Below are 72,089 nucleotides of genomic sequence, written 5' to 3'. Positions count from 1 at the left end.
AAAATGGGAAGTATTGGACATACAGGCAGCATTTGTGGAAAAAGAAACAGGGTTAATCTTTCAGAGCAATGGCTCAGTATCCTTTTTATTACTGTAAGATTGATTGTGAGCAGCACTTGTTGGTTTTATACTGTCACCCCTTTAGAGATTGAGGCCCTGTTTCTTTTATCATCATTACTTTGTTGCATATCTTTCATTCATTGTTCTTTATCTCTCTAAATCATCATCTATATCTCTGTTTCTTTCTCAATGCTGCCTGTGTGTCCAATAATTCCCTTTTTTGTACTTCAGATTTCCAGAATCTACAGGTTTCCTTTGCTTTTCAATCCAGTAATGAAGATGGCTTAAATGTATCTCAATTCATTTGTAATCCATCTTATTGACCTAGAATTGGAAGAATTGTTAACATTCCTGACAGAAACTCGGCAGGGGGAATCAACTAAAAGGGATTGTGTCACGTATCTGGGCTACAACAGTCAGTGTTTATTAGTTTTTAGTTTAGCGATACAGCGTGGAAATGGATCCTGCGGCCCACCGAGTCCACACCGACCAACAATCACCCATACAACAGGTCTATTCGACACTCTTGGGACAATTTACAGAGGCCAACTAACATATGTCTTTGGAATGTGGGAGGAAACTGGACCACCCGGAGAAAACCCATGCGGTCACAGGGAGACCGAACAAACGCCATATAGACAGCACCCGTCATCAGGATGGAACTCGAGTCTCCGGCGCTGTAAGGCAGCAACTCTACCGCTGCTCCACCGTGAGGCCCACTTCTGAAACTTTCTGTATATGTCATTGACTGTCTCATAATAATGCAAGTGGAAGACAGTACAAAATGGCAGTCTAGTCACAGATTGATATAACCACTGAGACTTCCAATATAACCCAATGTTGGCATTCTTCCGTTTGTACATTGATTAGGTGAATTGATTTTTTGAGAAAATTAGTTTGTTGGACTTGTGGGTAAGGCTCGTGCTTCACAGAATAAAGAATTGGTGTTAGGAGGGAGATTGCAGGATTCTGCAGGACTACAATAACCTGGGAGTAAACCTGCCAGAATCAGATTCAGATTCAGATTCAGATTCAATTTTAATTGTCATTGTCAGTGTACAGTACAGAGACAACAAAATGCATTTAGCATCTCCCTGGAAGAGCGACATAGCAAACGATTTGAATAAATAATAATAAGTGTCCGGGGGGGGGGGTGGTGATTGGCAGTCACCGAGGTACGTTGTTGAGTAGAGTGACAGCCGCCGGAAAGAAGCTGTTCCTCGACCTGCTGGTTCGGCAATGGAGAGACCTGTAGCGCCTCCCGGATGGTAGGAGGATAAACAGTCCATGGTTGGGGTGAGAGTAGTCCTTGGCGATGCTGAGCGCCCTCCGCAGACAGCGCTTGCTTTGGACAGACTCAATGGAGGGGAGCGAGGAACCGGTGATGCGTTGGGCAATTTTCACCACCCTCTGCAACGCCTTCCGGTCAGAGACAGAGCAGTTGCCATACCATACTGTGATGCAGTTGGTAAGGATGCTCTCGATGGTGCAGCGGTAGAAGTTCACCAGGATCTGAGGAGACAGATGGACCTTCTTCAGTCTCCTCAGGAAGAAGAGACGCTGATGAGCCTTCTTGATCAGAGTAGAGGTATTGTGGGTCCAAGAGAGGTCATCGGAGATGTTGACTCCCAGGAACCTGAAGCTAAAAAAAAAGTTCCACCTCCGTCCCGTTAATGTGGATGGGGGTGTGCGTGCCGCCTCTGGACTTCCTGAAGTATACAATGAGCTCCTTGGTCTTCTTGGAGTTAAGGGCCAGGTTGTTGTCAGCGCACCATGCTGCTAAGTGCTGGACCTCCTCCCTGTAGGCCAGCTCATCGTTGTTGCTGATGAGGCCAATCGCCGTTGTATCATCTGCATACTTGATGATGGTGTTAGAACCATGTACAGGTGTGCAGTCATAGGTGAAGAGGGAGTAGAGGAGGGGGCTCAGCACACAGCCCTGTGGAACGCCGTTGTTCAGGGTGAGGGTTGAAGAGGTGTGCTTGTCTAACCTCACAGACTGGGGTCTGTTGGTTAGAAAGTCCAGTATCCAGTTGCAGAGGGAAGGGTCGATGCCCAGGTTACCGAGTTTAGTGATCAGTTTTGATGGTATAATGGTGTTGAATGCTGAGCTGTAATCGATGAACAGCATTCTTACGTAAGTGTCTCTGTTGTCGAGGTGGGAGAGAGCGGAGTGAAGTGCCATTGAGATGGCATCCTCCGTACTCCTGTTCTTGCGGTAGGCCAACTGATAGGGATCCAGTGTGGGGTGTAGGCAGCTTTTGAGGTGTGCCAGGACCAGCCTCTCGAAGCACTTGGTGATGATGGGGGTAAGTGCAACTGGGCGGAAGTCGTTGAGGCTCGCCGCAGTGGAGTGTTTTGGCACTGGCACGATGGAGGTGGTTTTAAGGCAAGTGGGGACAACTGCTTGGGCAAGTGACAGGTTGAAGATGTCAGTCCAGACGTCTGTCAGCTGCGCAGCACAGGCCCTGAGCACGCGCCCGGGGATGCCGTCAGGGCCAGCAGCTTTACGTGCATTAGTCCTACTCAGTGTCACGTATACGTCGTAGGGGGTGAGTGTGAGGGGTTGGTGATCGGCAGGTAGCACAGCCTTGATGGCTGTCTCTAGATTGTCCCTGTCGAAGCGGCCATAGAAGTGATTAAGCTCCTCAAGGAAGGAGGCGTCGCTGGATGTGGGGGTGATGTTGGAGGGTCTGTAGTCCGTGATGGCCTGGATGCCTTGCCACATGCGTCGGGGGTCGGAGTTGTTGTTGAAGTGCTCCTCAATCCTGAGCTTATGGCAGTGCTTGGCCTTCCTGATGCCCCTCTTCAGGTTAGCCCTGGATGAACTGTAGGCTCGAGCATCGCCTGACCTGAAAGCGGTGTCCCGCGCTTTCAGCAGTAACCTGACCTCGCTGTTCATCCATGGCTTCTGATTCGGGTATATGGTCACCTGTTTGAGGGAGGTGACACTATTGATGGTGGAGTTTATAAAGTCCAGAACAGAGGATGTGTAGGAATCAATGTCCGTGTGGGAGTCAAGGGTGGCCTGGGCTGCAAACGCCTTCCAGTCAGTGTTTCCAAAACACTGCTGAAGTTTGAAGTCCGAATAAGGGTTGGAAACATAATATAGATACAAAATGCTGGAATAACTCAGCAGGTCAGGCAGCATTTCTGGAGAAAATAAATAGGTGACATTTCTGAAGATTAGCTTTCTTCAGATATGAAACATAATTTATCCATTCCCTCCACAGATGCTGCCTGGCCCATTGGGTTGATCCAGCATTTTGTTTCTATATTATGTTCCCACTACTCATTCTGGCAGGTTTCCTCATGATTCTAGTATTTGAAGTTCCTTGTGTGTTGTTGTTGAGAAATGAAAATAGCTTCAATAATGTTTGGCATACATGTTGAAATGTGTTTTTTATTGCTCTGTAAAATCCTTTACATACAGCTCGTAGTTAAGGTACCAAGGACTGTAGAAAAATGTATTTTTAATTTACTGAGAATTAAAATAATTCAACAAAGAATGAGTAAGCCATACTATCCCTTGACCATCATTAACCAATTGACAAGTGGCTGCTCATCTAAGTCAACTACACTCTGCCCAATCACCATGATTACAAATATCTGTTGAACATACTCAATGACTCAGTATCCATGGCCTGCAGGGATGGAAAATTCCAAAGATTCTTACCCTCGCAGTGAAGAAATTCAAGAGTCAAGAGTCAAGAGTCAAGAGAGTCAAGAGTCAATTTAATTGTCATTTGGACCCCTGGAGGTCCAAACGAAATGCCGTTTCTGCAGCCATACATTACACACAAATAGACCCCAGACACAACATAATTACATTTTACATAAACATCCATCACATAGCTGTGATGGAAGGCCAAAAAAACTTATCTCTCCACTGCACACTCCCCCCCCCCCGATGTCAGAGTCAAAGTCAAAGCCCCCGGCTGGCGATGGCGATTGTCCCGCGGCCATTGAAGCCACGCCGGGTGGTGCGAGGTCGCACACCGGGTCTTGGTGTTGGAGTCCCCGGTGTGCGCTCGCAAAGTCCCGCGGCCATTCCAGCCGCGCGGGGCAGTGGTGTCAGGCCCCGCTCCAGGAGCTCTTCAACCCCGCAACTCGGGCGGGAAAATTCCTCCTGTCCTCGGTCCTGGATGTTCAATTTAGACTCCTGGATCAAAACTCTCCAGCAACGAGAAACAATCTCTCAACAACCATATTGCCAACCCCTTCAGACATCTTACATATTTCAGTGAAGTCACCTTTGATTTTTACAAAGTCCAGAGATCATAGGCCCATTTTGCTTAACCTTTCGTCAAAGATATACACCACCTCGACCAACACCCCATCCTAGTAAACTACTGAATGCTCTTTTGTTCCACTGACTATAAGTCAGGCACTTCTTTCGTGAGATAAAGAGACAAAGCTGTACACAGTATTCTAAGGGTGGTCCAACGGAAGCCTTATAAAGTTTCTTTCACGTTTACTCCAACTCATCGACAATAACAGCCAATATGCAATTTGTCTTTCTAATTGCTTGCTGTTCATTCCGTACTAATCCACTGTAACTGATATAAGGGGACACCCAGAGCTTTCTGAATATCAACATTTGCTAATTGTTCTCCAATTTAAAAAAAAAATCTGATTTTCTATTCTGCCATCAAAATAAATAACTCACGTCAAGTTACATTATGGTCTGGCTTATTTTCCAAACAGTTAACTTACCTATCTCCCTCTGTGACCTTACTGCATTTTCCTAATAGCTGATTGTTGGGCAAGCTTCAAATCAGCAACAAACATGGAAACACAACAATCAGCCCAGTCATCGTGGTCATTGATGTAGACTTGAAGTAGCTGAGGCTCAAGAACTGACCCTTGCAGCACCCCTTTAATTATAGCTTGTCAAAGAGAAAACTCAGTGTATTGTCCACTAACTGTCAAAGTTTATATAAGAACTGACCCCAGATGATGTTCATGTGCTGCCTTATTAAATGTTGTTTGAAAATCTAAATATACTGGTTATTACCCTTGTCTATTCCATTATTTTTTTCAAAATTTGTCAGACATAATTTCCCTTTCATTAAACATGCTGACTCTATCCAACAATGTAATGCTTATCCATAGATAGATGCAAAATGCTTGAGTAACTCAGCGGGACAGGCAGCATGAGGAAAAACCTTTTCACACAGAGGGTTGTGAATTTGTGGAATTCTCTGCCTCAAAAGGCAGTGGAGGCTGATTCACTGGATGCATTCAAAAGAGAGCTAGATAGAGCTCTTTGGGCTAGTGGAATCAAGAGATATGTGGAGAACGGGGTACTGATTGTGGATGATCAGCCATGATCACATTGAATGGCCTACTCCTGCACCTATTGTCTATGTATCTATGCGTGTATCTCTGGATAGAAGAAATGGGCGACATTTCAGGTCGAGATCCTTCTTCAGACTCAAATCTGAAATATGAAGAATGGTCTCGACCCGAAACGTCACTCATTCCTTCTATCCAGAGATGCTACCTGTCCCACTGAGTTATTCCAGCATTTTGTGTGTATCTTTGGTTTAAACCAGCATCTGCAGTTCCTTCCTGTACATTTCATCATGCTTTTCCATGTTCTCTGCAACCATTCCTTAATATTGTATTGTATTGTATTGTATTCAAATTTATTGTCATTGTCTCAATTAGAGACAACAAAATGAATTTCCCTTTACAGTCAGTATCATAAAAATAAATAAATAATAAATATTAAAACATATTAAAAACATAGAATAGAATTTAAAAAAAAGCACAAACGCAGAAAGTCCACGACACAACACAACACAGTGGCACCAAGGTGAGGAAGGCACCATTGTCCAGCCAGCCTCCCCTCCGATCTTCCCAGATGTTCATCCGTGGTCTGGGATTAATATTTCATCCTGGTATTATCCCAACAGCTGATGTCAGGCTAACTGGCCTGCTTTTGGTCACTTTTCCTTTTTGAATAGCAGAGTTATATTTGCTGTTTTCCAATCAGCTGGCACTATTTTAGAAACCTAGGACATTTTATTAATCCGAAGCAAAGAAAATAATACCTTGAGCAAAGGGCTTTCCATGTTGAGATCCAACGGGAATCAGTTAATCCAAATAAACAAGAAATGCCAGGAAAGTATAAAGGGCAAAGGATCAGGTGGGTCTTTCCAGAAGTTACTTCCACATGTTGTGCATCAGCAGAGGCCCACACTATTTCAGCTGTCCAGCACCTGAAACAATGTTGTAATGTCCAGCACCCAACGTATCCTAACTGAATGCTGTAATGATGGAATTGCAGAAACTAGTTGAGTACCTCACGTATGTCAACACTAAAACCCAGGATGAATTTGGATTCAACATTGATTGAAACCAAGAAATTGAAGACAGTGGGAGAGTCTAGAACTAGAGGTCATAGCCTCAGAATTAAGGGACGTTCTTTTATGGAGATGAGGGAAAAAAAATTTAGTCAGAGGGTTGTGAATCTGTGGAATTCTTTGCCACAGAAGGCTATAGAGGCCAAGTAAGTGGATATTTTTAAGGCAGAAATGGATAGATTCTTGATTAGTACGGGTGTCAGAGGTTATGGGGAGAAGGCAGGAGAATGGGGTTAGGAGGGAGAGATAGAACAGCCATGGTTGAATGGCAGAGTAGACTTGATGGGCCGAATGGCCTAATTCTACTATTCCTTATGAACATACGACAGTAGGAATCTGAAACAAACACTGAAAATTAGACACACAAAATGATGCAGTAATTCAGCGGGATAGGCAGCATCTCTGGAAAGAAGGAATGGGTGGCGTTTCGGATCGAGGCCCTTCTTCAGACTGAGATTCAGGGGCGAGGGAGACTAGAGATATGTAAACAGGTAAGGAAAACAACAGATCAAAGCAGATGATGATCAAAGAAATGTAGAATGGATCATTGTTAGAAAATGATAGAGACTCAGCTCGTCAGCCAGCATTAATGGAGAGAGAAATTACACCAAGCATAATCCAGGTTTCTCTTGTGGAAGTCAGCAAATATCTTGACTGTAAGAAGCAACAGGACAATTTTGAAGGAAAAGGATATTTGTTGGATGCATTGGATCCAAAATGATGCATTGGAAAATGTAAATTATGGTAATATGGCTCTAGTTTTCTAGTTTTCGGAATGATAAACTTAACGTTCTATTGCAGGGATAGAACTTTGTTATAATCAACTTTGAAAATACATTTGAGCCACATTGATTTATGTGTGATAACATCCATGGCATTAATCTACCACAACCATGAGTAATGTGCAAACCAGCAGCCCAATGTCTGTTCCAAACTCAGTCTTGAAAATCGATGCCTGAGGGAGTTAAGCACTTTCTCTGGAATTCTTTACTCAGGCGGTAGTGGAGGTTGGATCATGAGAAATATTTCAGATGGAGAAAGATAAAAACGTGAAAGGTTAGGTGATTTGAGGACTATGGGGAACTGGCATGAATAAAGGTTGTGGCCTGCATAGCTTAGCCATGATCATATTGGATGGCGGGGTAACGAGGGAATTAGTGGCTTACTTCCGCTCCTATTTTATAATGTTCTTTTGTGTTCATGAAATATTGTGAAAGGGTGTTACATTGATATTAAATTACACAACAATTTTGAGTATCAGTTGACTACATAACTATAACCAACCAATCTTAACTTATCAGACCAATATTCGGAGAATCATAGAGTCATGCAGTCATACACCAAGGAAACAAGCTTTTTGGTCCAGCCCTTCAATGCCCCATCTAAGTTGTTCTATTTGCTTGCACCTGACCCATATTTTTCACAACCCTTCCTATCCATATACCTGTCCAAATATCTTTTAAATGTTGTTATTGTGCCTTCCATAACTACTTCATCTGGCATCTGTTCCATATACCTACCATTGTCTGTGTGAAAAAGTTGCCAATTAGGTTCCCATTAAATATTTCCTCTCGTACATCAAATATATGATATATGCCCCTTAGTTTTTGATTCCGCTATCCTGGCTCCAAAATTCTCTATGCTGATCGAACAATACACTTGATCCCAGCTGTTTGTATGTGACCCATGCCTCCATTTTTTCCTGACCAAAGCCTTAATTTCCCTCTTGAGATCACACCTTCCCTAGCCAACAATTGGCCTACAAGGCAACCACCCTGCCTGATGTCATCTGTTGCTGGCCTTGATTTGTCCTTGTCTTTTGCCGCCTCCAATTCTTCCCACCCCGCCTTACTTTCAGTCTGAAGAAGGGTGGCAACCCGAAATGTCACCTATCCTTTATCTCCAGAGATGCTACCTGACCCGCTGAGATACTCCAGCACTTTGTGTCTATCTTAATTACTCTCATCAGTCAACCTTCCTTACTCCTACCTTCTTTGCTCTTCACTGTAACGGAAGATGCATGAGCTGAACTGTTACTAACACACTTTTAAAAGCATCCTAATTTCCAGATGTCTCTATGTATGCATCCTACTACAATCAACTTTATCAAAACTACTTGTGTAATACCATCAAAGTTGGCCTTGCCCCAATTCAGAACTTAAACACGTGGGTCCACCTGTCCATACCCATAACTATTATAAATGAATGGAACTGTGAGCGCTGGTCACAAATTCATCCCCACTTACCGTTCAGTCACTTGCTCCTACATTCCTTAAGAGTAGATCAAGCTTCACCCTTGTAGGAGCCTCTCACATCGGGGGAAACTTTCCTGAATATAGTTGACAAATTCCACCCCATCTAAGCCCACCTAAACTCTTGGCACCATGTTAGTCCCAGTCTACATAGGGAAAGTTAAAACGCCTTATGATAGGCTAGAAGATAAACAAAATGTTGGAGTTACTCAGCGGGTCAGGCAGCATCTGTGGAGAGAAAGAATAGGTGACATTTTGGGTTGAGACCCTTCTTCGGACCTATTAGTCTTGCATTTGCCCGCAACCTCCCAGAATATTTGTTCCTCTAATGCCGTTTGATTATTGGAATCCTTTAGGACAATCCCAACATGGTGATCACCTTCCTTTTATTTCTCTGCTCCACCCATATCACCTCACTGGACAACAGCATTGATATTCTACTTAATCAACCTTCTCTTCTACCTCCACCTCTATCTCGCATGTTACATCTGTATGCTGGAGCATGAAGATTCCTGCCAAGGCCCAAAAGAGTAATAGTATCCTAGAGTGATACACTGTGGAAACAGGCCCTTCAGCCCAACTCATCCATACCAGCCAACAATGTCTCAGCTACCCTAGTTCCACTTGCCTGCGCTTGGTCTATATCACTCCAAATCCCTCCAAATCTAACTGTTTCTTAAACAATGGGATAGTCCCAGCATCAATTACCTCCATTGGCTACTTGTTCCATGCACCTTCCACCCTTTGTGTGAAAAAATTAAGGGCCTGTCCCACCAGCATGCGATAGCATGCGTCTAGCGCGACGAAACGTGGTCACTTGAAGCGTATGGCTGGGCAGGGCCGGTTCCACTTCGAAGCGCGGAAGTGTATGGAGTTGTGCGGGGCTGGTTCTGACATCATACTCACCAATCAGCTCGACTGAATTTCGACATAGCACTGCGTCGGGCGGTGACATCATCACGCAACGGCATGCCTGACGGTGACGTCATCGCGCAACGCCACGCGCTAGATGTACGCCATCAAGACGCGGCATACGACGTCAAGACGCTGCATACAACATCAAGCTGCTGCATACGCCCGTCGAGACGCTGCATACGGCCTCAATGCGGCTGCGGGCCAACAGGCCGTTGTCGCGTGGAATATTCGAACAGTGCACGATTTTTGGAGCCCCGCACGATGTCGGGACCAGCCCCGCGCGATGTCGGGACCAGCCCAACTCCATACGCTTCCGCCGATCGAAGTGGGTCCGGCCCCGTGAGGCCGTACGCCTCAAGCAACCACGTTTGGTCGCGCTAGACGCATGCTATCGCATGCTGGTGGGACAGGCCATTTACCCTTCGCATTCCTATTAAATCATTTCCCCTTCACCTTGAACCTATGTCCCCTGGTCCTCAATTCCCGTACCTTGGGCAAAATACTCTGTGCATCTACCCGATCTATTCTTCTCATGATTTTGTATACCTCTATAAAGATCTCCCCTCATCCTCCTGCGCTCCATGGAATAGAAACCAGGCCTACTCAACTTCTCCTTATAGCTCACACCCTCTAGTCCTGGCAACATCCTCAAGCTTGAAATTGTTCCTATAACATGGTGCCCAGAACTGAAAACAATATTCTAAATGCGGTCTCACCAACGTCTTATACAATTGCAACATGACCTCCCAACTTTTATACTCAATACTCTGACTGATGAAGGCCAAAAAGGCAAAAGCCTTTTTGATCACCTTATCTACCTGCGACTCGACCTTCAAGGAACCATACACTTGTACTCCTAGATCCCTCTGGTCTACAACACTACCCAGAACCCTACCATTTACTGTGTAGGTCTTGCCCTTGTTCGACGTCCCAAAATGCAACACCTCACATTTCTCTGTATTAAATTCCATCAACCGTTCCTCTGCCCAACTGGCCAATCGATCCAGATTCTGCTGCAATCGTTCACAACTGTCTTCACTTTCTGCAAAACCACTCACTTTTGTATCATCAGCAAACTTGCTAATCTTGCCCTGTATGTGTTCATCCAAATCATTGATGTAGATGACAAACAGTAACAGGCCCAGCACCGAACCCTGGGGCACACCAGTAGTCACAGGCCTCCAGTCTGAGAAGCAACCTTCCACCATCACCCTCTGCTTCCTTACATGGTGCCAATTTGCTATCCATTCAGCTATCTCTCCTTGGATCCCATGCGATCTAACCTTCCAGAGCAGCCTACCATGCGGAACCTTGTTATGACCAGGTTTCCATAATGGTCATAATATCCAGTCGCATGTACCTATACATGCCTTGAATTCATCCACTTACCTGTCAGGCCTCTTGCATTGCAATAAATGCAATTTAATCCAATCATCCCATCTCGCTCCCTGCTGTGCCCCAGCCTTTTTTTGTCTACTGAACTTGCTGCAATTGACTATTGTATTGACTTCCAGCCCCCCACTTGCCTCACCACTGTAGTAGATCCTGCCATCTGCCAGTCTAGTTTAATCCCTTGTTGTAAGAAGGAACTTCAGATGCTGGTTTAAATCGAAGATAGACATAAAATGCTGCAGTAACTCAGCGGGGCAGGCAGTATCTCTGGATAGAACGAATGGATGACGTTTCAGGTTGAGATCCCTCTTCAATCTGAGGATCTCGATGCAAAACGTCACCCATTCTTTCTATCCAGAGATGCTGTTTGTTCGACTGAGTTATTCCAACATTTTGTGTTTAGTTTAATCCCTTCCCAGATGCACTTTCTTACTGCTGTACCTACCGGTTCAGATTGTAATGAAACTTAAGCAGGTTATGAGGATTTTGATCAATGATGGAGGATGGACACTCAAACAATATAAAATTAAGATACAAGATACAAGATACATTTAATTGTCATTTGGACCCCTTGAGGTCCAAACGAAATGCCGTTTCTGCAGCCATACATTACAAACAAATAGACCCAAGACACAACACAATTTACATAAACATCCATCACATTGCTGTGATGGAAGGCCAAACAAAACTTATCTCTCCACTGCACACTCCCCCCCCCCCCGATGTCAGAGTCAAAGTCAAAGCCCCCGGCTGGCGATGGCGATTGTCCCGCGGCCATTAAAGCCACGCCGGGTGGTGCGAGGTCGCACACTGGGTCTTGGTGTTAGAGCCCCCGGCGTGCGCTCGCAGAGTCCCGCAGCCATTCCAAGCCGTGTGGGGCGGTGATGTCAGACCCCGCTCCAGGAGCTCCTCGACCCCGCAACTCGGGCGGGGGAAGTCGCCGATTGAAAAGCGGTCTCCCCTCCAGGGACCCGCGGGATCCTGGTGCCGCCGTCCACCAGACCTGCAGTGAAGCCTCCGACTCTCCGGTCGGGCCGCAGCAGCAGCAGCAGCAGCGCTCCTCCACCGCTCCACCCGCTCCGGACTCGGCCAGCTCCGCGACGGTGAGGTGAGTCGGCACCAGAGTCCCCGGTCTCTTCCTGTTGGAGGCCGCTCCTCATTGCAGCCCCAACGATAACGGAGACCCGACGAGAAAAGGTCGGGTCTCCCGTGCAGGGAGAGATTTAAAAGTTGCACCCTCCCTCCCACCCCACCCCCACCCCCACCCCCCTACACACACACCCCAACAAAAAATAACAAAAACTACATAAAAACATAGACAGAAAATAATAAAACGTGGACGGGCTGCAGAGGCCGCTGCTGACGAGAGTCGCGCCGCCCGCCGGGCAAAACATGTATTGAAACAACAATAAAACTACTATAAAACAACAGCAAAGCAGGAAATAAACAACACTTGTAGGTTTCTCTGGGAACTTGGGTTTCCTCCCACCATGGGCGGAAATCCTGGTTGGGGGGAGGGTGGGACATGCCCTTCCCACGCTTTGAGATGTGGGCGATAATCCCCCTAATTTTTTATCAGACGCTTTCTAAGGGCTGAATCAGCCCGTTCGCTGAGCCTTTCAGCGCCCGGCATGGCTTAAATGCAAACTGCTGCATCAAGGCCATTGAGGCTCCCAATGTTGAAGACCCCGCCGGCCCATGAAAGTCCCCGCGAATGGGCCGATTCAAGCCCTACGATTCGGGGCGGACGAAGCTGCTGTTGCTGGAGTTTCAGAGTCGGTCACCAACCAGGTCAGCTTCCGATGTTACTGACCACAGGGCCCACGGCCGAAGTCTCGCGTGTGTGCGCATGCGCGCGCGGCCGCCAAGAAAGTTTGTCCCCCCCCATGTTCTGATAGCGGTTTCCATGCCTGCCTCCCACATTCCAAAGATGTACAAGTTTGTAGGTTAGTTGGCTTCGGTAAGAATTGTAATTTGTTCCCAGTGTGTATATTAGTGTAAGTGCATGGGGATCGCTGGTTGGTACGGACTCGGTGGGCCGAAATGCCTGTACCTCTAAACAAAATGAAACTAGCATATCCTTAAAATACTAAACCTCATCAGGAACTCCTTATGATAGTTTGGGCAGAAGATCTTTTAAAGTTTCTTGAAGTCTGTGGCTCCTGGCATCGTTCTGGCATCACAGTCCCAGGTTTAGCATGTACTTACATAATCAATAAGCCTGCGCTTTAACCCTGAACAACAGTTGACTATATTAAAAAAACTAGGATGTTCTTCTTAGTGCTGAAAAGAAGGATTACTGTATACAGTACATCAGACATCAAATCTCTTTTTCTGAGAAAGAAAAGTTTATCTTATCTTTGTACTAGTTGTCCTTGCAGCTGTGTGATCAGAGGCCCCATGAGTAACTGGTTCTGCTACGTGAGCAAATATTTTTCAAAGCATCTAAATATTTTTCTAAGTGAGTGCTTGCTTGACATATGGTGCTGTTAGCAATTGACCTCATTTTAACTGAAAAGCCTGTTTAACCCTGTTTAACATTACACAGATATTGTACATTGCAGGTACTATCGCAACATTTAAGAAACATTCAGACAGGTACATGGATAAGAGGTTAAGAGGGATATGGGCCAAATGCAGGCAGGTGGGACTAGTGTAGATGGGACATGTTGGTCGGTGCGGGCTAGTTGGGCCAATGAGCCTGTTTCCACACTGTAAGCCTCTATGACTCTGTAACATGGGACAGTTATACACGGTACTCCAAAGCAAAATGCAGTGAATGCAACCCTGGGTCATAGGGAAGACTGCACTCCGTGCAAATGCTCTGCTCATCCACCCACTTCCCTCTAGCAGGGAAGAATGAAATAAAGCCATCTCTCTTTGATCAGAAACCCTCAGTGAACTCCCTTACACAAAGTAAACTATGTTGTTACTGACAGCATTTGCTGTTGGAGGCATAAAACATATAAGGCTCGGAGACTTCTTGAAAGCGTAAATGCTGTGAGGATTTCCCATAGTGGGGGAAAACTGGAGTCATAGGTTTGACACTCAGGAGAAAGGATTGGCTATTTAATATTGAGATGAGGAAGAACTTCTTCCCTCAAAGGGCTGTGAATCTTTGGAGACCAGTATTTAGTAAATCCATAAATATGTTCATAGGTCATAGGAGAATTAAGGCTGAGACAAGAACGTTTTAATGGCCCCAACCAGACAGTGTAGTAGAGCTATACAGCATGTAAACCTTCTACAGGCTGACCAAGTTGACATTCTGGTTGATGTTTCTACATTCATAATGAAGGACATCAATACAATCCTCTTGCAGCCAATGGTGCCATTATGATACTAGTTTTTATACTGGTATTATTCAACATTTCAACAATGAGTGAAACCAATATTCATAATTCAGCAGTCAAATATCTTGCTCTGTGCCAAGAGCCATTTTTATTTGTCCACTAGAGGGCGTTGCCAGCAATAAGATCATGCCTCACCCGCTGAGTTTCTCCGGCATTTTTATCTGCCTTCGATTTTCCAGCATCTGCAGTTCCTTCTTAAACATAAGATCATAAGAGGTCATTTTCACACTGTCTTAGTCTCTTGAGGCTCATCACAACCAGCGCCACTCCATAGGCCATGCACCACTCCAAGGATGGAATTGTGCCTGTGTCAGAGGCAGGTGGGTGTACCTGGCCAGCCACTTTCTTAGCGCTCTTCATCTGCTCCTCCTGCACCTCGTTGTGTTCGATGTGCCTTCTGCTCCAGTTCTAAGTCATGTTGTGTTTCAAATTGTTAAAGTACACCCATGTTTATATAGAAGCCTTGGTCAGGAAAAAAATACAGCTTTAATTGCACACCCTGCAGACTTTCCCACTGGAAACAACCAAAAGCAAGTACTAAAGGTATGCAGAATTGCGACATGAGGAAATAAATTAACAACCCATCTGTAAGTATCTGATCTCCTTTGTATGTGCTGATGGAGATTTCTTCCTATTGCTGAGTGTATGATGTGGTGCCCGATGCAGCAGTGCCCCAAGCAAGTACCCTTGAGGTGCACAATACTCCCTCCCACAGCATCATGCGAGATTATTAGACTCAGTGGTTGGATGTTATTGAAGTACCAGTTTGGTATGTATTAGAGGTAAGATTGGAAGCTCACCAAATAACTGCAGTGAGATACAGATACAGGCCCACCACCAATTTTCCAAGGTACCTCCTTCAAAGTTATGGGAGCACTTTTGTGTCCCGGAAGTTCCCCCGAAAATAGGCTGGGTGAAGAAGCTGATCTCAACCTCATTGGGACTTCCACGGCGGGACTTCAGATCGGCGGGTCGAATTTACCTCTTGTGGCCAGGGTTCTGGAACTCTGGCCTGCATGGAAGCCGACATCCGAGGCAGACTTTGCGGGTTGGTATCTTGGTACCCCGGTGGCCTAGGCAGACCATTCTTCTGCTGTACTGTCCTTTAAGTTTAAGTTTCTAGCATGCCAATGGTGCTTTAGAGATACGGGAAGGGTATAATTAGTGGGTCAGAAGTGTATTATAGGTTTCATTATTATGTGACCTCTGTTGGTCCAGCAAAACAGATAATCCGGCAAATATGTAGAACCAAGGGTGTCGGAAAGTCGGTGGACCTATATATCAAAGATGTGCTGACAAATCTATTTGAAAAGTGGACGTGAATTCAACCACTGAAGAGGACATATAAACACATGAGATGGATCCAGATATCACATGTTCCTCAGACCCAGAATCAATCATAACACAAGGGTCCCATATACAGTCCAGCAGATCAGACCACCTACCAGACTGAAGATTTCAATTCCTTGCCTTCAAAGATAGAAAGCAGTATTTTATATTTGTAGAAACAAAGAACTGCAGATGCTGGTTTACAAAAGACTACAAAAAATGTTGAAATAACTCTGGAGAACATGGGTAGGTTATTTCAGACTGAAGAAAGTTTCCCGACATTAAATATTACCTATCCATGTTCTCCAGGTTTGCTGCCTGACCCGCTGAGCTATTCCAGTATTTTGCATCTTTCTATGGTATATTTGTATATGTATATGTACATAATTCACAAGATATGAAATGTAATGACATCATCATGAATATCAAATAGATATGCTTGCCAGTCATTGTTGCTCTTAGAAACAGCGCTCCCTTCTCATGAAGCTCTTGGTGCTGTACGGTGGTGCAGTGGTAGAGCTGCTGCGTTACAGTGCCAGAGACCGGCTCTTGATCCTGGCTACAGGTGCTTGTCAGCACGGAGTTTGTACTTTCTCCCCGTGACCTGCTTGGGTTTTCTCTGAGAACTTCGGTTTCCTCCCACACATCCAAGACGTACAGGTTTGTAGGTTAATTGGCTTGGTGTAAACGTAAAATTATCTCCAGTGTGTGTCCGTCCCTAGGGTAGTGTTAATGTGCAGGGATTGCTGGGTGGTGCAGACTCGGTGGGTCGAAGGGCCTTTTTCCGTGCTGTATCACTAAACTAAACTGAACTGAGATAGGGCTGCAGGAACTTGTTCTTGCTGAACTAAACTAAACTAAATTATTATAGTTACCATTTACTAATGCTGCAAAACGAGTTCACCGATGCAAGGCGATACACTACCACCACAGCCTCCTCTCTTGTGATCAATGTGCACTTCGTTACTCGAGAACAGTGACAATACCATCGCCCAGAGTCCACTGGCCAAGGTGACAGCTACTGAAGAGGCACAGGATGCATAGCATAGCTGTAGGCATAGCCTTGCTATTTCAACAGGGTGTGCCATTATTCCAGCCAGAGATTTGGTCTGCCATACAGGAGCAATTTGAAGCTCTCCACAGACAGCAGTGTAGGCCATAGGGAGCAGCTTGATATCCTCCTCTAGCAGAGATGTCAGTTGCAAGCAAACTGCGACTCTTAATAAACAAGCAGATGCTACCCATGAGTAAGTCACTGTCATTCAGGAACAAAGGATGCTGCACTTCAGTGGATTGTTTTCCTTGCGAGCAGAGAGATGCCATACATGACTGGATCATTCTCCTGCAGAGAAAGTAGCACAGCGGTAGAGTTGCTGCCTTACATCACCAGATACCTGGGTTCGATCCCGACGATGTCTGCTGTCTGTGGGGACTTCGTACTTCTCCCTGTGACCATGTGGGTTTTCTCCAGGTGCTCTGGTTCCTCCCACATTCCAAAACCGTGCAGGTTTGTAGGTTAATCTGTAAATTGTCCCTAGTGAGTAGGATGGAACTGGTGTACGGGGTGATCATTGGTCGGCGCGGACTCGGTGGGCCGAAGTTTTGTTTTCACGCCATATCACTAAACTAAACTAAACTGAGTAGAGATAGGGCCGCAGGAACTTGTTCTTTCTGCAGGAATAGAGGCGTGCTCTTTCTTCCCCACTTCACTCCCTTGCCCCTTCTTCATGAGCAGAGCCCTGCTCTTCTTGTACAGACAAGTGATGCTCAGGAGGCGGGTGAAGGTAACAGAGGCCTGTACTTTGAGGCAAGCCAGTGAGTCATCACCACTAGCTGGGAAAGTCGAAAGAATGACAATCAGCAGGCGTCCACCAGAGCTCAGGTTTGTTAATGTCCTTCCCTCACAAGGGCAACAAGTCACCTCCCACCACAGTCTCTTGGGCTGGACATTCGACCATGACACACAGCTAGCCATCCTTCTGTTATTTCTGGGCTGGAGGCTGCACCAGGGCCAAATTGTGCAAGAGATTATGAGTCATTTTAAGTTTATGTTTAGGCAGCCACAAACAAAAGCGAGCAGCCTCCTGAGAACTAGACAGCAACTACATCAGGGTCACTGAGAGACAGCGCTTGGATAGTGGGACTCACTTACACTGGATAGGAAAAGGATTGATTTTTGTACCATTTCATTTTTGCTGGAAATCATTCATTGAAATGCAGCCTCGTTTGTAAAAGTTACATTAAATATTTTCAGCAGTGTTACCACTGAAACATCCACTGACTGATGGAGAATAACAAATGTGGGGAAAGCACATTCTGTAGACTTTGGACAATTTTAAGGCAGCCTGTGATGAGTGTGAAGCTGCTAAGTCAGGATCCTGCATATCAACAGGGCAACCTTCAAAACAGTAAAACTAGTGACAAAGGAGCACAATGCACTTCTGCTTCTACAAAGACTGGAAGGGGGGATCTCATTGAAACCTACCGAACAATGAAAGGCCTAGCTAGATTGGATGTGGATAGAATGTTTCCTGTATTGGGAGAGTCTAGGACTAGAGGGCACAACCTCAAAATTAAAGGACATACCTTTAGATGAATTGAAATTTCTTTAACCAGGGGTTGATGAATCTGGGGAATTCATTGCCACAAATGGATGTGGAAACTGTCATTTTTTTTTTGTTTTTTTTTTTTATTAGAAGTTAATACAGTACAAAACAGTACAGTGGAACCTAATTTTAGGTGCCAACTATGTAATACCGTAATCCATTCTATGTACAACCTCTAATTTTATGTTATGAGAAGGAAGTAAGCAAGACAAGAAAAAGAAAACAATAGAAAGAGGAAAAAGTGGAAAAATAGATGGTAGAGAGTAGAAAAACGTGAAGTGTGTATATAAAAAATAAAAAAGAAAGAGAGAAAGTGGAAAGTAAAAATAGAAGAGAAGGCCCCTTAAAAGAGAATTTTTCAAATCTTTATTCGGAGATGTAGATCTATCCGCGTCATGAACTGAAATCAGCAATCTTTACGGTACCGCTGCATCACATGATTCCAAAAAGTCGATGAAAGGAGACCAACTCCTTAAGAATTGGTCATATTTATCTATTAGTCGGAGTCTCATTTCTTCAAGGCGTGCTATGTCCATCATATTCCTAATCCACATTTTAACAGTTGGTGTGGTTGTATTTTTCCAAAATTTAAGTATCAATTTCTTTCCAATTATTAACCCATAATTAAAAAAAACATTTTGATCTTTATTTAAATTGGTATCTTCTCCTATTATTCCAAATATAATCCATTCCGTTTTGGGTTCTATTCTTGACTTGAAAAGCTTTATAAATATATCAAATATATCACTCCAAAATTTATTCAACTTTGTACATCCTACAAATGAATGTGTTATATTAGCGTTTTGAAACAAACATTTATCGCATCTGGGAGAGACGTTTGGATAAAATTTATTCAACCTCGTTTTGAATAATATAGTCTATGTAATAATTTGAATTGAATTAAATTATGTCTTGCATTAATAGAACAGTTATGTGTATTCATCAAATAGTTTTCCCATCTATCCTTCGAGTTCTTTATCATTAGCTCATGTTCCCAATCTTCCCTTAGTGCTTCTGTTGAGGGTGATTCTCTATTTAATATATTATTATAAAAGAATGATATTAATTTTTGTGAATCAGCCTTAATATTCATTGCTTCTTCTAAAGGGTCTAAAAATATCGTTTGAAATCTATGTGTATATTTCTTCATAAAGTCACATACCTGTATATATTTAAAATATTGATTATCCTTCAATTTAAATTTTAATTTTAATTGTTGAAATGATAACAGTTTGCCCACTTCATACATATCCCCTACTATCCTAATCCCCAGTCTATCCCATTGTTGATATGTGTTGTCGATGAGAGAAGGTTTGAATGCTGGGTTGTTCAATAGTGGGGTTAGTAGTGATAAATTATTTAATTTCAAGGATACTTTTATTTGTTTCCAAATTCTTATTATATTGTGAATAATTGGGTTCTTCTTATATATTATACTATTCAATTTTATCGGTGAGAGCAGGATTGTTCCTATATCGTGCGGATAGCACTCCTCTTTCTCCATTCTTATCCACTCCAAACTGTAATTTTTAAAATGGAGATTTATAGGTCCTTGATTATCAAAGGCTATCAAAGGTTACAGGGGGAAGGCAGTAGAATGGGGTTGAGAGGGAAAAATAAATCAGCCATAATCAACTGGTGGAGCAGACTCGATGGGCCGAACGGCCTAATTCTGCTGCTATGTCTTATCATAGACTGATCCATGAGGATTGCAGGCTACACCTATGCGCTCATTAAGGGAGGAAATGAATGCTCTGCAAATAGTGACAACATTAGGAAACAGGGCCCTGAAAACCCAATAGGATCCATTTAACCCAGAATTCATTATGAGAGCCACCTCTCCAGGTCAGATTGATTTTAACATGATTTGTGCTTGAAAATTATGACTGGTCCAATTTTCTAGGCTATGTCCTAAATAACAAAACTTTGGAGGGATAAATTTATCGTAATGGATTCTATTATTTAGGTTGATATCCACAATCAGAATTGTTTGTTGCAAAGAGATTTACTGATGTGTATCCACATGAACTTAAGACTAACGTTGTTCAAAAAGATGAAGTGTTCTGATCTGACAAACATTATAAATGACCCGCACTTCCTGATTAATATACCTGGTAGTGATTTGATTTTTATACCTGGTGATTTGATTTATCATGCCGCAAATAAACATTCCGCTCAGCTGAAAAGCCACTATCTACTGCAGCAGGCAAAGAGTAACTCTATAAATATGCCATAGGGTCAATACGGCTGATTTCATTCTCCCCTCACTGGACATCTGATGATGTCTGACAGGGCACTGCCACTTCATTAATGCTTCACAATGGAAGAGATGGCCTGAAGGGCAGACAACCGTCCTGCAGTAAGCTTGAGGCCTGGCTGCAGCTGTCAGCACGATGCTAGGAGAACAAGGGGAGGGGATGATGGAAGGATAGACAACATTGGAAGCTCTTTACTCACTTAACCATTGCTGGCAACATTATCGTCTGTATGCAGCTGTCAGAAACACACTAAAAACAATTTAGTAATTTTCCTTCGCTGGTCCAAGTTCACTATCAGCAATGGTCTCATACCTTTGGCAAGCTGGAATTCTGCAGTTATTTATTTTCATGCTATCTTACAAATTTTGTGCTGCTGTTACGATGTGTTTTGCTAGATTGCAAGTGTGTGGGACACTGTTTAATGATGGTCATACAAAGTAAAATTGAAATATGCCCTGAGAAAATCTGCATATATATGTGATGAGATTTTAAATAAAAGCTTCAATGTTTCCCAAATATATAAAAGTTTTGACATTCTCATGCATATTTAGACATGAAATAAAAAACTCTCAAAGGCTGCTATGTCGGGGAAAAAATGCCAGTTTGTACTTCAACATTGTTAGACAGGACACCCTTCATTCCCAGACAGAGTTGCAGACTGGGAATGGCTGGTGCCTGGAAATTGCCAAGCTTGGAAATTGCAAATTAAATATGTTAAGCCTGGAAATGGCATTCCTTTTATCTGGTGTGCAAAAACAATGTTGCATTTAATGCAAATAATAGAAAAGTTGCAAATGTTTGCATGCCACATTCAATTAAGTGCAGTTGACAACAATTTACTGATGCAAGCCAATAAAGCCAAACTACCCAGGGCAGCCTGATCGCAGCAACACAGCTGTGAAGGACAAGGAGGCTGTTGGGAAGAATAGAGCTCCTGATGGAACATAGAAGTCCTACTCAGTGAAATACATGCCAAGTGGAAGGGCCTAGTGTGCCAGAAAGCCAAGAGATTCACCAAGCCCACCAGAAGATGTGTAACAGGCCTGTCCCACTTAGGCGACTTTTTAGGCAACTGCAGGAGACTATGCGGTCGCTACATGGTCGCCACATGTTCGCGGGTGGTTGCCGGGTAATTGCCTTTATGGTCATGAGGAGTTCCCGCATTCTGGGAACTAGTCGTGGCCTCATTATGGTCGCCGCAAATTTTTCAGCATGTTGAAAAATTAGCGGGGACCAGGATGAAGCCGCCATGGAGAGTAGCGAGAATTCTCGTGCCGTAGGTGCAGTGGTAGTGGATTACCAGGAGGTCGAAGGTTGTCGTAGGTTCTCGTATGTTGTAGCCGGTGCTGACCGGTGGATTTCATTGGCTCATTGGGGAAAAAAAAACATAAGCAGTAGTTTTCAGAACCAAGGCTAACCAATCGGTAATGTTAATGTCCACCGAGCTTCACAGCCGTGTATCTCTGGCTTCTTAAAAGTTGTCTCCACTCCTTCTCCCCCCCTCTTTTAAAGGACTTGCATGACCCTTCCCGTACACCGTGCTTTCACCGTCTTAATTACAGCGCCAACCTTCCTGTTCATCGCGGTGTGTGTCTGTATTACATTGGCTTTGCATCATGTAAATTTGACTCAGACAGCGCTCTCCCCAATTGCCCCGCCTCCCCGCCTGCATAATTGGCTGGTGAAGGAATCGATGTGTGTGTTCCACTTCCATCGCCGTTCCAGACGCCGGCAGTCACCCGAAAAATCGCCTAAATGGGACAGGCCCATACAGTAGGAAGCAGTTACAGTAGTCTCCTCCAGCAGTAACAATCCTTGCAAACTGGAGCAATTAATAGTCTAAGATAGGTCAAGGTGACCTGTACACCACTATTTACATTAGTAGAGTGGAGGGAGAATCTCAAATGAAAGGTTATTTTATGTCAAAGTAATTCTTGAAACAAGATACCATCACTGGGAAATATGGTAGTTTAAGTAACTGAAGCAGGATCAAACCTGGGTCGCTGGTGCTGTGAGGCAGCAGCTCTACCAGCTGTGCCACAATGCCACCCTGTTATCTGCAAACTTACTACTCATTTGGAATGATTACATTTGGAATATTGTGTGCAGTTCAGGTCATCTCAAAAAGAGGAAGATGCATAGGAAGGAACTGCAGATGTTGGTTTACACTGAATATAGACCCCAAATGCTGGAGTAACTCAGGTGGGCAGGCAACATGTCTAGATAGAATAAATGGGTGATGTTTCAGACAAGACCCTTCTTCAATTCAACAGAGATGAACAAACATATTTAGTTTAAGTTTAGTTTAGTTTAGATTAGAGATACAACGTGGAAACAAGTCCTTCGGCCCACCGAGCCCTTGTCGACCAGCGATCCCCGCCCACCAACACTATCCTACACACGCTAGGAACAATGTATAATTTTACCAAGTCAATTAACCTACAAATCTGTACAGTACATCTTTGGAGTGTGGGAGAAAACTGGAGCTCCCGGAAAAGCGTCATGTGGGTCATGGGAAGATCATACAAACTCCATGTGGACAGCACCCGTAGTCAGGATCGAACCCGGGTCTCTGGCGATGTAAGGCAGCAACTCTACCACTGAAGAAGTCTGAAGAAGGGTCTCGACTCGAAACGTCACCCATTCCTTCTATCCAGACATGCTGCCTGTCCTGCTGAGTGACTGCAGCATTTTGTGTCTATCTGAGATCTTCGGTTTCCTCCTACACTCCAAAGACTTACAGGTTTGTAGGTTAATTGGTTTGGTGTAAGTGTGAAAAAAAATGTCCCTAGTGTGTGTAGGAAAGTGTTAGTGTGGACGGTGGGCCGAAGGGTCTGTTTCCATGCTGTATCTATAAACTAAACTAAACAATGCATCATGTTTGGCACATTGTGGACCAAAGATCTGTGCCTGTCTGTACTGTTCTATGTTCTAGTAGAGAAAGAGAAGTAACCCAAAATATTCCGATTCGGATTTTGGCTGCACGTGAAATGATGCAAGCATGGATTCAGTAAATACAATGATTTTACACATGATTGATATATAACACCTGCATCATCAAGTAATTATGTCAGATAATAATTACAAAGTATCATTATTCTGATTATTCCTCTGTGGGGGGGGGGTGGGGGGGGGGGGTGTGTGTGTGGGGGGGTTGTGTAGAGGGGGGTATGGGGTGGGGGGGGGGGGGGGAGGGGTGTGTGGGGGGGTTGTGTGGGGTGGGTATGGGGTGGGGGTGTGTGGAGAGGTTGTGTATGGGTGTGTGTGTGTGGGGGGGGGTGGTGTGGGCAGGGGGGTTTGTGGGGGGGAGAGGGGTGTGTGGGCGGGGGGAGTTGTGCGGGGGAGTCGTGGGGAGAGGGTGTATGGGTGGGGAGGAGTGAGTTTGGAGAAAATACGGGGAAGAGCCATGGGGGAGAGGGGGGCATCACAGGGGAGGGGGAGGAGCCAGTGAGGGGGACCAGAGGGGTAGTGGCTGCAATTGGCGGTGCGATGGGGACTCACTGCAGGAGCTGGTCGCTGGTCATTCTCCTCCACCGGGATCAGAGTCTCTAGTTTCCATTTGGCAACATAGGCGGCATCTCCGACTCTGGGCTGGGCTGGGTCGGGTCTCCGATGCTGGGCTGCGGCTTGGGGCGAGGCTGCTTGGGGCAGGGCGGGGCTGCTTCGGGTCACTCTGAAAGTCCGGTTGGAAATCTCCGCCGGCCACCGTCAGCTCCTGTAAAGATGTGATGGCGCAGGAAGGGGTGGACCCTCCCGGGGAGTGACGGGAGAAGAGACTAAACCGCGCGCCGCTGACTGGCAGAAGAGATCAACCTGCGCACGCGCAGTTTTTAAGAATTTTAAACATCGCTAACTTTTACAACATTCAACCGATCTGAACAAAACTTGGTGGACTCGCAGCACAGTAGAGCGGTGAATGAACTGTCAAAAAGTTGTAGCGCTATCATGAACCGTTTTTGCGCAAATAGAAAGGCCGCCAAACTGGAAGATAACAAGATCAAGTTTTAGTTATATATAGAAAATATAGAATAGAATAGAATATATAATATAGAATAGAAAAGATAGATAGATATAGATGTTTTTGAATTACCCTCAGACAGGATACAGAGCAGTTTGACATCCTTTAACTTGACACCAGGAGAGTGACTGAGACTGCAGCTTGAACTTTAAAGCATGAATGTAAAAAAAACAAATTCAGTAGTCTGAACAATCAACAGGTACTCTTTAAAATGCTAGTCTATTAGCACCCTTCGAAAAGAAAAAAAAACTGCATCTTTTGGAGTTATAATCCTTTGTGAGATGGGAAAGCTTCTGCCCAACAAAGATACCTCTTGGGGTAAAAACAGAACTCAAACACATTTCCAAAGTAGTTGCCAAGGTTTGGTAAGTTGCAGCAAATTCATCATATATCACAAAAGTAAGAGACATACTTGGGGTTCAGAATGCCCTGTTGCAAATTTACTGTGAATTTCATGTTGCTCACACCTTTAAGCCTCCAATTTCAACATGTGGGCTTTGAGAGGCTTATTATTACATTTTACAGTTTTCATTGATCTTTTACAGAATAAAATTAAAAGATTGTTAGCTTCACAGAAAATGATTACAAATGCTTTCATTTTTTCAATGCAATTTGCAGCAGTTTACCAGCTAATATAAATTTAAATTGTGCACCACTTATAACCACATCAGCACAAAGTGATACACCATTTTATATCTTGTATTGTCCTTTTGTTCGAGAAATTGCTTGCCTGGAGAAATAACTTAATTTTTAGTATTGAGGGAATTCTTCACATTGATAATGCATGTATTAAGATCATTTCTAATTAAAATTTGATGAATCCTGGAACATATTCGTAGCATTGCCTGGAATCACAAGTTTCCTGAATACTGAAACATTTCCTATTGATGACTGATCTGAATGCCCCTCAGTGCTGTTCTCATGTCCCCAGAAGCTACTGAAGCACCAGATTGTTACTATAAATGGGGTAAAATGTGATGCAGTTTCCTCCGACTTCCTCCACTCAACCTAATGGAGATTAAGAGCCATTAAGGGCTCTTTGCTGCATGTGCAGTTTATATTGATCAGATTGACTCACTCGTTTTAGCCAATGATCCGATTACAAGTGTGGTCACCTATCCGTGATTACTGGCAGTGACATGCCTATGTAGGCACATTAGAAGCAAGTAGAAGATACTTAGAGGATTAAAAATACAGAAGCTGTTATGTGCAAGGAATGTTTCGCTGAGGCTTGTTGCAAACCCCACTTTGTTGTAGCATTGCAGTATTTTTGGGATGCCAAACTACACTGGTAAAATCAGAACAGTTTCATTTTCTGTTTACAATGTTTAAATACTGTAAGAGAAATTAAAATGAAATATGTTGCTGAATTAATGTTTCTGTTCAATTTAATGGACTTCTGATTAGAGGGGGAAAGTTCTGTGTTTACGCTAGATAATTATCTGTGCCCGTTGCAGAGAAATATCACCACAATATTAAAACATATCCTTCAGCTAATTCTCTAGTGATCATGTTTTTGCAGTCATTTTGAAATCATGCCAATCCATTCACATGGGAATTCAAGAGAGATTTAGAAAATCATGTAAGTGCTTAATTAATGAAAAATAGCTGTGTATCTTTCACAATCGTATTCCTGATTCTTTTCCAGTTCCCCAGTTTGTAATTGCAATCTCCAACGCAATTGTGGGGAAAGGGAAAAAGGGGGGGGGTGATGGGTGGGGTGAGACATACAATTCGATCTGTGCTGAGCTAGCTGATTTGAGCCAGAGGGCATTGGAATGCCACAATCGGCTCATCTGTGGCAGAGCCAACTAACGTCCTTGCTGCCAGTCACTGTCCTCTGATCCTCACTGGTAATTTGCGTCATTCCTTTCCGCATCATATAACAGGTGTAATGTACAACCGGCACCATTTGTTCACCTTCAGGAACAGCCTCACCGGTTTGTCTTTTGCAGGTCTCTGTCTGTATATAACTAGCACACCACAGCACAGCTTTTATAATTCTCGCAACCATTAGCCCTTAGATTCAATTCTACAATGATTTCAGCGTTGTAAAACTGATGAACTGACATCAAGTCAAGCATGTGGATCTGCTTTCTCAATTTCAAATCAACAATAGACAATAGACAATAGGTGCAGGAGTAGGCCATTCAATGTGATTATGGCTGATCATCCCCAATCCCCAATACCTGCCTTCTCCCCATATCCCCTGACTCTGCTATCTTTAAGAACCCTGTCTAGCTCTCTCTTGAAAGTATCCAGAGAACCGGCCTCTGTCGCACTCTGAGGCAGAGAATTCCACAGACTCATAACTCTCTGTGAGAAAACGTGTTTCCTCGTTTCCGTTCTAAATGGCTTACCCCTTATTCTTAAACTGTGGCCCTTGGTTCTGGACTTCCCCAACATCGGGAACATGTTTCCTGCCTCCAGCGTGTCCAAACCCTTGTCAATCTTATATCTTTCAATAAGATTCCCTCTCATCCTTCTAAACGCCAGAGTGTACATTCTCTCAGCATATGACAGTCCCGCCATCCTGGAAATTAACCTTGTAAACCTATGCTGCACTCCCTCAATAGCAAGAATGTCCTTCCTCAAATTAGGGGACCAAAACTGCACACAATACTCCAGGTGTGGTCTCATTAGGGCTCTGTACAACTGCAGAGGGACCTCTTTGCTCCTATATTTGACTCCTCTTGTTATAAAGGCCAACATGCTATTCGCTTTCTTCACTGCCTGCTGTACCTGCATGCTTACTTTCATAGACTGATGAACAAGGACCCCCAGATCTTGTTGTACTTTCCCTTTTCCCAACGATGCCATTTAGATAGTAATCTGCCTTCCTGTTTTTTATACCAAAGTGGATAACCTCGCATTTATCCACATTAAACTTCATCTGCCATGCATCTGCCCACTCCCCCAACCTGTCCAAGTCGCCCTGCATTCTCATGGCATCCTCCTCACAGTTCACACTGCCACCCAGCTTTGTGTCATCTGAAAATTTGCTAATGTTACTTTGAATCCCTTCATCCAAATTATTGATGCATATTGTAAATAGCTGCGGTCTCAGCACCGAGCCTTGCGGTACCCCACTAGCCACTGCCTGCCATTCTGAAAGGGACCCGTTAATTGCTACTCTTTGTTTCCGATCTGCCAACCAATATTCTATCCATGTCAGCACTCTACCCCCAATACCATGTGCCCTAATCTTTCCCACTAATCTCCCATGTGGGAACCTATCAAATGCTTTCTGTCCAGGTACACCACATCCACTGACTCTCCCTTGTCCATTTTCCTAGTTACATCCTCAATAAATTCCAGAAGCTTAGTCAAGCATGATTTCCCCTTCGTAAATTCATGCTGACTCAGACCGATCCTGTTACTACCATCCAAATGTGCGGCTATTTCATCTTTTATAATTGACTCCAGCATCTTCCCCACCAACGATGTCAGGCTAACTGGTCTACAATTCCCTGTTTTCTCTCTCCTGCCTTTCTTAAAAAGTGGGATAACATTAGCTACCCTCCAATCGACAAGAACTGATCCTGAGTCTATAGAACATTGGAAAATTATCACCAATGCATCCATGATTTCTAGAGCCATTTCCTTAAGTACCCTGGGATGCAGACCATCAGGCCCTGGGGATTTATCAGCCATCAGTCCCATCAGTCTATCCAAAGGCAAAGCCATCATGTTTTGTCTGAAGAAGGATTCCAACCTGAAATGTTACCTGGTCCTTTTCTCCAGAGATGCTGTCAGACCTGCTGAGTTGCTCCAGCATTTTGTGTCTATCTTTGGTATAAACCAGTTTCTGCAGCTCCTTTCTGCAAGTTTTGTTTGCTTGAAATCCTTGCTCTGCCTCCCTGCTGTCCAATCTCGCTGAAACAGATAGAGCAAATCTTCAGAAGCCAAATCTGAGTTGAGCTTCAAACAATGTATCTTCAGCATTTACAAAATATCATACTTCTTATCCTTGTCCTATCAAACGATATATGATGTATTACTAAAGTAATTTTCCATGCTTTCTTTATCTTCCCAGACTTCTGATATACTGTAAACAGTAGAAACTCAAACTTGCCTAAGACTTTTCTATTTGCCCACGTAAAAATGGATTGCAAGACCTTCTATAGATATACAAAATACTCATATCTCTTCCCATTTCAGATTGTGCTCGGAATGTATAATGTGGAATAAAGAAATATATGAGGAACTAATCAAATACTTCTGTGTCTGCCTTCATGGAAGAAAACTCCATAAAACAGAGTATTGAAATATTAGAGAATCAAGGGATTAGTGAGAATAAGGCATTGAAGGAAATTTGAAATATAATACTATAGTACATATGACTGTAGAGATACAGCACGGAAACAGACCCTGCCAACAATCCACGCCAACCAACAATCATCCTGTACACTAACACTATCCTACATGCTAGGGACAATTTACAAATTTACCGAAGCCAAATAACATACAAACCTGTACGTTGCGCAAAGCATCGCAACTCCAATACACACACTGACACTCATATACATGCACGCACGCACACATACACTCAAATACACACACAACACACAGACAAATTGGATGCTTGCAACCTTTATTGACACATTCAAGAGTGCAATGGAAAATTATTAAAGATGGAGATTTGTAATCACCAAATATATTGGCAAAAGGCTTATGATCACAGTAGACACAGAGCATTCTATCATTATATGAGAAAGAACTGCAGATGCTGGTTTAAACTGAAGATAGACACAAAAAGCTGGAGTAACTCTGCGGGTCAGACAGCATCTCTGGAGAAAAGTAATAGGTACAATTTTGGGTCGAGACCCTTCTTCTAGCTGAAGACCCTTCCTCAGACCATCACTTGTTCCTTTTCTCCAGAGATGCTGTCTGACCTGCTGAGTTACTCCACCTTTTTGTGTCTATCTTCGCATTCTATCATTGTGCTGTGTAGATATCATTGCGTTGCTCTTTTAATGATAAAGTTCCAACAAACTCATTTAAAGTTATGCCTCGATTATGTTCATAATGGTTATTTGAACATGGAATATTCATGTGGGTTTACCGTGTGATATTTATGGTTTAAAGGCAGCTGGTGAGTGTGGAGTGGGTATGTTAATTAGACTTTTTTTTTTACAATCATTGATAGTAACAAATGGCCATACTTTTTAAAATTGGTACAAAGATATGAAAAAGCAAAAATAAAAAGGCAACTAAAATGTAATATAACTATTAATTTGATATGCTGTACCATTACTTTTATTCATCTAACATGATACAATGTAACTCATACACTATTAAGTTTTAATGAAAAATCCCATTAAAGAACCAACTCAAATGATTTTCCTATTTATAACAGCAAATGAAAAGACAATGTGTACAAATCTCCATTGGCATAGTAATAATCCTTGCAAACGTTGGTTGCAGTTCCCTTGGAGAGAGCAATGCTTCACGTGACTCTGAATGATCTACAAATAATGTTGGCATTTGATTGAGTTCATCCATACCAAGCGAATCAACTAAAAAATAGGCAGAGATTTTTCATTAGGATCTAGTATTTGAAATGCTGTGGTGTAAGTTTATTCGTTGCTGGACAATGTCCTGGATTCTGATGTCAACCGTTTGCACTATGTTGCAATTCTTGTACCAACAACCTTACAGCGAACAAAACATTTTAAGGATGTGTAGACCTGTAAAGTTTTCTTTCACGATGCATATATTTAGAGAGTCAAGAGTCAATTTATTTGTCATTTGGACCCCTAGAGGTCCAAACGAAATGCCGTTTCTGCAGCCATACATTACACACAAATAGACCCAGACACAACATAATTACAATTTTACATAAACATCCATCACATAGCTGTGATGGAAGGCAAAAAAAAACTTATCTCTCCACTGCACTCTCCCCCCCCCCCCGATGTCAGAGTCAAAGTCATAGCCCCCGGCTGGCGATGGCGATTGTCCCGCGGCCATTGAAGCCACGCCGGGTGATGCGAGGTCGCACACCGGGTCTTGGTGTTGGAGCCCCCGGTGTGCGCTCGCAAAGTCCCGCAGCCGTTCCAGCCGCGCGGGGCAATGGTGTTAGGCCCCGCTCCAGGAGCTCTTCGACCCCGCAACTCGGGCGGGAGAATTCGCCGTTGCAGGAGCCCCGAAAAGCGGTCTCTCTCCAGAGGAGCCGCGGGCTCCCGGCGCCGCTCTCCGCGCCGCTTTACAGGTTACAGGTTTAATTATGAAGTATTAAAATAGCATGGAATATAAAATGGATTTCTACATGAGGGGAGATTTTTGAACGCCTAGGGGCTATGTGTTTAAGGGCTATGTGTCTATAATTTCAGCCTGTCTTCAGCGCTGACATCTGTTTGCCTATTCTCTCAGATAAACCCCTTTATATTTGTACATCCCAACATGTCACAATAAATATTGCATTGCTTTTCAAATAGCCTTGCTAAAAGCAATTCTGCAATCTCTGCAGGACACATATATACAAGGAAAAATGAGGAAGCACTACTATTAAACTAAAATTTAAAACAGCTACCCTTGCACCAAAAAAATAACATTTTCACTGCTTCAAGCAGTTTTGCATTGACTATCTTGTAAGGTTAATGACAACCACTTATTATCTTGGGTGTATATGTATTAATTTGGCCTTGTAGTGACAATTTGTTAGAGGCATCTACTTGTCAAGCCCCTGTATTTTACTTAATAGTTGGTCAAGGGTCTTCATATGTTAGTTATCCAGAACCCCTGCAAAAGGATAAATGTTTTTCCCTGTGGAAGTGGATTACAAATAGAATGTCAGAAATTGATGTCGGTGTTAATCCCAGCCATTTTGTGTTGTTACCTCCTCAATAGGGAAAATGACTGAAGGCAAGACTTAACCTTCAAGAAGAAACACCATTGAGCATTGCTTTATTTATTAAAAAGGATTCCAAACGTTGCAAAGGTGACATTGAACCTTTAGTTGCTTAGGTCTGTTACAACACTACAAATACACACACCGTGGAGATGAATTTCATGAATTCAACTAGTTTTTTATATACACTAAATATCAGTTACTTCAAAAGCAATTTGAAGTTAATATGACTAAAACAGGTCATGTTTTTATGATGAGCTCATAATCTGCACTGCCCCTGTCCCACTGTTGGCCAGAGAAGACAGTTGTTACATGTAGCTGTGGACCTGAGCATACCTGAATTTGTGCACATTTATAATTCTGACCTAAATTATTTATACCTTAATGGCTCAATGGTACTTTATTTTCACATGTACCGAGGTACAGCAAAATTCATTTTTGTATACAGTTCAGTACAAGTATTACTATACATAGGGAGACAAAATTGCTGGAGAAACTCAGCGGGTGTGGCAGCATCTATGAAGATCACTATATCACTCTACATAAGCACCTTTGTATCTCCCATGATGCCAAGGGAAGGATCTGTAATGGCAACCAGTTCAATTGTCTCTCATCTTTCCAAAACCATAAAATTAGCAACATCTGGAACCATCGGAGCAGTTGGGGACTAATTTGTGTTGTCCTGTGCCTCTGTTGGGACAACATAGAACTTAGGAAACTCACACTTGTAGTCATAGAGTCATGCAGCATGGAAACGGGCCCTTCAGCGCAACTTGCCCATTTCCTGAAACAATTACTGTACAACCAACAAACCAATTTAAAACCATTCCAGTTTTATGATGTCAGAATTGGGAATTTCTTTAGCTTCAGCATGGCCGATGAAAGTGATGCAGCTAGATCTTTCATGGGGTTATCAAGATATTATTAACTGGCAGCTGAAACATAGGATCTAACTAATTAAATCTATGCAGTCAGATGGGTGGAAGAGCAAAGCAGTACAACAGATTCTCCAGTGGAATGTCCCAAGGACTAGCTATTTTTAAATGAATAATGAATTAACTCCTAGAGGGAAGAGATAAAATACTTCACTTCATAAATGATATTCTGGTAACCATTGGTCCTTAGTGGCAGAGCTGCAACACTGGGAAAGTACAACAACATCAAAGCAATACATAGTTCTGGAGTCATGACAGGATGAGAAGGCCATTTGACACATCAAGCTTCTGTTCTTCTAAGAATCAATTCACCTCCCTGCATTCCCCCAACCTTATTCATGTTGTTCTGGAATCTCTTTTAACCCTGTATATTAATTTAATTATTTTAAAGCCTTAATTGCTTCCACAAGGTAGTAGAGCTGCTGCCTCACAGCGGCAGAGACTCAGATTCGATCCTGACCTTGGGTGCTGTCTGTGTGGAGTTTGCACGTTCTCTCTGTGAGCATGTGGGTTTTATCCAGATGCTCCGGTTTCCCCCACATCCCAAAGACATGCGGGTTTGTAAGTTAATTGGCCTTTGTAAATTTACTTTTGTGTGAAGGGAGTGAATGCAGGATAACATAGAGCAGGTGTAAACGGGTAATTGATGGTCGATGTAGACTCGGTAGGCTGAATGGACTGTTTCCATGCTGTATCCTTCAAGCAATCAATCAAAACATTTTAGGAAGTCCATTGCTGATCATCAATACTGACTGTATGAAAAGGATTTCCCGTCTATCATCTTTGATTCTTTTACCGGTCACCTTAAATCTGGGCTCATGCTTGTAAATTACCCAGTATCCACTCAAAGACCAATATAATTACGACAATGCAGCAACCAGAATTAGATATAATAATTCCTCTGTGGCCAAACCAAATTTTGTAAAGAGTTGCAATGACCTTGTACTTTCCGAAGAGTCCACCAGGGACTATACTGGAAGTTGGGCAATTTTATACTGGAATTGTTTTTACATTTATCAAGCCAATTATTCAAGCTAATTAACCTACAAACCTGTATGACTTTGGAATGTGGGTGGAAACCAAAGATCTCAGAGAAAACACACGCAGGTCACGGGGGGAATGTAAAATTCCGTACAGACAGCACCCGTAGTCGGGATCGAACCTGGGTCTCTTGTGCTGCATGCTTTGGTGCACCATCGCATCATATAAAAATACACCATCACTCTAGAGATAATCCCAGAAGCACATGGGCCTTTTAAACCACTATCACAGTTGGATGAAACTCAGTGGCAGGAAGAAATCCACAGTCCGCAGAGCATCAGCATCCTACGGGATGTGGCAGAAGTTTCAGGCAACAGTCCAAGAAACAACCAGGCACATCGTAAGCCGTTGGTGAAATGGCCAAAGTCTAACAGCAAGGAGTGGGAAACCATCAATGTAGATGTGAGCTTAATCTTAAGTGGAATCAAGGGAAGTTGGAGAAGATGGGTGATCTAGTCTACAGCTACAGAAAGGACAAAATTGGTGAGAAGGAACAGCAACATCGTGGAGCTCTGGTGCGGAGAGCTTCCAACGCGGGCGGTGCTGCACAACAACGAGGAGTCCTGGGGCGCCTTGCAGAGGGTCTCCAGCAGCAGTCTCCACCCGGCGCGGCCTACGGACTTTGGAAGCCGCCGACTCCGGTAGGAGGGGGCCGACTCTGGTGTCCACGCCGCTGAAGGACGTCCCGCAGCCCCGACGTCGGACTGGTATCACCCCGGCGAGCGGTCCTGGACATCGGGCCGCCCGTAGCTGCAACTGTGGAGGGCTTGGGGAGACCCTGACCACGGGGAGACCCTGACCACGGGGAATAGTGGAGGAAGAGACTAACTTTGGTGCCTTCCCACACAGTGGGAAACTTTGGTTCTGCTGTGTGGGGATGTTTTGTGTTGAATTCTATATTGTGTTGAGTCCTGTTTATTTTTATTGTATGGCTGTATGGGAATTCATTTCACTGTGCCATCTGGCACACGTGACAATTAAATCTATCTTGTATCTTGTATCTTGTATCTTGTATCTCAGCAGGAAAGATAGGGCTCCTCCCCCCAAGTCCCGTCATCTCCAGGAAATCCAACGACTTATTAAAGAAAGAAGAGGCCTGAAGAAGGTGGAAAAAACAACAGCAGAAGAAAGGGATGGCATCAAACTCCTTCAAGAGGACCTAAAACAGAGCCTCTCAAAGCTGTGTAGAGCGGAGAATTAAAGGAAACGACCCAAAAAGAAGGGAAAGGCAGGAACAGACTTCTACAAAGATCCCTTTAAGTTTGTGAAAGGCATTTTCACAAAAGAGAAAAGCAGATCCCTGAAAGCGACAAAAAAGGAGGTTGAAGGACACATCAGAACCATCCACACTGATGAACCGATTAAAAGATGAATCGATTTTTGTCCCCGCTGACATCCCACCAATCGCACCTCTTCAACATCAATTTGACATCAGCCCTCCCAAGCTGAGTGAGGTAAAAGAAGTAGTGAGGAAGGCAAGATCGGCCTCTGCACCAGGCCCTAATGGTGTTCCGTATTGTGTCTACAAGAATGCCCCAGATATTCTGAAATTCCTCTGGAGGAACATGAGGGTTGAGTGGGAAAAGTAACTTATCCCCAAAGCCTGGTGAAGAATGGGTGGTGTGCTGATCCCAAAAAAAAAATGTTGTCCACCATCGAATAGTTTCGGCAAATAAACCTTCTTAACATAGAGGGCAAGATCTTTTAGTGTGGCGGCGAAAAGACTTACAAAGAATCTGAAACAAAACCATTTCCTTGATACGTCAATCCAAAAGGCTGGCATAGCAGGCTTCTCGAGATGCCTTGAACATACCAGCATCATATGGCAGCAAATCTAGACTGCTAAGAAAGAACAAAACAATCTGCATGTCTTGTTCCTCGACCTGGCCAACGCCTATGGATCAGTTCCTCATTCGCTACTCTGGACTGCTTTTGAATTCTTTCAGGTGCCTGCAATAATAACAAATCTGGTATAAAACGTCTTCCAGGATCTGCAATTTTGTCTCGCAACATCAGACTTTACCACAGCTTGGCTACCACTGTAAGTAAGCATCATGGCAGGGTGCACCATCTCCCCATTGACCTTCACTATGACAAGGAGCTCATTATCAGAGCATCAAAATGGTTTGTGGGAGGAAAACGGCTACAGTGTGGTCAGTGATTGCCACCTATGCGAGCCTATATGGACGATATAACAACACTAACAACAACTTTCCCCTGCACCAAGAGACGTCTGGAAAAACTTCATCAAAACATCACATGAGCAAGGCTGAAGATAAAACCCAGCAAGTGCAGAAGCATCTCCATTGTCAAAGATCAAGTCAAGGATCAAAGATTTCATATTGACGGAATACCTGTTCCAACTGTTTCAGAAATGCCAGTGAAGAGTTTGGGCCGATGGTATGATGTAAGCTCAAGGACACAGAGCAGTTTGAACAAGTCAAAAAGGATACCATCACGCACATAGCTTGCATCAACAAGACCTTGCTACCAAGAAAACAAGCTGTGGTGCTTCCAATTTGGCATACTACCAAGAATCATGTGGCCTTTAATTATGTATGAAATCCCCATCAACAAAGTGGAAAAGCTGGTAAGAATAATTAGCACACGGCGGTTTGGACTTCCACGATGCTAAAGTGCTGTCGGACTGTAATGGAGTGGCAAATTGGAATTACCCATTGCAGGACTTGTGGAAGCATTCAATGCACTAAAGCAAGGTTGGTCATGACCCTCAATGAATCTGAAGATACTGTTATTCGAACAGCGCCCCCCCCCCCCCCCCCCCCCCCGTGTGTGGCAACGGGGAGGAAGTGGACCCCATCTGAAGCCGTTCAGAATGCTAAGTCTGCTCTTCATTTCTGGAATGAGGTTGGCCAAGTCCAACACGCGAGAGCCGGGCTCAGGCCCATCCCAAAAGCTCCGCTATGGCACAAGGCAGAAGAGACGGCTCGTGGTGGAGGTGAGAAGACCGGAGGAGGCACAGCAACATGCTAAGGCTGTCTCAATGGCCAAGCAGGGCCAATGGACTAACTCGGAGAGCCTGGAAAAGAGGAAACTCAGCTGGTGTGACATCTGGCAAATGGAAGGATCTTGGCTAAGCTTTGTCATCAGAGCCACTTATGATAGAAACATAGAAAATAGGTGCAGGAGTAGGCCATTCGGCCCTTTGAGCCTGCACCGCCATTCAATATGATCATGGCTGATCATCCAACTCAGTATCCTGTACCTGCCTTCTCTCCATACCCCCTGATCCCTTTAGCCACAAGGGCCACATCTAACTCCCTCTTAAATATAGCCAATGAACTGGCCTCAACTACCTTCTGTGGCAGAGAATTCCAGAGATTCATCACTCTCTGTGTGAACATTTTTTCAACATCGGGAACAATCTTCCTGCATCTAGCCTGTCCAACCCCTTAAGAATGTTGTACGTTTCTATAAGATCCCCCTCAATCTTCTAAATTTTAGTGAGTACAAGCCGAGTCTATCCAGTCTTTCTTCATATGAAAGTCCTGACATCCCAGGAATCAGTCTGGTGAACCTTCTCTGTACTCTCTCAATGGCAAGAATGTCTTTCCTCAGATTAGGAGACCAAAACTGTACGCAATACTCCAGGTGTGGTCTCACCAAGACCCTGTACAACTGCAGTAGAACCTCCCTGCTCCTATACTCAAATCCTTTTGCTATGAATGCTAACATACCATTCGCTTTCTTCACTGCCTGCTGTACCTGCATGCCTACTTTCAATGGCTGGTGTACCATGACACCCAGGTCCCGTTGCATCTCCCCTTTTCCTAATCGGCCACCATTCAGATAATATGCTGATGTCAGATAACATTCGATGATGTTCTACCATTACCCCAGAACCTGAAGCAGTCGTTCGGAGAAGACCCCGCTTGCTCCCTTTTCCAAGCACCTGCATCACTAAGGCACATTTTAACAGGATGCACTACGAGCCTTCCCAAGGGCGTTACACTTGACGGCAATACCAAGTTCTCAGACAGCTGGCTTCAATCCTGGAACAGAGGCGAACGATCACAAATGCTTCCCCACTTCACATTTGTATCAGCAGGCCAACCTCCAGAGCATCAGATAACATCAAAGGATGTAAGCAACTTGCAAGAGATTACCAGCTACAAGAGGAAAGCCCCCCGCTCTTTGGACAATCGTCAGCTGACCAACGACCTGAAAATGAGTTTTACTGCAGGTTTGAAAATCAGAAACATAACCCTGGTACCCCCTTCCCCTCTCCCCAACCAACACAGCCAGGCCCCAGTCTACAAAAAATGGACCCTGCACCCTTTCCTTCCCATTTACCACTTCACACCTACTTAAGGCAAGACTCCAGTGTGAAAAGACTGGACCATTTCCCACCCATTCATAGCCTGACCTCAGTCTGCAAAGACTGGGCCTTTCTACCTCCAATCACCACTTCACACCCAATCACCATTTCACACCCTCTGTGCTACACAACATAACTTATCCAATATCAACAATAAAAATAGAGGAGGTGGAGAGGCTTTTCAGAGGACAAAGCCGGATATCTCCAGGACCTGACAACCTTTCCCCCTCTACTCCTAAACTCTGTGCCAAACAGATTGCACCGGTCTATACAGACATTTTTAACCAGTCCCTGCAAACATGTACTGTCCCTGCATGCTTCAAAGTCTCCACTATTGTCCCTGTACCCAAAAAGACAAGGATTACTTGTCTTAATTACTACAGGCCTGTCTCACTGACCTCTGTAGTCATGAAGACACTCAAAAGGCTTATGCTGGCCAAGCTGAAAAATATCACAAACTCCCTGCTGGACCCTCTGCAGTTTGCATATTGGCCGAATAGATCTGTGGATGATGCAGTCAACCTGGGCCTGCACTTCATCCTACAGCACCTAGACCGCCAGGGGACCTATGCGAGGATCCTGTTTGTTGATTTTAGCTCTGCATTCAACACCATTGTGCCAGAGCTACTACATTCCAAACTTTCCGAGTTGACTGGGCCTGAACCCCTCTGTCAGTGGATCACCAACTTCCTGACAGACAGGAAGCAGCATGTGAGGCTGGGAAAACACATCTTGGACCCGCAGACCCCCAGCATAGGAGCACCGCAAGGCTGCGTATTCTCTCCTCTCCTCTACTCTCTCTACACCAACGACTGCACCTCCACATACCTCTGTCAAGCTCCTCAAGTTTGCAGACGACATAACCCTGATTGGACTGATCCAGGATGGGGAGGAATCTGCCTACAGACTGGAAGTGTCACAGCTGGCGTCCTGATGCCATAGCAACAACCTAGAGCTCAATGCTCTTAAGACAGTGGAATTGATTGTAGACTTTAGAAGAGCTCCCCCTCCCCTCACCTCACTCACCATCAACAACACCACAGTCACATCTGAGAAGTCTTTTAAGTTCCTGGGAACCATCATCTCCAGGGACCTTAAGTGGGGGGCTACCATCGACTCCACAATCAAAAAGGCACAACAGAGGATGTACTTCCTACGGCAGCTGCGGAAGCACAATCTGCCACAGGCAATGATGGTCCAATTCTACACGGCCATCGTAGAGTCTGTTCTCACCTTCTCCATTATAATGGTCTGGTTTGGCTCAGCCACCAAGCACGACACCTGGAAGCTGCAGCGAATCGTCCGATCATCAGAGAAGGTTATTGGCTGCAACCTTCCCTTCATTGATGAACTGTACACTGCATGGGCCAGGATGCGAGTGGGCAAGATCATCTCTGACCCCTCTCACCCTGGCCACAAACCCTTTGAATCACTTCCCTCTGGAAGGTGACTCCGGATTGTCAAAGCTGCCACAGCCAGACATAAAAACTGTTTTTATCCACGAGTAGTTGCTCTAATCAACAGCCAAAAATCTGTAGCCTCCCTTTGATCTGGTATTTTGTTGATTCACATGCTTGATCAATGGTGTTTTAACATTAATATTTTATTATTATTATTATTATTATTATTATTATTATTATTATTATTATTATGAATGTTTAGTGTTTTCTGAGTCATTCGTAAGTGTCACTGTATGTCATGTTGTTACTTGTGGGCAGAGCACCATGGCAAATTCCTTGTATGTGAATACTTGGCCAATACACTTATTTACTTATTCTGCAGCCTGCTCGGGATTGGAAAATAGAAGTGGACTTGGAAAAAAAGTTTGTGTTTCCCCCTGACATTGTGGCTACAACACTCCGGCCAGACATGGTCCTGTGGTCCACAACAGCCAAGTTGGAATACGTTGTGGAATTGGCACTTCCATGGGAAGATGGTTTTGAAGAAGCTTATGAGGGTCACAGTTTAAGGATAAGGGGGAGATCCTTTAAAACCGAGATGAGAAGAACATTTTTCACACAGAGAGTGGTGAATCTCTGGAACTCTCTGCCACAGAGGGTAGTTGAGGCCAGTTCATTGGCTATATTTAAGAGGGAGTTAGATGTGGCCCTTGTGGCTAAGGGGATCAGGGGGTATGGAGAGAAGGCAGGTACGGGATACTGAGTTGGATGATCAGCCATAATCATATTGAATGGCGGTGCAGGCTCGAAGGGCCGAATGGCCTACTCCTGCACCTATTTTCTATGTTTCTATGCGAGGAAAAAGACCAAATACTCTGAACTGGCAACTGAAGCTGCCCAGAATGGCTGGAAGACCAAGATTTTCCCTGTCGAAGTGGGATGCAGGGGATTTGTTGTTACATCTACGACCAGTCTATTAAAGAAAATGGGGGTGATGGGTTGCTCCCTCCAACAAGCAATCAAGGCATTATCAAATTTTGCAGAAAAAAGCAGCAATTGGCTTTGGATCAAAAGGAGAGATAACAATTTCTGTAAAAGTTTGTTGGTATTCAAAAAAATGCTGAATCTCTTAAAATGTTTAAGAAAACAGAGGTACTAGCAAGCCTTCTTCATGATAGTGTCTTTGTGCTGGATTATCTGGATAATCTGAGCTGTTAACACCCAGGAGTTTGAATCTGCTACCTGGCTCCACTATTAAAAACTGGCACAATGTCTCCTGATGAGCGCAAGGAACAAACTTCCCGAGGAAGCAGCTGAGGCAGGGCCAATTGCAATATTTAAGAAACAATTAGACAATCCTGGATAGGGCAGGTTTAAGAGGGATATGAGCCAAATGCAGGCAGACGGGACCAGTGTAGATGGGACATGTTAGTTGGCGTGGACAAGTTGGGCCAAAGGGACTGTTTCCACACTGTATCATTCTATGACTCCATCAGTTCCTTGGTTTTCTTGACATTGAGTAATAGGGTGTTGTTGCGGCACCACTCAACCAGATGCCTCTCTCTGGTGATTCGGCCAACCACCATGGTATTTTTGGCAAATTTATGTGTGGCATTGGACCTGTGCTAAGCCACACGGTCATGAGTGCAAAGAGTGTAGATTAGGGGGCTAAGCATGCAGCCTTGAGGTGCACCCATGTTGATGGTCAAAGAGGCGAATATGTAATTATGCTCCTAGAGCTAACCCCCCTTGGTCTAGTTCAGTAAAACACAGAGTCAAGCACTGGACCACTAAATGTTTATTTTATGAGCAATAACGAATCCCCTATACACTACCGAACTACCGCGGGATCGATCCTTGTCTCTGCTTGTCCAAGCCCTTCAGCCTCGTGCAAGCAGACACCTCCAAAAGGTTACGCAGTCCCAAGCGCTCCTCCAGGAGATCGACAACAAAACTTGTGGGGTTTACCTTTTATAGGGGGGTTGCACGAAAGGTCACTGGGTCAGAGGGCTCAACACACGGAGCCGCTAAATCCATCTGGAGGACACCCGTCACTTCACTTCCGGTATATGTTATTAATGCTAAAAACGCGTACTTTCCTACCTGTTAAAAACAGCCAAAATGTTGAATTTTTGTGCTGAAAAAAATTGTGGGAGTCGGGGTAAGTGTGAGAGACATGTACCCAACTTTAGAATTCCAAAAGTGAAGCGAAATGAAGGTATAGAGAAGCGAGAACTGAAGGGACAACAGCAGCTAAAGTGCTTGATAAAAATTGGCCGTGCAGATATCGGAATTGAAAATATTGGGAATTATCGCGTTTGCTCACTGCATTTCATCAAGTAAGGCATTATTTGTGTTTTTTCTTGATTCCTTTGGTATCTAAAAAATCTCAGAAGTGATAAATCTGGCTGTAAATCTTTCTTCAGATGCGTTTTCATTTTGTATGTAAAAACCCACGGGAACTATGGGCGATTAAAAAAAAATTACAGCCAGATTTATCACTTCTGAAACTTTAGATGCCAAAGGAATCAAGAAAAAACACTTTAGTTGATGAAATGCAGTGAGCAAACGGCCAATGTTCGCTAAGCACTCTGTCTGTTGTTATCCCTTCAGCTCTCGCTTCTATCTGCCGTCATTTCTCCTCACTTTTGGAATTCTGAAGTAGGCTAAATGTCTCACACGCTTATCCCGATTTCCATAATTATTTACAGGCAAAAATTTACAATTTCAGCGGGTTTTAACGGGCCCGCTACGCTGGAAACAATGGTAAATGCCTACCTGCAGTTCATCGCGTGTAATCCATTTGGAGTAGCGTAGCAACAGTACGGGTCATGGGTCGTGACCTGACTGCTGTGACACCTCCCTATAGGTCATCAAACCCTGTGGGGCAGATCTATCTGGGGGTGGTACCCTTACAAACCCATCACAGCTATCGATTACGTTAAAGTGTTATTGACAGTTCCCCAACCCAATTACAAAGCACCCCATTACAATGTTTCTACAGAAGCTTCTGGAATTAAGTCAGTTGACCCAAGTAATGCAACATTCTCCTGGGGAGTATAAACAATTCAAACAAGGCTTCATAGAAAAAATAGGTGCAGGAGTAGGCCATTTGGCCCTTCAAGCCTGCACTGCCATTCAATATGATCATGGCTGATCATCCAACTCAGTATCCCGTACCTACCTTCTCTCCGTGCCCCCTGATCCCCCTAGCCACAAGGGCCACATCCAACTCCCTCTTAAATATAGCCAATGAACTGGCCTCAACTACCCTCTGTGGCAGTGAGTTCCAGAGATTCACCGCTCTCTGTGTGAAAAATGTTCTTCTCATCTCTGTCTTAAAGGATTTCCCCCTTATCCTAAAGCTGTGACCCCTTGTCCTGGACTTTCCCAACATCGGGCACAGTCTTCCTGCATCTAGCCTGTCCAACCCCTTAAGAATTTTGTAAGTTCCTATAAGATCCCCCCTCAATCTTCTACATTCTAGCGAGTATAAGCTGAGTCTATCCAGGCTTTCTTCATATGAAAGTCCTGACATCCCAGGAATCAGTCGGGTGAACCTTCTCTGCACTCTCTCTATGGCAATAATGTCCTTCCTCAGATTTGGAGACCAAAACTGTACGCAATACTCCAGGTGTGGTCTCACCAAGACCCTGTACAACTGCAGTAGAACCTCCCTGCTCCTATACTCAAATCCTTTTGCTATGAAAGCCAACATACCATTCGCTTTCTTCACTGCCTGCTGCTACCTTCAATGACTGGTGTACCATGACACCCAGGTCTCGCTGCATCTCCCCCTTTCCAATCGGCCACCATTTAGATAATAGTCTGCTTTCCCGTTTTTGCCATCAAAATGGATAACCTCACATTTATCCACATTATACTGCATCTGCCAAACATTTGCTCACTCACCCAGCCTATCCAAGTCACCTTGCAGTCTCCTAGCATCCTCCTCACAGCTAACACTGCCCCGCAGCTTAGTGCCATCCGCAAACTTGGAGATATTGCCTTCAATTCCCTCATCCAGATCATTAATATATATTGTAAATAGCTGGGGTCCCAGCACTGAGCCTTGCGGTACCCCACTAGTCACTGCCTGCCATTGTGAAAAGGACCCGTTTACTCCCACTCTTTGCTTCCTGTTTGCCAGCCAGTTCTCTATCCACATCAATACTGAACCCCCAATACCGTGTGCTTTAATCACACTTTAATCTCGAATCACACTCGTCAATCGTCAAACAGTAACTGATACACCTTGCAACATTATTAACAGTATTTGCAATCCTTCTGCAGCCGGCCAATCCTGCTAATGCATCTGCAACATCTCTGGGTTTCTCTGCACAGTCCTCATACATTTTAACAATGGAGAGGCGATCTAGACCTCACCTTATCTGATTTTTCAATCTACGACCTAGACTTCTTGGCACCAGCTCGCAGCTTGCAGCTTTACACGGAAATTAACCAAGCAGATCTTGCAGATGCAAAAGATCCTCCACTTTATATATCTCTATTTTGAGCAGTATTAACAGATATGTTATTACCGAACCGCAACCATTAAGGTCCGCTCATGAAGAAGCCAAGGATCCAGTTGCAAAGGGAGACACAGAAGCTCATGTCTTGGAGCTGGACACTGAGTTTGATGGGGATGATAGTGTTGCATGACGAGCTGTAGTTGTTGAACAGCAACCTCTATGTGTGCCTGTCATCAGATGATCCAGAGCAGAGTGGAGCACCAGAGTGCAGGACATGGAATCTGCTGTAGGGACAGGCAAATTGAAGGGGATCCATGTAATTTCTGAAGCAGAAGTTGATTTGCACCATAATTAACCTCTCAAAGCATAGTGGACGTGAACACTACTGGATGGTAGCCATTAATGCAGCTTACCATGCTCTTCTTGGCACTAGTATACTCTTTTGAAGCAGGTGAGAACCTGTGACGGCAGAAGTGGAAAGTGGCCTTTTGGTCCACGCAGGTCTTTAGCACTCGGTCACATATACTTGGAAATGGAATGAAAAAAACAGAATTAAAAATACAAATGTAGATGGGAGGAGAACAAATTGAGTCTTTGGAAGAATGGAAAGTGGAATGAAAAAGGGATAAAAAAATAAAAAATAGAATAAAAATACATGTTGTTAAGATGCTGAGTAAAATATCTATTAAGATATGTTTGCATTTCCTCTCTGGTATCAGTTCAATGTAGATGCTATAAACTCTTACTGTTTTATATTTGTTTTTTCTCACTAAATCATTAGCAATAGATCCTCTCATTGTGTCATAGAGTATAGAAGTTGGGATGTTATGTTAAAATTGTACAAGGCATTGGTGAGACCAATTATGGAGTATGGTGCACAAATTTGGTCGCCCAATTATAGGAAGGATGTCAACAAAATAGAGAGAGTACAGAGGAGATTTACTAGAATGTTGCCTGGGTTTCAGCAACTAAGTTACAGAGAAAGGTTGAACAAGTTGGGTCTTTATTCTTTGGAGCGCAGAAGGTTAAGGGGGGGGACATGATAGATATCTTTAAAATGATGAGAGGGATAGACAGAGTTGACGTGGACAAGCTTTTCCCATTGAGAGTAGGGAAGATTTAAACAAGAGGACATGACTTCAGAATTAAGGGACAGAAGTTTAGGGGTAATATGAGGAAGAACTTCTTTACTCGGAGAGTGGTAGCTGTGTGGAATGAGCTTCCAGTGGAAGTGGTGGAGGCAGGTTCGATTTTATCATTTAAAAATAAATTGGATAGGTATATGGATGTGAAAGGAATGGAGGGTTATGGTCTGAGTGCAGGTAGATGGGACTAGGGGAAAATAATTGTTCGGCACGGACTTGTAGGGCCGAGATGGCCTGTTTCCGTGCTGTAATTGTTATATGGTTATATATGGTTATATCCCATCTGGGCCTGATGCTTTTTATGGATTAATTCTCTGGAAGGATGCTCTGACATCAGCCCCAGGGACTGACATCACAAGGTCATCAGGGACTGTGGGAGCAGAGTCATTGTTCTCCTTTTGAAAGTGCACGGAAGGTTGAGCTCATGTTAGGCTCATGTATGGTTTTACAAATGGAACTGTAGAAAGCAACATGACTGGTTGCATCATGGTAAAAACTTGCATATCGGCAGTGGTCGGTTAGGAAACTAGGATTTCCTAAGAAAAACCTTGCAGGGTATGTTTGGCACAATTAGTGCTCAGACTGATCAGTTTGTTAGAAAGTTTTAAATTGATTTGACCAATTTGTGTTATTTCACATCTCAAATTGTTAAGCCTATTGCCAGTATTTTGTGAAAGGCTGATATAGCATTGAGTGTATTTGAATTTGGGATGTGAAATAACACAAATTGGTCAAATCAATTTAAAACTTTAAAATAGGTTAAACGTTATTTATCTCAATATCATTTTTAGTACCTGCTGCGCAAATTAGATTGCCACAACTCCTCACCTCACTGTCGTTGCTTCTAAAGAGCTTCATTGCCTGTAAGGCATTTGAGACACCCCAAAGTTCTGAAGCGCACCATAAAAAAAAAGCTCTTCATTTCTTTATTGATGTTCCTTGTAGTCTTCCAGGTCATTAAAATGTCGCAGAAATAACCAGTTTTGTATCTTGAACTTCAATCTGAACGAGAACAACTTAAAAAAAGTCCCAGTAAATTTCATCAATATTTTCTCTTTCAGAGGCTGCACACCCGAGGTTAGAATCCCAGTTCAAAAAACAATCAATCTCATCTAGTGTCAGTGCGGATGCAGAGTATGTCTGTGGTGCCTGCTTATCAATTTGAAATTTTTAATATAAAACACTGGTGTAAGCATGTAGCAGCTAGTACATTATCTTGTTTGTCAGACCTTCTCGTTAAATCAATTTTTAATATCAGATTTATTTTATAGGTTATCTGTCAAATTGGGATATTCAAATGTAAGATGGTGTTAGAAATTCCAGAATGCAGTGCCTGGTTGACCTAAAAAATATACATGAAAACAACTTATAACTACATTTTAACAGATGGCTAAACTGCCTAACAAAATGGATTATTTGCTGCGGGATTATGCAGGATAATACCGAAAATGATTCAACCAAATTTGTTAACTAAACTGCATAACAGACAGTCTAGCTTGGTTAACGTGTAAATGTTATCCAGAAAGTGCTTTTCATTGCTTTTGTTGCAATGATGACATTGAAACCTGTCGAATGCCCAAATTATATTCTTAACTAATTAAAGAAATACTGCTCAGTTTTACAATGAAAATTGAAAAAAAAAATTACAACAGAGAATCTACAATAATTTTGCCAAAACATATAGATTTTCTCTCAATACCTTAAGAGATCATCATACCTTTTTTTTGGCCTTCCATCACAGTTATGTGATGGATGTTTATGTTAAATGTAATTATGTTGTGTCTGGGGTCTATTTGTGTGTAATGTATGGCTGCAGAAACGGCATTTCGTTTGGACCTCCAGGGGTCCAAATGACAATTAAATTGACTCTTGACTCTTGACTCTTGACTCTTGATACCTGCAAACTCCAATGTACAAGCCTTGTTTTCAAAAGCCTTTACATCAAACAGTTAAACCACACAATGAATTGTTGTTCACACAAGGAACTGCAGATGTTGCTTCATCAAAAAAGACACAAAGTGCTGGAGTAACTCAACATGTCAGACAACATCTGCAGAAAACATGGATAGGTAACATTTCAAGTCGGGAAACTTCCTCAGACTGATTATAGTAGGGGGTAGAAAACCCGGAGAGAGGTAGAGGTAGGACAAAGTGACAGATGGATACAGGTGAGGGGGTTTTGATTGGCAGATGGTTTGACAAAGGCCAGAAATGAAAAGACAAAAGGGGTGAGATTAGGATAGATGAGGTGTGAAATGTGAAGCTAGAGGAAGGAATATAAGTGGGAGGTGATAGGATGAAATGATTGAAATGAAATGATTCATGAAAAGGGATGTGTATTTAGGTGAGCACAGTGAAGAGAGGGGGGAAATCTAGAGGGAGTAAAGTGGCAGGATAAGAAAAGTTTACCTACAATTGGAAAATTCAATATTCATACCATTGGGTGGGTGCTGTTCATCCAGTTTGCCATTTTGCCTCACTATGGCTGTGGAAGAAGCCCAGGACAGAAAGGTCAGATTGGGAATGGGAAGGGGAGTTAAAATGGTTAGCAACTGGGAGATCCAGCAGGCCTTGGCGGACTAGGCACGGATTAGGCAAAATGGTTGTCTAATCTACATTTGGCCTCAACAATGTAAAGGAGGCCACATTGGGAACAATGAATGCACCACAATGTCTCCCTTTCCCATTAGGTCTGGGATAGAGGAGGTGCAGGTGCACCTCTGTCTCACCTGGACGGACTGGTGGGGTCTCTGGATGGACATGAGATAGGGACAGGGACCTTTCAGCTCCGCTACCAGAGTTAAATCCTGGCTTCAAAATCCATCTGTGTGCATGTTCTCCTGGCGACTTTATGGGATACCTATAGTTATTCCATTTTCCTCCCACTTCCCAGAGACGTTGGGTTGGTAGCTTATATGGCCACTAGAAGTGAGAAGTAAAATCTGGAAGGAGTTGATGGGAATGTGGGGAGAATAAAACAGGATTGGTGTAGTTTAGCAGAAATGAGCGTTCATTGGGTCAAAGAGACAGGTTTTTGGCACTGGCCGACACTGTCATCTAAGATGATAAAATATTTCTTGAATTCTGCCTTAACAAATTAAATATATGCTTTGCCCATTGCCAAAATGATATTAAACATATTTCAATTTGAAATGTGAAGCAACGTAGCAAATTTAAATCGGTTGACAAATTTTCCTGACTGTTGGCGATAACATTTGACTTTATTTCTTTTCCCCTGTAACAGTCTTGTTCACTTGAGGATAGCCTTCATAAGAACCAAAGAAGTTTCAATGTAAAACTTGAAAATAAATTCAACCCATTTGGAAGAGCAGAAGAGCAGCAGCTGAGCTTCACAAACAGGTTCCTTATGTTGAGCAGCAGATGGAAGAGATGCATGAATCAGTTACAGTTAGACAGGTACATGGATAGGTCAAGTTTGGAGGGATATGGACAAAGCGCAGGCAGGTGGGACTAGTGTAGTTGGGATATGTTGGTTAGTGTGGGCCTGTTTCCACACTGCATAGATACATAGAAGTTTCATAGAAAATAGGCGCAGGAGAAGGCCATTCGGCCCTTCGAGCCTGCACCGCCATTCAATATGATCATGGCTGATCATCCAACTCAGTATCCTGTACCTGCCTTCTCTCCATACCCCCTGATCCCTTTTGCCACAAGGGCCACATCTAACTCCCTCTTAAATATAGCCAATGAACTGGCCTCAACTACCTTCTGTGGCAGAGAGTTCAAGAGATTCACCACTCTCTGTGTGAAAAATGCTTTTCTCATCTCGGTCCCAAAGGATTTCCCCTTTATCCTTAAACTGTGACCCCTTGTCCTGGACTTCCCCAACATTGGGAACAATCTTCCTGCATCTAGCCTGTCCAACCCTTTAAGAATTTTGTAAGTTTCTATAAGATCCCCCCTCAAGCTCCTAAATTCTAGCGAGTACAAGCCGAGTCTATCCAGTCTTTCTTCATATGAAAGTCCTGACATCCCAGGAATCAGTCTGGTGAACCTTCTCTCCAAAGCAAGAATGTCTTTCCTCAGATTTGGAGACCAAAACTGTAAGCAATACTCCAGGTGTGGTCTCACCAAGACCCTGTACAACTGCAGTAGAACCTCCCTGCTCCTATACTCAAATCCTTTTGCTATGAATGTTAACATACCATTCACTTTCTTCACAGCCTGCTGCACCTGCATGCCCACTTTTAATGACTGGTGCACCATGACTGCCAGGTCTCGTTGCATCTCCCCTTTTCCTAGGTATCTATGACTCTATGACTCTAACCAAAGAATCAACTGTTGTTCAGCTTCTTGCATGATTCAAAAAGGTACGCCAATGAAAATGGAAACTGGAACAAATTATAAAGGTGTTTTTTTGCTAGTCGTCAAATAAACTCTAAACACAAATCATTAGAGTGTATTGATTCAATTCAAGGTGTGATGCTCTAAGGTCTAATTAATTATAGGGTTTTGTAGGCCTTTGGCCTTTGAGTCAATTCAGAATTGGCAAGAGGAACACAAAATCTTCACTCAATTTAGTAATATTGAGCTTCGTCCTCTGCCAACTACACATTAATTTGGTTTCCTCCAATATCTGTCAAAGGTACATCAAAATCTGAACAGATGATAGAATAGTTTGTAGACAAAAAATGCTCGAAAAACACAGTGGGTGAGTCAGCATCTATGGAGAAAAGAAGTAGGTGATGTTTCGGGTCGAGACCCTTCATCAGACTGATGTCGGGGAAACTGAATAGTATATTTTGTTATACTGATATATATTCACATCGTGTACATTTCTTGTCGCCATTAGTTATTCATCTGCATGCCCTCCTCTTCTTAGGCCGCATCATGGGAACAAAGATGACTTGCTTCCACTCCAGTTTCATGGATTTGCGAGGTCAGTAACGAGTCCAGTGTGGGAACCACAGACTTTCACATATGGAGCAAGGGATGGTTATTGGGTGGGCGGATGGGTAGTTTGCAAGATTAAGTGCTCTTTTGGCCATTACCACAAGTTGCCTCACTGTGCTCCTGAGTCATGGCCTTGAAGTGATTAATTCCACCCCAAATGCTTCTTCTCCACTTTGCCAAATGTACCAGGCAGTCAGAGGCACTTCTTCAAGAAAGTTTTAAGCACATCCTCGAATCCTTCTCCTAATCCCACCTGATCATCACCTGCCGTTACAGAACAGGAATAGAGTCTTAGAGTCATACAGCGCAGAAACAGGCCCTTCAGCCCAACTCATCAATCCCAACCAAAAGGCCCCATATAAGCTAGTCCCATTTGCCCACATTTGGTCCATGTCCTTTCCTAACCACACACATGTCCAAGTGTCTTTTAAATGTTGTTATTGAACCTCCCTCAATCACCGCCCTCCTTAAACCTAGGTTCTTGATTCCCTTATAAAAGTCCTAGCCTGTCCAACCTTTCCCGAAAGCTCAGCCCCTCAAGTCCTTGTAACATCCTTGTAATTCTTTTCTTTCACACAAAGGATGATGGGTGTATGGAATGAGGTGCTTATTGTGCCATCAACTATTGCAATAAACAATTAGACAAGTACATGGATAGGACAGTTTTAGAGGGATACGAGCCAAATGCAGGCATGTGGGACTAGTGTAGATGGGACATGTTGGTCAGTGTGGGCAATTTTGGCCAAAGGGCCTGTTTCCACACTGTATGACTATGAAAGTATCTGGGATCTCCATGTGGGGCATGATAGCTTGGGAGAAGATACTGGTATTAGTTAAATTATCTTTCTGTGAATTTGAAGAGGCAGCATTATAGACAATAGACAATAGATGCAGGAGTAGGCCATTCCGCCCTTCGAGCCAGCATTACCATTCAATGTGATCACGGCTGATCATCCACAATCAGTACCCCATTCCTGCCTTCTCCCCATATCCTCTGATTCTGCTATCTTTAAGAGCTCTATCTAACTCTCTCTTGAAAGCATCATGAGAACCAGCCTCCACTACCTTCTGAGGCAGAGAATTCCACAATTCACAACTAGGTGAAAAAGCTTTTCCTCATCTCCATTCTAAATGGCCTACCCCTTATTCTTAAACTGTGGCCCCTGGTTCTGGATTCCCCCAACATCGGGAACATGTTTCCTGCCTCTAGCGTGTCCAAACCCTTAACAATCTTATATGTTTCAATAAGATACCCTCTCATCCTTCTAAATTCCAGAGTATACAAGCCCAGCTGCTCCATTCTATCAACACATGACAGTCCCGCCATCCCGGGAAATAACCTGGTGAACCTACGCTGCACTCCCTCAATAGCAAGAATGTCCTTCCTCAAATTTGGAGACCAAAACTGCACACAATACTCCAGGTGTGGTCTCACTAGGGCCCTGTACAACTGCAGAAGGACCTCTTTGATCCTATACTCCTCTTGTTATGACGGCCAACATGCCATTCGCTTTCTTCTCTGCCTGCTGTACCTGCATGCTTACTTTTAGTGACTGGTGAACAAGGATCCCCAGATTCCCTTTTCCCAACGACACCATTTAGATAATAATCTGCCTTCCTGTTTTTGCCACCAAGGTGGATAACCTCACATTTATCCACATTAAACTGCATCTGCCATGCATCTGCCCACTCACCCAACCTGTCCAAGTCACCCTGCATCCTCATAGCATCCTCCTCACAGTTCACACCGCCACCCAGCTTTGTGTCATCTGCAAATTTGTTAATGTTACTTTTAATCCGTTCATCTAGATCATTAATGTATATTGTAAATACCTGCGGTCCCAGCACCGAGCCTTGCAGTACTCCACTAGTCACTGCCTGCCATTCTGAAAGGGAGCGTTAATCCCTACTCTTTGTAGTGGTGACATTGTATCAATAGCTTTTGATGTCTGCTATAGGTAGTCCAGACCTTAGAACCATATTGGAGTGCAGAGAATAGTGCTGGCCAGCATCATGCTGAGCGAGCACGTTAAAAGTAGAGATGCCTTTCATCGTCATTGTTCATCGTTGCTGAGAATTCAATCCCAGGATATGCAACGTAGTCGCTGAGCCATCCTGGGGAACGGCTGCTAACCAGCAACTGTCCGTTCAATTCACTTTTTTTAATTAGTTTTTAGTGAATTTTGTCCTATGTTTGTTGGGGAATTTGACTTTTTTATGTGGAGGGGAAGGGGGAAACTATTTTCTAGGTCCCTACCTGGTCGGTGAGGCAGCTTTGTCCCCGGGCTGCACCGTCGACACGTCCTTGCGGCCTATCAGCAGGAATGGAGCGGCGTTTTCCTGGCGGGGACCGCCCAGCACCTTCAGCTTCGGTGGCGGCACAGCGCTGGAGCGCTATTGCAGAGCGGAGCGGGCGATGCCTTGCCTGGGTCGACGCGCTGGGCCGCCGCACTGGAGCTCCGGTATGCTGAGACCGCCATGATCAACACCGTCGAGCTGCGGGTCTGTGGAGTGGCCGGCCGCAGGAGTTGGCGCCGACTTTAACATTGGGAGCCTCGGAGCACCATCCGACGCGGCCCTGTCGGCTTCGGAATGCCACGGACTCCGGTAGGGAAATGGTCGTTCCAGCCGTCCCAGCTGCTGTGTGGACTCTCCCGACGCCGGAGCAACAGCACCCGGCGAGAACGGCCAGGAACATCGGGCCTCCTTAGAGGCAACTGTGGAGGCCTCAATAGGCCTGACTATGGGAGAACTGGGGATGGGGATTGGACATTGTGCCTTCCCCCACAGTGGTAACCATTGTGGGGGGATGTTTTTTTGTGTGTCAATTATTATTTTATTCTGTGTCCAAGATGGCTGCTGGAAGGGAGAGTGTACGCTGGCGCGCTTTAGCTGCCGCTGCTCTCTCTTCATATTGTGTTTTTGATTTTTGTCTTTGGATTGAATTCTGTCTTTAATTTGTGTACTGGTGATGTCTTTACTATTTATTTCATTCCGCTTACATGTTTTTACTCTATTTGCTAAATTTTGTAAGGTGTCCTTGAGACTCTTGAAAGGCGCCTATAAATAAAATGTATTATTATTATTACTATCATGGTGGGGCTTTATTTACCGAGAGCTGGGTGACGCAACAAAACCAGGAAGTAAAAACTTGGTCCTGCAAATGTTGAGTCCACGGATTATCTTTTCAGATGCTTTGCTGAATAAGCTGATGATGTATTGGAGCTCAGCCACAAAGCACTCCGAAACACAATTGTTTTCTGTACATTGCAACTTATACCAGAGGGGACAGACAAATTAATATAAAATTTGAATGACATTGCCTCCTGCCACACAGTCCCATGCCATCATCGCTTCAACTTCCACTGACAGGGGGATGTTTGGTTTAGATATACAGCGTGGGGAAATATCTCTTTGGCTCTTCAAGTCTACGCCGAATAACGATCTCCATAGACTAGCACTATCCTACACACTAGGGATAATTTCCATTTTTTATTGGCCAATTAACCTACAACCTGTGTTTTTGGAGTGTGGGAGGAAAACGGAGCACCAGGAGAAAACCCACATAGTCACGGGAAGCACGTATAGACTCCGTACAGACAGCACCCGTAGCCAGCATCGGACCCGGGTTGTGCTGTAAGGCAGTACCACAATGTTAATGAAAGTCATTACATGTTTTTGATAATAATAGATCATTGCCCTTAATTACTGCCAAGTATATATAACCTCACAAAATAAAGTTTCTTGTTAAGATAACAATTCATATGCAGTAAAACGGTTGTCTTCTGATAACCATTTTATTGCTAATGAAATACAATGAGCCATGAGCTTGCTATAGCTATTGCAAAGTGTAATACATATTTCCAGCAAGACCATGTTTACAATAGATGAATCAGAAGCTGGTCTTGGCAATTATTATAGTGGCACAAGAGACGACGGTGCTGGAATCAGATGTCTGAAGAAGGGTGCCGACCCAAAAATATACCTGTCCTTTTCCCTCCACAAATGCTGCCTGGCCTGCTGAGTTCCTTCACCACTTGTTTATTGGTAATTCATGTTCTTTGTTGCTAGATCATGTATCCTCCTGAATATTTTGGGTCACTTCAATTGCCTTTCAGGTCTTTTTGAAGTGCTTTCACTAACTATTATGTCAGTGTTTGCCTTCTTACCGTTGACTGCAACAGATTGTTTCGAGGACTGATTATCAGCTTTTCTGACATCAGGCCTGGTCAGCTGAGCTTTCAAGGGATAATTGCAGATGAGGAAGGCTATTTGCCCAATCGTAGTTCACCCGTGCAGGAGGGACTGGGTCGGTCCTCATGAAGCAGAGGGGTTAAAGAAAGACATGACTAAGGTATATAAAATTAGAGGGCTTAGATAGATTATACTGCAGGAAGCTTTGCACCTTATCAATGTTAGATAAATCTAGAGGATACACTTTCACAATAAGGAAAAAGATTTTTAGTTGGGCATTTTTAGTTTGTGATCTTTTGCACATACAGAGTAGATTAAGATTCATTTATTGTCATATACACTAAGATGCATATACATTCCTTGTTTGCATGTAGTTCATAAAGTAAACAGTATACATGGTGGTGATGGCAACAAGGATAAATACAACAGTGAATGCACAACAGCAGAATTGATGACTATAGTGCAATCTGAACTATTAAAAAAAATTGGGGAAGATATCAGGTCAACAACGACTGTACAGGCAAACTCTTCATAGGGCAAACATGTGAAAAGATTTATTCATGTTAAAGGATACATGATAAGGGAATAACGTTTAGTGCAAGGTAAAGCCAGCAAAGCCCGATCAAGGATAGTCCGTTCTGATCAGTCCAGAGTGCTGGGTGTTCTCCAGCGGTTGCTAAACACTTACGAGGTGCTGTTCCTCCAATTTGCACTGGGCCTCCTCCATTGTCCGAGTGAGGCCCAGTGCAAATTGGAGGAACAGTTCCTCATTATTTGCTTGGGCAGCTTACAACCCAGCGGTATGAACATTGACTTCTCTAACTTCATGTAGCCCTTACTTTCACTTTCTCTCCATCCCTCCCCCGTCCCAGTTCTCGGACCAGTCTGACTGCATTTTATCTCTGTTTCCTTTGAACAGAGATTAAAAAAAGCAGCTAACTCCCAGCTAACAAATATCTAGTCTACATTTTCATTGATCACCATTCCATTTTCACACCTTACACTTCCTTATCTATGTATCTCCCTCTCCCCTGTCATCAGTCTGAAGAAGGGTCTCGACCCGAAACGTCACCCATTCCTTCTCTCCAGAGATGCTGCCTGTCCTGCAGAGTTACTCCAGCATTTTGTACCTATCTTTGTAGTTTTCTAATTTCAGGTAATCCTCACCTCTTGCGTGTTTTACTCTGTCATGTTTCCAATGCACCAGTCATTCTCCCAATTTTGTCCCCTTTCTCATACACCCCCATCCCCATTAACTTAACTTCAAGGTTGGCAGAGGAGCAACAGTTGAAGGAGAGAGTGCGGGGATTGGCTGCAGAATCTAAATTAGTTAATTGGTAAGTTAGTTAATTGATTAGCAAATGAAAGTCGGGCTTGGTCTAGGGCAGCGGCCTGTTGCGAGCGGTACCTTGGAAGTGCCTTGGAAGATAAAGTGTGAGCCTTTGGCTCAAGAGTCTTTGATGCTGAGGCGAGGAGGCTACATTATTCGGTTGTGTGTTTAATTTAATTGAAATATTTAAACTTATTGGTGTGATGGCAGGAATATTACTGCAGTGCGTTTGCTGCAGGATGTGGGAATCCAGGGGCAATGCTGGTGTCACTGACCACTACACCTGTGGGAACTGTGTCCAGATGGAGCTCCTCAAGGACCGAGTTAGAGAACTGGAGCAGCAACTGGATGACATGTGGTCCATCCAGGAAGACGAAAGCTTCCTGGACAGGACTACAGCCAGGTGGTCACTCCAATAGTACAAGAGGTGCAAAAGTTAGAGATGGAAAAGAAGGGGATGAAACTAGTGCAGGAGAACTCGGTGGAAGTACCTCTTAAAAACAGGTACACCTTCTTGGGAGCTGTTGGGGCAGACAATGCTTCAGTCTGAGCAGTGGACAGGTCTGTGACTCGAAACCTGCCGCTGAGACTCAACCAGTGAGACCGTCAGGCAGAGCCATAGAGGTGGGTGATTCCATTATCAGAGGTGCGGACAGGGGATTCTGTGGCAACAGGGAGACTCGATGATGGTGTGTTGCTTCCCTGATGCCCGGGCCCAAGATGTCTCAGGCTGACTTAAGAACATCCTCGTGAGGGAAGGTGAACAGCCAGAAGTAGTTGTGCATGTAGTCACAAATGACGTGGGTAAGAAGAGGAAGGAGGTTCAGCTACGTGAGTATAGAGAACTAGGTAGGTGGCTGAAAAGCAGGACTTCTAGGGTGGTTATTTCTGGGTTGTTTCCAGTACCTCGTGCTAGTGATGGTAGGAACAGGGAGATAGGGGATCTGAATGTGTGGCTGAGGCGTTGGTGCAGGGGGCAGGGATTTAGATTTCTAGATGACTGGGATCTCTTCTGATGTAGGGGTGACCTGCACAAAAAGAACAGGTTGCACCATAATTGGAGGGGGACCGACATTCTGGGAGGCAGGTATGCTAGTGCTACATGGGTGGGTTTAAACTAAACAGTGGGGGGTGGAGTCAACAACGTTGGAGCGTATGTGTGCAGTTAACGGGAAAGCAAGTGTAGGAAAGGTCACGTTTAAACTAACAGGGCAGGGGGATGGGAACCAATTCAAGGAGACAGAAAGCCATAAAAGGAGGGCAGAAACAAAAGGTAGAAGGGAGATAAGAAAAACAAACCTAAATGCTTTGTGCCTTAATGCGAGGAACATTCCTAATAAGGTGGATGAATTCGATATGCAGTTAGTAGTTAGGAATATGATGTAGTTGGAATTACGGAGACATGGCTCCAGGGTGACCAAAGCTGGAAGCTAAACATGCAGGGGCATTCAATATTCAGGAAGGATAGATAGAAAGGAAGAGGAGGTGGGGTGGCATTGCTGGTTAAAGAGGAGATTAATGCAATAGCAAGGAGAGACATTAGCTTGGATGCTGTAGAATCAGTGTGGGTAGAACTGCAAAATAGCCAAGGGCAGAAAACGCTTGTTGGAGATGTATACATAGATGGCCGATTCACTGGATGTTTTCAACAGAGAATTACATTTAGCTCATGGGGCTAAAGGAATCAAGGGATATGGGGAAAAAGCAGGAATGGGTACAGATTTTAGATGATCAGCCATGATCATATTGAATGCCGGTGCTTGCTCGAAGGGCAAAATGGCCTACCCCTCACCTATATTTCCATGTTTCTATAATCCAATTTGATTTTGAGATATAGCATGAAAACAGGCCCTTCGGCTCACTTAATCCACACCACACCGCGCCATTCACTAGTGCTATCCCACACACTAAGGACAATTCACAGAGGCCAATTAACCTACAAAACTGCATATCTTTGGAATGTGGGAAGAAACCAGAGTATCTGGAAGAAGCCCATGCAGTCACAGGGAGAACGTGCAAATGGCTTTTATGGCTTTTAGGGCAGAGTGTTTTAGATGTAAAGCCTGAAATATTTGACCAAACAATTAACTGCAGTAATTGTTAGTTACTAAGGCAAAGACCGATGGATTAACTGCAGCCAATAGACTTGCTGAATAAATATTTTTGGGTTAGGGAGACCCCATGGCTGAATTAACTCTTTGCAGAGGTGTGGGCAATAGAGGTGCTACACTAGCTTCAATAAGAAATAAGGATAAGAAAATTGGCATGAGTTACTGCTAGTTGTCAGCATACACTTTGAAATATGAGTCAACATAAAGTTTTGAGAGTTAGAGCCAACATGTATGGGGGGGGGGAGGGTGGGGGGCTGGTGGAGTGGTGGATGGGCTAAATAATGGCAATGAAAATTGGTATGATATTTAGTTTTGTAACAAAGACAGATTATAAAACAGCGTCAGTATATTACACCATTGAAAGGCTGAAAACATAATTGCATGTGTTGTTGCATGGTTGAATTTATAACTGCAGAGGCATTTATTGAAGAGCAAATAAATACTTTTCTGAAAGAGGTTTGCGGAAATTTTGGTTTTTCATCCTGAATTTTTCTACAGTGCTGATTCCAATGCAATATCTACAGATGGGAGATTGGACCTGCTCTCCATCAGCTTTGTGCTCACACAATACATTAAAGAAAGGGTAAAGGTACCAAAGGGAGCATGTGATGGACTGGAACTGAAATAACCACATTCACCAACATTAATAAAGTGCATTGTCCTTCGAAATTATTTCAGGTGGGTTTTTTTCATGAGTCCTTTGAACTGAGAACAGGAATCTGCTGAAAAACCTGGAATCTATGGTCCTTCAGAAATACGGGGAAACTGGGAAACGGCCAGTGCCTCCATTATTCTTCAAACTCGCTGGAAATGCAATGCTCTGAAAAAGATTAATTCCTGACTCCTGAATAGAGCAATCGATGGAACCAATACCACTCCGTAGGAAATAAATTTATGGTCTGAAAATTACTTCACGTCACCATAACAACCAGCTGACATGTACATTCTACTCCAATTTCCACTATTTGTGCTTCAAATCCTTGACACCACGAGGCGACGTGCAATCCTACCAGTAGAGGCCCTCGTTGATTTTAATACACTCAGTCGTCAATGGGAATCACTTTGCTGTGGCGAGGTTGTGGGTGTGCATAGGGGGGTGGGGTGCAGTTGTGATCACAAGCTGTGCTTTAAAATGAGGGAGATAAGTATTTGGATGTCCCCCATTGTACACACAGCATGAGGTTTTCCATGCGTTCGGTATGGACTTCTTTCCAAGCATTGCCAGTGTTTGTTATATCAATCTCTGGCATTAAGCAAATAGTTAGGTGCAGTAGATAATTGATATCAGTGTTGAAAAAAATGGTTTCCCATTGTCATTCTATTTTCAAGGACACCAAATGTTTCTAGTCTGGTTGCTACGGGTAGTTTAATCTGCTGACATTTCTGTCACACATTTGATAAACTGTTTGCAGTATTCTGCAAGTTCCTTTTAACAGTTACAACAAAACTTTTGTTTTTAAATAGTGTACTATCATTAAAAGATTGAATAATAGTTGCAGTCCCATTATGTACATATATCTTGTGTCCATCTGTTCTTCTCAGCAGCAAGAAATATGGATAATTAACTGTGTGCATTTGTCATTGCTTTGCTAAATTTCTGAAGCAATTTATTTTCAGAAAAAAAATGGACTTCCAGTGGAAACGTAGCAATTGCTGTGCATAAACAAGGAAATTGGAAGGTGGTTTTGGACAGCCTAAGACCTGCCGAGCATTAACCACCCTCAATGCAACAAGGCCTAGGTCAATAAGCATTACACTGGAAGCTCTTCAAATCTGTTAGCAGCTCATGGGCTATTTCTGATAAAGTTGATGACAAAGCAACAAACAACAGAATCATTTTGTAGGTCTATTCCTGGTTGGAAATAAAGATGTCTAATGTGTAGAAAGGAACTGTAGATGCTGGTTTAAACTGAAGATAGACACAAAAAGCTGGAGTAACTCAGCGGGACAGGCAGCATCTTTGGAGAGAAGAAATGGGTGACGTTTTGGGTCGAGACCCATCTTCAGTCTGGTCCAATATTCTTGGTCCAAACCACTTGCAGTGTTGCTGAAGGCCAGCTGCTTGATACCCAGGGGCGGAAAGCCCGGGGGGGAGGCCAGAGGGGACACGTACCCCCCATGTTTTGAGAGGTGGGGGACATCCCCCCCCAAGTTTTGTAATCCGGATTTTAAAACCCGGTGATATCTCCGCTTTCCGCGAGACAGTGGGGGTGGAACTACTGATCGAGGGCGCTGATTGGACGAGAGGGACGTCGGTCAGCAGGCAATGGGGGCGGGACATGATGATTCAGCGCGATGATTGGAGGAGGGGTGGGGCTGAGGATAGAGTGCGGTGACTGGAAGAGGGAGATGTGGCACAGACCTGCGCCTCATCCGCAGCCAGGATCAATCCCGGCCAGGTCTCCGGCGCTGCCCCGTCCCCATCCGAGTGCCCCCCCCCCACAGGTGGCCAGAGAGGTCTGGAGTCAGATGGGAGCTGTACCCTCAGGCCCACAGCCAGCGCAGAGAAGTATCGCAAAACCCAGCTCAACTCTGCCTGCCCCGCCAAGTTAAACTGCCTGGGCTTGCGGGAAATATGGCCAGCACGGAGAAGCAGCACTGGTATCCCGTCAGTCCAGGCAGGGCTTGTAGGTTAACCCAGCGAGACAGGCAGAGTTGAGCTGCATTTAGTGCTGGATTGAAAGCCTCGTGCGTGCGTGCGTGCATGTGTGCATGTGTGTGTGTGTGTGTGTGTGTGTGTGTGTGCACATTCGCGCAGGGGCCACCAAAAAATTGTGTCCCCCCTGTCCCCCCGTCCCCTCCATGTTTTGATAGCGAGTTCCGTGCCAGTTGGTACCCAAGAGTATCTGAATGCAATTTACTGCTGTGAGAAGTTAACATTAAAGTGGCCAAACAATGATCACAATGGCTCATAAAAGCCCAACCTATAAAGGCCAACACTTCAAGATTCCTTCCATAACCATAATGATATTGTGAGATTACAAACTGAAAGGTTGCTTTCAGTATGCTCCCTGACCAAAACATGAGAATAAAGGCCACTAGGGCTTAATAGGGCTGAAGAAACATCCATTCATCGAATGGTGGGTGGGCACATCACCTGTCCATTCTCTCCCCAGATGCTGCCTGACCCACTGAGTTCATCCAGCATTTCATGGTTTGTTCAAGATTGTGGCATCTTCAGTCTCGTGTCTCCAATTGGGTTAGTTCATCTTTCAAGAGGAGAAGTGAAGTGCTCTCCACAGAACAGTTTACTTGCCTAATCTTCTATTTAATTCAATGGATTAACATGTAACATGGCAGTAACAACTCAATAAGGTTACTAAGATAGATACAATGATCAACACAATATACAGATTCAGGGGTTATTGAGACCATTGAATTTACATTTGAATGTTTGTTTATTTATTTTTAGAGCTCGAGAAATTTTCAAAAGCTTTTTTGTTTTTTAATTTATCTTTGCTTATTACATTAAATCAGGATCTATGGTATTGGGCACCCATTGTATTCTCTAGCTAATATTTAGTGCATATCAGTGTAATTAAACGTTAAAGGGGATGATGCGTCAAGACCTGTTTAGTGCGAGTTACTAACAGATAATTTCTGTTTTTTAATCTTTTAGAATTTATCTTTGCTTTGTCTTTTCACTTAAGGTACCAAGTTGATTTGATCATGTCCATTAATTTCATCGTCCCAACCCCTCGTAATTGAGGAAGGCTCCAGTTCTGTGGGTTCTGAGCTGGTGGATGAAACCACAGGTGGGCCAGAAGGTGTTTGATGGGATGGGGAGAAGGATCGAGTTAGTTTTGGCAAACAATCTACTACTAGTGCTAAGCTTCTGTGTGTTCCCGATGAATGAACATTCTCAGTGGCATCCCACTTGCTCCTTCTCTATTGTGATTGATCATGGGTCAGGTATTCCCATGAATATGTAGGGTTGTTACACTTTTTATCAAGAGGTTCTGAGACCATTTTTCAATGATTTCCATTGTCACGTGGTAATCTTAGATTTTGATGGAGCTTGGATCAGTGTGTCTGGTATATGGGTCCATTTTAAGGACATCATCTGGCCATTGGAGCTAACTGAGAATAATTAGGGGCACTGTGCTGGGAATGTTGGTCTGGAAGAGGACACTAGTCTTCATTTAATTAAAACTATAATAGATAAAGATAGGCATTGATGAAGAAATTTACCAATATTTTCAGTCACTAGTGTTTCTTTGCTTATAGCGTCAACAAATAGGCATAAATAGAGTAGATAGTCAGAACCCTTTTTTCAGGATGGAAATATCAAATACTCGAGGGCATAGCTTTATGGTGAGAGGACCAATGTTTAAAGGAGATGTATGGGACAGTCTTTTTACACAGTGGGTGGTGAGTGCCTGGAACCTGCTGCCGGGGATGGTAGCGGAGACTGATATGATGGTGGCATTTAAAAGACTCTTTGATGGGTACATGGATATGAAGAAAATGGAGGGTTGTGAATTGTGTACAGGCAGATAAGAGTTGGTCTTGGCATCATGTTTGGCACAGTCATTGTGGGCCGAGCTTCAGTTCCTGTACTGTACTTAGACACAAAATGCTGATGTAACTCTGCAGGACGGGCAGCATCTCTGGAGATGAAGAATTGGTGACATTTTGGTTCAAACTGTACCGTTCTTTTCTATGTTTTTAATTAGAGGATGTTGGAATCAGCATTGGTGATGCAACTCCAGTACTTTTAGGTGACTCCATGACTTCTAGGTAGCCTATGACACAGAAGCATAAGAGAGGGTGAGAATAAAAGTTTAGAGCCCGGTTTCAAGTTTTGATCTTCATTCTTATCCCCGGGCATCCAAAGACTGTGCTGCTGCACTGAAGGCAACGGTTAATTGCATCTTCAATGTCTGTCTTCATCCATAATAGTACCAATTAAGTGAAGCTTCCAGCTTTTGCTTGTGATGGGTGAAGTAATATGTGCATTTACAGATCAGTTTTTCCAGGCTGGATGTATAATGTATAATAGCCCCCTGCTGAACTTGAAAGTTCTAACCACTGAAACCAGTCTGTGAAAGAATGAGGCTGATAGGTTAACTGGCTTTTTGTTAATCTAAGCTCCCCTGTGTTTTCATTTTCCAAGTATACCAAAGCCAAGACCTTAACAAAAGATAAAATAGGGACATTTCTCTTTGACCCTTCAACACAAACTGCTGGTTAACAATATCAAGCTAAGCTTGTAATCTACACTGTTCAGCACTACCTATTTGCATTAAACAGATGACATTTCTGTTAGTCTATCACGGAAGGAAAGACATGGCAAAGTATTTGATCATCAATGTACATTTTTTTACTTTCATATTCTTCGGTACTTTCATAGAGAGTTATCCATTGAACTTCGACAAATTAACATGTTACGTTATTTTGAAAATACTTTGATCTCTCTATTTGTGGGGCATGGTGAGAATGGAAGGTATGCCAGCATTTGGTGATGACTAATCAAATAACTTCAACTATTTTAAAATTCATTCACAGGACGTGAGTGTTGATAACACAGCTCTTCAGATAGATGTTGTTTGAAGCAATGTATGCCTACAATTCTCCTTCCGCTGATGATGTCTGCCTGCTGAAGCTCAGCAGCTTTTTCTGGGATATTATTTTCAGGTTTCCAGCAATTGGGTATTACTTTAATTCCTTCTCACCAGTCATTCACATCTCAGTGACCATGGAGGCTGTACCAGGGCTGGGAAAGTTGAAAAGTAAAATATATTTGAAACACTCACTATCTCAGTCTGTTCCTGTGGAAAGTCAGAAACTAAGGCAGGTTTTCAAATGGAGTTACAAGGAACTGCAGATGTTGGAATCTTGAACAAAAAACAAAGTGCTGGAGTAACTCAGCTGGTAAGGGGAAGGGTCCCAACCCAAAATGTCATTAATTCATTCCCTCTGTGGATGGGATGCCTAATCCATTGTGTTACTCCAGCACTCTGTGTTTTGCACAGGTTTCCAAATCATTACTACACAACCAAGTGTCTTTTTAACTGGAATGTATCGAGGTTTTTAATATATTCCGATTTTATGTACGATCAGTAACACCAGAGTATTTTGCTTTTATGTGGATGAGAGATAACTCCAGAACTCCAGAAATATGAATCCAGGAATCCAGAAATATATCCATTGTAGTATATTCACAGATTTGACATGATACTGAGCTGAATTTGGGGAGAAGGCAGGAACAGGGTACTGATTGTGGATGATCAGTCATGATCACATTGAATGGTGGTGCTGGCTCAAAGAGCCGAATGGCCCTACTCCTGCACCTATTGTCTATTGTCAGTTTGCTAATCTAGAATAATGTTCAGAGTATACAGTTACTTTGGTGCTTTGTTTAGATGAAAAAAAGTCCTACAGGAATTACTACTATAAAACCCCTGCAAGAAAGGTAACTTGTTTACATTAGGATCCAGCCTTGGGGGTGAGGAAAAAGGGTGGAGAATAGGTGGGGGCGGGACAAAGATTAGCAAGTGATAGGTGGATACAGGGTTGACTTGCAGATTGGTGGATAAAGGCTGGAGAAAGGAGCCAAAAAGGTTTCATATATGGTGAGCAGATGTTTTGGAAAATAACAATATTATTGGGATTAGTGTGGGTCCCATTGCTGTTTGGAATTTGTCAATGATTAGGATGAGAATGTACAAGGCATGATAAGTAAGTTTGCAAATGCCACTAAAGAGGGGGAATCGTGGACAGCAATGATGGTTAACAAAAGTTGCAGAATAATCTTGATCAGCTGGGCAAGTGGGCTGAAGAATGCCTCGTGGACTTTTACTCAGAGTAGGGGAATCAAGAACCAGATGACATAAGTTTATGATGAGGGGGAAAGATTTAATAGGAATGAAAGGGGTCATTTTTTTCCATGCAGAAGGTATTGGGTATAATGTACGAGCTGCCAGAGGAGGTGGTTGAAGAAGGTACTATAACAAAATAAAAGACATTTGTACAGGTACATAGATAGGAAAGGGTTGGAGGGATATGGGCCAAATTTGGGCAGGTGGGATTAGCATAGATGGGGTATTTTGGTTGACAACTTGGGCTAAATGCCCTGTTTCCGTGCCATATGATTCTATGACTCTAAGAGGAATTAAATATAAAGCCAGAGGGAAGTGTATTTGTAGGTGATGGAGGAGGGAGAAAAGGGGAAAGGGGACAGGAGAAATTGGGGGGGGGGGGGGGGGGGGGGGGGGGGGGAAGTACTTAAAATTTGAGAATTCTATATTCATTGTTACCCAAATGGAAAATGTGAATACATTTAAGACTGAATTTATACATGCAGTGACACATATATTGTACAAAAACACAATATTTGCTCTCTCCTCATGCATACTGCATGTATGTCCGCTTGCATATGTGTATTTGGCTCTTTTCCTCGCAACATCACGTGAAGTAAAATACGCTTCCTTGAAATAAGTTATTGACTAAAGCACTGCAAGAAATTACAGCTTTTATCCACACTCCTCTTGTCGCATGCAGCAGAAATAAATGACGATTTTTCTGCCATGGCTATGTTTTATGAGCATTTAGTTCAGCATATTGGGCACAATAATCTTCTCTCGCCCCTCCTCAGAGCGTGCTCATGCAGCAAATCTTTATGTGATTTCCTCACCCTCATGCTGCGACATACTGCAGCTACATTCCTGAAAAGACTTTCAACCAGCACTGCGGTCACAGCCAAGTCACCATGTGTACAATCGCTCAGCCTAATGAAAATAAAACATCAGGCAAATGTTGTGCTTTTCTAAAGAATCATTTTCTAATCCTTCTACTGGATTATTAAATGGGCCTTGTCAAACCTTGGCTGATTATCTTGCTCACCACGTGACTCAACGCTGACCTTTTATGTAACATCAAAATGTGTTATTGGTGATTTATTTTATTTCTTAATTTTTTCACCCTCCCTTCTCTCTCTAGCTCTATCCTTCAAAAAAAATCAATAAAAATAAACAGAAGCTTTGTTAATATATAACTGGTAAACAAATTGTGTTTTGGTTATGATATGAATATGCTTCTAATAAAAATATTTAAAAAAAAGGAAAATGAAGTGACCCAACACAAAAGCTGCTTCAGACTCACATCCAACAGATTTGCGCGTATTTTACCCTAAGTGATTTATTTTCACAATGTTCTGTTTTTAATGTTAAATTTCCACTGGGCACAGCAGGAGCAGTTGGTAAAGTCCTGACCTGAAACGTCACCTATCCATTTTCTCCAGCGATGGTGCCTGATCCGCTGAGTTGCTCCAGCATTTTGTGTCTTTCTTTGGTATGAACCAGCATCTGCAGTTCCTTGTTATTGCAATTGGTACATGCTTGTTCTCAGGATCAGGAATAAGTAACTTGCTCCAGGAAAATAAAATGGAGGAGAGTAGCCAAAATAAACATTTTGTCCCTAAAGAAAGAGACGCAACTACTGATAAAATTAAAGAATTGGCAAAAATTTCAAATGGGTCAAGTCTTTACATTCATAGCCACTAAAAACAAATAATAACATGTAATCAAGGGGCACAGGAAGAGAAGAACATTAAACAAAACATTGCAATACAAAAGGATTACATGAAGCACAACGTATTAGCATTGTAACTATAGCAAGCAATTAATAATGCTAAGAATACATTGACCTTTTTTGCAAGAGGTATGAAACATAAAGGTTTTGATGCAGCTTTGCATGGCAGTGATAAGTCATACATAAAATATTGGTCTCCATATTTAAGGGAGGATATGCTTGCACTAAAGACAGTGAAAAGAAGGATCATTAGATTGGTCCTTGGTGTGAAGATGTATGAAGAAAGATCGAACAACTTAGGCCTACATTTTATTGGTGCTTTGGATAATAGGGGATGATTTTTTTGTGCCTTCCACCACAGTGATGAATGCTGTGGTGGATGTTTGTGTTCAATTTTTATTGTGTATTGTGTGTTCTTTATCATTGTACCGCTGCTGGCAAATTCATTTCACTTGCACTTTATGTGCAATGTGACGAATAAAACTGTATTGTATTGATTGTACTGAAACAAGTAAGACTTTGTGGGCGATTAACAGGAGGGCTACGAAAAACAACTTCCTCCTGTTGAGGGTATCTCAAACTATGTGACATGGACTTATTCTAAGTAGTTGAACACTTCAGACAGAGAAAAGAAGAGTTTATTTTTCTTTTGGAGTATTGCAAGTTATTAGAATTACTGTCCCACATAGATGTGAGGGTAGAGTCATGGAATATACTGTATTCAAAGAGGACAGTGACACAGAATATATTTAAGCTACACAGAAGCCCAGGGACATAAGGAGAGATGGAAATATTGAAGCTAAAACTAGATCAGCCACAATCTTACTGAATGGTGGAGCCGGCTCAAGATACCAGCTGTCTATTCTTGCTCATGCTTCTTATGTTCTTAAGCTATGTTGCACCTGTCACTGAGACAGTGCTGAATGTGCAGCTAAGGAGCATTGTGGCTCAGCATTAGATGTGAAGCAAGAATTCAATAAGTGCTGGAATAACCCAGCAGGCTAGGCAGCATCTGTGGAGGGAATGGATAGGCAACGTTCCAGGTCAGGAACCTTCTTCAGCCCTTCACCGATGCAATTATACCACCCTGTTTAAATTTCTGGGTTCAAATAATTTCTGTATCATTTTGTTCCAATTGCTGGTTCTTAAAGTAATTGCTGTGTTGATCTTTTCTGGGCATCACCAGGGCTGACCCTGCTAGGCGCACCAATGCCCCACATTCAAAACAAACACATTAACCAGTTAAATTCACAGGGAAACTGAACTATGTCAGCAGACTCCAACATATTTGCGAGATTGATTTCCATAAAATTGCAGCAGAATAATGTGAGGCATGAGTCCTTTCCGAGAGACAGTGCCTTCATCTTAACTCCTCTTACCCCCCCCCCCCCACCCCCCCCCCACCCTCCTCCCCCCGAGTTCACATGGACTAGTGGAGGTTAAAATTGAGTCATTACTGCTCGTTCTCTTAACAGCCCAGAGATTACTCAGGGTTATGTTAGCAGATCGACACTTCATGGGAACATCACTATTTGAATGCTACTTTATTTAAATGGGTAATAGCACTGTTAAAATAATGGACAGGGAAATGATGTATGAGTGCTTTAGTTTTTAAACCACTAATATCAGCAGCTGTCATTTCTGGGCTGTAATGTCACATTTTAACCAATATTAACTAATCTGCCTGGTTAGTTTTTATGCATTCAATCTGTTTATTTCTTTTGTTTGTAGCTGCTTCATCTCTGTTCTCAGCCCCTCTGCCAACTAGGTTCCTTGGGGCAATTGCTCCTTCCCCTCACCTTCTTGCTCACAGATTCTCTCCATAAGGGAGCAGCCTTGCTGCCAGATACAGATAAAGGTGTAGGAGAAGCAAATAAGAATATCATCAGACGGGAAAGAAGAAGTAATGAGTTGAGCTTAGTTTATTGTCACGTGTTCTGAGGTACAGCAAAACGTTTTGTTGCGTACTTACAGACAATAGACAATAGGTGCAGGAGTAGGCCATTCGGCCTTCGAGCCAGCACCGCCATTCAATGTGATCAGGCTGATCATCCACAATCAGTACCCCGTTCCAACCTTCTCTTCATACCCGCTGACCCCACTATCTTTAAGACCCCTATCTAGCTCTCTCTTGAAAGTATCCAGAAAACCGGCCCCCACTGCCCTCTGAGGCAGAGAATTCCACAGACTCACAACTCTCTGTGTGAAAAAGTGTTCCCTCATCTCCATTCAAAATGGCTTACCCCTTATTCTTAAACTGTGGCCCCGGTTCTGGACTCCCCCAACATTAGGAACACGTTTCCTGCCTCTAGCGTGTCCAAACCCAGGTGTGGTCTCACTAGGGCCCTGTACAACTGCAGAAGGACCTCTTTGCTCCTATACACAACTCCTCTTGTTATGAAGACCAAAATGCCATTCACTGTCTTCACTGCCTGCTGTACCTGCATGCTTACTTTCATTGACTTGTCAGCTGAAAAACAATACATGATTACATTTGAGTAATTCACAGTGTGCAGATACACAATAAAGAAAATAGGGTGGATAACGCTTAGAGCAAGATAAACCAGTAAAGTCCGATAAAAGATAGTCTGTGGGTCTCCAATGAAGCAGATAGTAGTTCAGGGCTGCTCTCTGGTCGTGGTATGATGGATCAGTTGCCTGTTAACAGCTGGGAAGAAATTGTCCCTGAATCTGGAAGTGTGCATTTTCACACTTCTGTACACTTCTGAAAAGTAGCAAGGCTGGAATGAGAAAGAGGAACATTCTATTTTAGGGTGTTTAACTGTGATTTTTCCCAGATCGGGTATCAGGTATCTTTTTCATATTTAACACGATGAAAAGTTAAATTGCTCCAAAGGATTAGATACTACAAACCCTAAGGACATGTTACTCAGTTTAACAATTTCAGGTAACCCTCCCCTTCACTGAATTTCCTGTTTCAAGTTGTGATTTCAAATTATTTCTGTATCATTTTGTTCCAATTGCTGGTTGTTAAGGTAATTGGTATCATGGCAACTTCAGTCTGCACCGTTTCACCAATATTCTCTCTGTTCTCTCCACCCTGCTTCCTTTCTGTGACTAAAACTGTCCTCATATTCTCACTTCATTTCTGATGTAGGTCATTCAATGCATGCTAATTCTCTATCTGCAGGTGCTGCCCAATCATCTGAGCACTTCCACCATCCATTGTTTTTTGTTTCCCCTTCACAGTTGGAACAGAACTTGGAATGTACCATTCTGATTTATGACAAAGTGTAATCCATCGAGAGTGAACGGAATCATTAACCCAGCACACCAGGTTAACAAATGTCTGAGAAACACAATGTCTGGGAAAAAACAAGTTAAATCTACTCCCTTATCATAGACTTTCATTTTAACATGGTGGCCATAACTCCCAGGTCCTTGAAGGGCAACACAGTGACACATTAGCGGTGGAGTTGTCTTACAGTGCCAGAGACCCAGATTCAATCCTGACTACAAGTGCTGTCTGCACTGAATTTCTACATTCTCCTTGTGACTAAGCCATGATCACAATGAATGGCGGTGCTGGCTCAAAGGGCCATATGGCCTCCTCCTGCCCCTATTTTCTATGTTTCTATGTTTCCACGTAGTTTTTTAACAGGTACTTCAATTTCCTCCCACCTTCCAAAGCCAGGCAGGTTTGTAGGTTAAATGGCTTCTGTAAATTGCCCCTGGTGTGTTGGCTAAAACTAGCGTAGGGGTGATCAATGGTCAGTATGGACATGGTGAGCTGAACGGTCTGTTTCCATGCTATATCTCTAAACTAAACTAAATTAAATATGCAGACCAAGTCTATGACAAAATCATTGGGGTCGAGCTACAATTTTTAAGAAAGATCTGAGCAATGAAATGAGTATGGCTTTCTCACCAGGTGAATCCAGCAGGAGGGAAGAGGTGAGAGGAAACTGCAGATGTTCATTTAAACTGAAGATAGACAAAAAGCTGGAGTAAGTCTGCAGAAAAGGAATAGGTGACATTTCGGGTCGAGACCCTTCTTCAGACTGTTGGACCGAGGAGGAGAACGTCTTCCATGTAGGCATTCCTTGAGGAGATTTCGCATTGGATCTGAGCAAATGTGCAGGAAGGAAATGCAGGTGCTGGTTTGGATGGTTTAGATGCTGGTTTGGCCAGTCTAAAGAAGGGCCTTGACCCAATATGTCACCTATTCCTTTTCTCCAGAGATACTACCTGACCCGCTGAGTTATTCCAGCTTTGTGTGTCTTTCTCTGGCGTAAACTGGCATCTACCGTTCCTTCCTAAACTTTTACTTTTACCCTGATACACTTTATTGTAACTTTCAACATGAATATCCTTTCCTGCTCCAGCCTGTGAAATTCACACATAACGCAATTGCCTGTCACTCCCATTGTCCCTCACAGATTCCCCTCCCCCATCACCTTCATACCTCTCCCTCTCTCTGTTTCTCTGTCTCTCTCTGTCAGTCTCTCTCCATCTCTGACTCTCTCTCTCTATCTCTCATTCTCTCTATCTCTCCCCAAGAACAGTCTTTTAAATCCACTAGAAAAGAGATAGACATTAATTAATTATTGACTATTAATGCTTCATCGGCCTGGGACAGTGGCACCGTGAAAGCTATGGGAGAAATGCATCATTGGTTGTCAGTGTTTCAGAATCTCAGATTCAGCATCTCACCAAGCTATCAAACACAGGTCACCAGCCAATCAAATATCAGCCACTTCTTCAGAAATGGTGGTTAATTAATGTCACTAGGGCCAAGGTTGAATCCCCAGCCTTTGATAAATGATCAGAGCTCCTCTCCTCAGCTTCCCTGCAGAAAATTGAATGGTGATACCTTAAGAAAATAGTGAGAATTTCATAGTCATAAAATCGTACAACACACAAACAGGTCCTTCAGCTCAATTCATTCATGCCTGCCAGGTTTTATAACTGAGCTAGTCCCATTTGGCTGAATTTTGGCCATATCCCTCTAATCCCTTCCTATCCATGTAACTGCCTTGAATGTCCTTTAAGCATCACCAATGAACCCGCCCTACAGCTTCCTCTCGCAGCTTGTTCCATGTACACAATTGTGGATGCAGCCCAGACCATCACACAAACCAACCTCCCTTCTATTAACTCCATTTATACACAACACTGCCTCGACAAGGCCAGCAGCATAATCAAGGATGAGTTGCACCTGGCTACTCCCTCTTCTCCCCTATCCCATCCGACCAAAGGCATAGAAGTGTGAAAACACACACCACCAGATTCAGGGACAGTTTCTTCCCAGCTGTTATCAGGCAACTGAATCATTCCACCACAACCAGAGAGCAGTGCTGAACTACTATTTACCTCTTAGATGACCCGCAAACTATCCTTGATCGGACTTTGCTTGCTTTACCTTTATTCCCTTGTCATGCATCTATACATTGTAAATGGTTGGATTGTAATCATATATTGGTTTTCTGCTGGCTGCAATAAAAGCTTTTAATTGAACCTCAGTACACTTGACAATAAACTAAACTAAACTAAACCAAACCTCCGTGAGAAAAGAATTGCTCCTCAGCTCCCTTTAAATGGTGCCTTCTCATTTTAAACCTATGCCCTCTAGTTCTAGACTCCTCGGCCCTGAGACAATTATCTATGCCTCCCTGATTTTGTATTGTCCTATGAGATCATTCCAAAGCCTCTTACACTCCATGGAATGACCCAGAGCCTGCCCAACCTCTCCTTTTAACACAAGCCCTCAATTCCTGATAACAACATGGTGATGTTTTTCTGCACCCGTTTTCAGCTTGAGCTATCCTCTCGGATTCAGATTCAGATTCAGATTCAACTTTAATTGTCATTGTCAGTGTGCAATACAGAGACAACGAAATGCAGTCAACTCTCTATAGCCATGTGACCAGAACTGCACACAATACTCCAAATGTGGTCTCACCAGTCATTGCTGAGGTGCAACCCATCCCTCTTGTACAGTCTGAAGAAGGGTCTCAACCCGAAACGTCGCCTATTTCCTTCCCTCCATAGATGCTGCCTCACCTGCTTAGTTTCTCCAGCATTTTTGTCTACCTCTTGTACAGGATCTACTTTCCCTAAGAGGAGAGCCCAATGATCCATATACCTGAAGCCCTCCCCACTGTGGCAGCTCCTCATGGCAAAGGAAGTGATTCTGATATTACAAACCTAGAGATCCTATATTCCAGTTTACTACCAAACTCCTGAAACTTTAATTGCAGGACCTCATCTATCTGCCTACATAAGTCGTTGGTAAAAATGAGGACATA

The sequence above is a fragment of the Leucoraja erinacea genome, chromosome 4 (genome assembly GCF_028641065.1).
Source record: "Leucoraja erinacea ecotype New England chromosome 4, Leri_hhj_1, whole genome shotgun sequence".
In the NCBI taxonomy this organism is placed as follows: Eukaryota; Metazoa; Chordata; class Chondrichthyes; order Rajiformes; family Rajidae; genus Leucoraja; species Leucoraja erinaceus.
Note: the sequence above shows the minus strand (reverse complement) of the source record.